The following is a 71871-nucleotide window of genomic DNA, read 5'->3' as shown; positions in this document are numbered from 1 at the left end:
GGTGCTGGAGAGGTAGCTGAGAGTCTTATATCCAGATCCTCAGGCATCAGGATGAGAAAGCCCCTGGGTAGACTTCCAACAAGGCCACACCTCCTAATCCTTTCAAATAGTGCCACTCCCTGGTGATAAAGCATTCAGCTATGGGGGCCATTCTTAATCAAACCATCATAGTGCCTGTCTGTCCAAGTCATTCGATATAGACTGCAGTTTTCCTTTTTGTTTCCAGGGTCAGTGAGTATTGTCTAATCTGATAGGGTTAGCTGAACTGGTTAGTTGAACTATTATAGGAACTTGGTGTTGGGTCAGTCCTGGGGTGTTGGTTTCTGCCTCTATCCCTGGGAATCTTTGTTGTAAACCTGAGAATTAGTCTAACTGTATCTTTTGATTGGGGGCAGGACTTTCATCTAGGAGATATTCTTCGGCAGAGGGTAAGACACCAACGTTTGACTGGGTGTCTGTACGTCTGTGTCTCATCATGGCTTTCAGTTTATGCAAAACGTCTTGTCTCTCAATCAGTTCTCTATTGCTAAATACCTTTTGAGCTACTTCTAGAAACTGGAACCTATTTATATCTTTAAGTTTTAAAAACTTTCATAACTTTCTTTGAATATCTGGAGCCAACTGGGCAACAAAGGAAATCTTTTTAGCAGCTGATTTTAATTCTTCTAAAAAGGACTTAGCAAAAAATTATTTCAAGTCTCCTTGGTCAGTGTTGGACAGAAGGGAAAATCCATTCTGTCCAGGCTGCACTGTCCAGCAGTGATTCCCCTCCCCACCCCGCCAGCTCCTGGTCCTAAGGGATGATTTTTCTTTTTTTCAGAGAATGGTGGGTTTTTAGTTTTTCAATGATACGGATCATTGGTTGAAAAGGTGACAAATCATGAGAGAGGAAGGCTGGGACTTCCTCTTTTCCCCTTCTTGGGGTCTGCTTAGAGCAGGTGGAGGGCAGAGGGAATGTGCACCTCAGGGTGGGGGGTTGGGGGCTCTGGATGAGAGGCCTGGCCCCTTCTATTTCTACACAGGGATGGGACGACCCCAGGACCGTGAGCAGGAGCCAAGTGGCAAACAAGCAATCTCTCCAGGAGTGGGGCAGGTGGAGTTGGGTGTTTGTTTTTGTTTTTTGTTTTGTTGTTATTGTTTGTTTTTTTTTGTTTGGTTTCTCTGGGCAACCTGGCAAAACCAAAAGTATTCAGGTCCCTAACGAGAGGGCACAGGTCTTAAGCTGGGGAGGGTCCTCATTCCAGAGAAAGCCACTGGTCAATACAGGGAAAGAGAATCAACAGAAACACATAGAAAGACACACAGTAAAGATGACCAGGTGGGCCACCACACATTCAGACACTTGAACAAATGGGGTGGTGGGGAATCCAGTGACATCTCCCACAGGTCCTTGACACTGCATCCATCCACAGCCATGTCTGACCTCGGTGTGTCCAGAAGGTGCCTTAACCAGACTTACCTCTGGAGGTGACACACCAGGCAACTTTCTAATTTGTGCCCTTTTGAGGTGAGGGTGTCACACTCCTTTGAAGTGTTAGGCAGCATTTGATCAAAGGGAGTCCTGGAGCCCTGGAACATCTGAGGTTACACACCCATTAGCAGTCCCCGACTCTTCCTTAATCCAAGGAGCTCTGAGATCCCTGGTGTCTCAAGGTCTGGTCTCTGAGACTTCAGTGGGATTTCCAGAAATGCTGTGGGGGTAGCCACCAGGGAAGATTACTCAGACACAGGTTTAAGTCAATAAGAAGTCATTACTAGCCAGCTGGAGACCACACTGAGTGTTCGGGATCCGTGAAACCCCAAGCCTTTCTCAGGGTGAACTTTTAGCACAAAACCACATCCTGGGTTGACATATATGGTGATATTTTATTTGTGCTGAAGTGTGATTTTATTTATATGTTAATAAATAAAGTTGCCTGGAGATCAGAGGTAAGAGCAAGCCATTAAGCAGAAGTTGGGTGGTGGTGGCACACGCCCTTAATCTGATCACATGGCAGGCAGAGTCTCTGTGTGGTCAAGGACACAGCCAAGCATGGTGACCTGCACTTGCTTTTTTTTTTTTGGTTTTTCGAGACAGAGTTTCTCTGTGTAGCTTTGCGCTTTTCCTGGAACTCACTTGGTAGCCCAGGCTGGCCCTAACTCACAGAGATCCGCCTGACTCTGCCTCCCGAGTGCTGGGATTGACCCGGGCTTTTAATCCCAGTACCAACCATAGAGACCTGGAGGTCTGTATAGACAGGCAGTAACGAGGAAGTCATGTGGTTGGGTTTAGAGCCAATGAGAAGGCAAAACAGAAAGGTAACAAAAAGACAGCACACACAGGAAGAAGGTCTCTCTCTTGCGGGAAGCGACAGCAGCAAGGTGGTCAGATAAGGTAGTCGTGGCTCTTGCTCTGATCTCTTTGGCTTTAACTCTGTATTTGGCTCTGTGTTTCTTATTTACTAAGACTGTTTAGAATTTCATCTACAGACATACTTAACAAGAACAGTTAGCCAGAAGCAGAACTACAGAGGCCAAAAAGCATTTTGAGACTTTCCCAGAACTCTGGGCTTGGATCTATTAGGTCCTTGTTTCCATTTTGCCGGGTGGTGCTGCCCGTGTGCTAGATTTTATGGCCTGAATGGTACTTCCATTTTGGGGTCAGTCATGATTAGGTCTGAGGGCCTACTTAGGTCTGGGGTCTGTTACAATTATAACTGACACTACAGGAAACGAATCTTCTTAAAGATACAAGCCAGACTTTGAGATCGTGTGAATTCATAAAGATATGACCTGCTTATCGTGTGGCTCAGAGGATCCAAACCCCTCGCCAGTTGCAGTGTTCTGAGTACCACCTTGCTTGGCAGCGCTTCATTCCAGCAGCAGCTTCTTTGCTTTGTTCTGACCTCTTTTTATGTTGCTTTTCAAATACCGGCACTCATATCATTCTATTTTCACTAACAAATTGTATTACTAAAATGTTGTAGGGAAAGGAATGCCCTCTTAGGGTATAGTTAGGGTGTATGTGAGTTGGCCATGTGCAGTAAGCTGCTTGGACAGTTTCATCTCTATCAGTCTTTGAATCCTTTCTCCATATCACACAAAGGAAAGTCATTATCTGTCTCCATTAGGGTTTCTATTGCTGAGAGGAAACACCATGACCAAAAAGCAAGTTGGGGAGGAAAGGGTTTATTTGGCTTACACTTTCATATCACTGTTTGCCATCGAAGGACACAGGAACTCAAGCAGGGCAGTATCCTGGAGGCAGGAGCTGATGTAGAGGCCATGGAGGGGAACTGCTTACTGCCTTGCTCCTCATGGCTTGCTCAGCCCACTTTCTTATAGAATCCAGGACCAGCAGCCCAGAGATGGCCCCACCCACAATGGACTGAGGCCTCCCCCATTGATCACTAATTAAGGAAGTGTCCTACTGGCCTGTCTACAGCCCGATCTTATGGAGGCATTTTCTCAGTTGAGGTTCCCTCCTCTCTGATGACTTTAGCTTATGTCAGGTTGACATACAACTAGCCAGTACACTATCTCAACTTTCTCTGTGTGTCTCAGTTCACTGCTGAGTTAAGTTTTCAGTCTACAAGAAAGCAACTAGTGAAGCTGTCACCCAGATATTTACGTTTGTACCTTGACCTACAGTATACTGTTATCAATTCATTTAGCCAAAAATAGAATTATATTCATCCATTGTTCTTCTGTCCTCAGCAAACTACCAATTTCCTGCTATAATCAGTAAATTCTTTTTATTGCTATTAGCATGCAATCTTTATTCCCTGGGGATTCCCTGTTTCTTTTATGGAGTTTATGGCCAAATATCTGACAGAAACAACTTGGAGGAGAAAATATCTGTTTTGGCTCAGTTTCAGAGGGCCAAGTCTCCACTTGCCTACTTGGGTGAAATATCACAGAGACCAGAACATGTGGTAGAGGAGCTACCTTATGAAAGACAGGAAGCAGAGGGAGGAGGCAACAGGAAGGGGCCACGGCAAGGTACAGGCCCCAGGGACAGGTGCCTAGTGACAAACTGCTAACAGCAGGCAGGAAGATCCCAAACCTCTAGTAATCTTCAAATTTTGGATTTATAAATGGAGTCTACCATTTGTTACACCACAACTCCCATGATCTAGTCTTCTCTGGACATACCCTCGAAGACGTGACCAGAGGTATGCCTTACTAACCTCCTACCTGTTTATTAACTCAATCAAATCCATCAAGACTTGCTATCATGCTGTGAACTGGCCCTTTGTAACACATGTTGGGATAATGCTTTTAAGAATGTGAAGTCAGTGCTCTTGTTCCACCAAGAATGAAACTCAACACTTGCCAGCTTATGGATATTAGAAACATCTGTGTCTTCTTGGTTGCTCTGTTCTGACTTAACAACAGAGCAGCCAGTGAAGTTACCATGTATGTGAACATCCTTGAGCAAGCAACAGTTCAGTTAGATTTGTTCTTGACTTTTAGAATACATTTTTTTCTTTTGATAAAAAGGCCCAAGAGTGCCATGCTTAAATAAAATGTTGTGTGGACTCTGTAGCAAGCTTTACATGAGAATTAGAGTTGAGGGTCATGAAGCAAAGCCACTCAGTCCCTTCAAATAACCATATATGTATATATGTTAATGCCAGGGTCCAGCCGTGGCTCAGGTTCAGGTCCTGAGGCAGGGAAGGGACGTCGGCTCGTGGAAAACTTCTGACCACCAAGTGGATTGCACTCAAGTGGCTCAGAATAGCTCAGGCTGTCTTTATTTATACTTAAACAGAGTTGTTTTTTTTTTTTTAAACCAGAGTTACATAGCTTTATTATTGGATTCTTTTTTGACTTTAAGAAATACATCATAATTTAAGGAATGCATTGTGATCATTATGAAAGCCCCCGTTGTTCCCCTTTATGCTTCCCCAAATACACCTTTCCACCCCCTGCACAACCTTGTTCTAGACACAGAGTTCAGCGTTTTGGCAGGCTTAACTAAGTATCGAGGCAGACACATTCAGCTCTCACAACACGTATGTCAGCTGGCACTCACTTGTGGTTACAAAGTTACAAAGTAACAGATGTGGGCACAATGCTTTAAGGACAACAATATTCAAACCCAGACAATTCTTTCATGACTGTAAGATATATTTTGATACAGTTCCCTTTTCTACAGGAGGGTCCCACGTCTCAATCTCTCTGTAAAGGCAGACTGTGATAAAGCACTCTTTTCCCATCTCACTGTACCATACTTCTTCCACCAATATAAGCTCCTGTGTATGGGAAAGATGGATCTATCCGTCCCACATTTTGCATTGTATTTTTTCCTCTACCAATGACTCTATGCTTGGTGTCCAGGGAACTTACTCTCAACAGTTGGCACTATATGTACATTCCTGAGGCTTTCCCCCATATTCTGTGTATGCATGCCTTAGTCTCCTTTCCAGAACTGTGAGACATGATTAAATTCCAAGTGTTGTTTTCTCATATGTGCTTCACTGTTCCCAGGATTGGGAGTTGTAGTTAGTAACTCCAGATAAGATATTTGAGAAGCATTAGCCCCCTGTTGAATCTTAGGGGAAAATATTTGAGAAAGAGCCGAATTTCCAGGGAAAATTACAGCCATTGCATGTCTGGCTGACAAAACTAAAAACCACCCAAAGAATCACCAATATAAACGAGAGAGAAATGAGCTTGCAAGCTGCATGAATTTTGCAAATTCTACTGGTCCTTGCCAAGTGAGAGTCCATTTCACAGGTGCCTTGCCCTGAGGAAACCCGTTGGACAGGTTATCTGAGACTAGGCTGCAGCGCTCCCAACATGTTAATATGTATAAGTTCTTCCTTCCTTCCTTCCTTCTCTCCTTCCCTCCTTCCTTCCTTTTTTTTTTTTTTTTTTTTTTTTTTGAGAAAGCTCTTGGAACTGAGTCATGGCAGTTACTGCCTGCTTGAGCACAGTGCATCAGAGACCCGAGCTGTTCCTTACATACTGGAAGGTTTTGCTCCACTAACCAAAAGCCACGAGTGTCTAGGACATCACCACCATCACATGAATGTAGGGCAGAGGAGAGCCTGCTCTGGAATGACCCGAAGGCAACAGTGACTTGAATACATGGCAGTTGCCTTGCATCCTGATGCTTTTTCATTCCTTCTCTCTCTCTTCCTCTCCCAACAGTTATGGCTGGGTGGGAGCTCCCCTATGACCGGCTGACAGGAAGAGAAAACCATCCTGGTTTAGAGATGCCAGCACGCTGTGCAGATGATGATGCAGTGCTGTGAGCACTGTGAAGTGGGTGGCACAGCCAGGCTGGGGATCCACTCCAGTTCATGGACGGGGCTAGTGGGTGGAGCCACAGGGATAGGAAAGAAGTTGGGAGGTTAAGGAACGCTTATGCCAGTGACTTCTCTGAATGGACCCAGTCAGGGCATGAAAATACTCGTGTCTTAAATGAACCCTTGCCCAAGGCTTTCCTGGAAGAAAGAGCTCAGGGTTTGGAGGAACATGTCAATCTGCCTTATGCTTTTTTCCTCTTGTTACTGCGAGGAAATTTCTCCAAGGGACTGAGTAAAGAGTGGGTTGGTGGGAGGTGCAGAGTTTGCATCTGGGCTCAGTTACACAGGCAGACGCTCCCCAAGGTCTCTTTAACATTGCTAGGTTCCCCAACCTGACAGACAGGCTAAAAGTGTCATTCAGACTGTGCTGGATCCCTACAGGGCAGTTTCTGTGTGGATCACTCACACTGGGTTCCACACATCACAGGAAGGGCAATGATTCTCCTCACTGAATACATCATTCCTTCAGATACTCACTAAGTACACGGTACATACCGTACATAGTTCCAGATACTTGACATGTCTTAGTAAACCAAAGACCAAGGTTGTTGCCCTTGAAGAACTTTCTAGAGACACAATAAGCATCATAAACAAGCACTTTCATGTGTTTGAAAGGCAGGGCGGTTGTAGAAAAAGGAGTAAAACTGATAATGTCTCAGATGACAGCCAGCCCCCACCCCATGATTTCTTTTTGCTTCTCTCTTTAAACAAATAAATAAAGATCTGTTTTTATTTTATGTATATGGGTGTCTTGCTGCATGTATATCTGTGCATCCCACGTGTGTGCCTGGTATTTGAGGAGGTTAGAAGAGGGTGCTGGTGCTTCTGGAAGTGGGGTTACAGACAGTTCTAACAGGCCATGTGGGCACTGGGTACTGAACCCAGGTCCTCGGCAAGAGCAACCAGGGCTCTAACCACTGGGCAATCTTTCCAGCCCAGGGTTTGCTCTTTTCCTACAAACTCAAACCAAACCCACTGTCTCTTTCTCCTCCCTGTCCTTACCCCATGCCCTCTTTTCTTCCCCCTCTCTTCCCTCTCCCATTCACTAGTTAAAGAGGTAGAGTCATTTGGTCTATAGTGTCTCTGGAGCCTGCATTTTGTGGCCCGCATTCCTATGAGCAGGAAATAGTATTCACAGACCGTATCTAGGCATGGGGCACTTGCTCATGGCTGGTATTGGTAACTGTTTTCAGAGGACAGACCTGGAAACACAACCATTTCTAAAGGCAGCGTTTACCACGTGTTTATATTGGCTTTTACTATTCAAATTTAGATTTGCAGAATTACTTTTAATATTGTTTCAATCTCATCTCTCCATCGTTAAACTTTTTTTCTTTTCTTTCTGAAATGGCATTACTATATATTTACCTTTTCCTTCAGGGAGCTCAGGCTACGGCTGCATCTCTAGTGGGTGGTTTTGTGAGGTGCTGAATGATTTTAAAAGGTTTTGTTCTTGGGCAGGAGAGGTGGCTGGGCAGTTAAGAACATGGATCAATCTTGCGGAGGGGACCCATATTTGGTTCCAAGAACTCCTGTTGGGAGGCTCACAACCATCTGTAACCTTAGTTCCTGGGGAGCTGTTGCCTTTTCTGGGGGCACCCACAAGTGGGTACCCCACCCACCCACAGTTAAAAATAATGAAAATACAAATTAAAAAAACAACAACAAACCTTTCCCGGAAAACCATTTGAGGTGGGTTCTTTTTTCTGTAATGGAACTGTGACAGTGTGACTGTGCCACCAGGGGGCGCTGTCCCCAGTCTGTGCGGCCACCCACAGTCACACCAGCAGATGGCTCTCCCGTGAAAGCATACCAAAGACTACGCAGACCCAACCCAACTGTGATTCTTGGTTGTCAACTTCACTACATCTGGAATCAACCAAAAACCCAAGCCGCTGCGCACCCATGTGGGGATTTTTAGTTAATTAGATCGTCTGAGGCAGGAAGACCCACCCATCTCAAATCCAGAGCACTGGAGGTCAGAAGACCAACTCTAAATCTAGGCGTCCCTTGCGGCCCACGCTTGTCATCTGCTGTCCCCACTGACACTGAAGAGGAGGGCTGTGGGCCTGGAGGGGGGGGGCAGAGTGTCCCGGGGGAAGTCTCCTGCCTCCCTGGGTCTATGGAAGGGGACGTCCCTGTTCGCTCTCCGAATCCCCCACCCCGAAACACACTTCCAAAACAGAATCTGTGGTTGAGACCCAGAGGGTAAGGGCCAGGCGGGAAAGCCACCCGTGCGGAAGTCGGTCTTATCCTGGGTGGATGAGGAATCAGTGGAGGAATGGGCTTTGAAGGACACATAAGAGTTCACCCAACAAACAAGGCTTCCCGCCACCATTTCTCAGAGGACCCCACACTCCAGCTCCCCGGAGAGAGGCCTCTGCCCTGAGCCAGGCGATGGGGCAGCTACGCAACCCACCTGGCACCCCCAGGTCTTGGATCTGGACCTGAGTGGAGAGAGGGAGACCCTCAAAGACGCGTGGGGCACCCCCCACCCCGGGGCCTCATTCTCCAGCCTCTCTGTCCGCACGGCAGCCTCCGTGATGTCATTTTCAGAGCGGTCATTCGGATCCCACCCGCTCCTGGGCTGCGGGCTAAGGGAAGCCCTGCCCGCCCTCCACCATCCGTCCCCGCTTTGGCAGCCAGGGTGGGAAGGGTAGCGGAGCACTGAGGATCCCGAGCTCTGGTCTCGGTGGGTGACACAGCCGCCCCTCTCTCCTTAGGCCACCCCCCCAGGGCCTGGTACACCCCATCTTCTCCCCGAGCCACCTCGTCGGCAAGACGCGCCCCTCCCACCCCTGTACCTGGCGACTGGTGGGTGGAGGCTAGACCTGCCCGCCAGCCTGGTTGGGGTCCCAGGGAGATTGGGCACCCCTATGGGAGGGAAGGAGAGGGAGGGAGGGAAGGAGAGAGAGAGAGAGAGAGAGAGAGAGAGAGAGAGAGAGAGAGAGAGAGAGAGAGAGAGAGAACGAGGAGGAGGAGGAGGAGGAGGAGGAGGAGGAGGAGGAGGAGGAGGAGGAGGCAGGTGGTTACAGCCTGGCCTCACTTTTTCCTCCTTGTTGTCCCCGCAGAGGAGCCTGTGCAGCTGCACGGACGCCCCGGCGCCGCCCCAGGGCCCCTAGCTCAGGGTAGCTTTGCCTTCCGGCGGCAGAGGCTCAGCAGGTGCGGCCGCCCCGTCGGACTTGCCTGCCGGTCGGGGTCTCTCGCCCCAGCCTGGAGTCCGGGTGTGCAGCCGGGCCGGGTTCTGACAAGAGCCCTGTTCTGCCAGCCTCTGCCGGTAGATTGCAGCCCCGAGACGCCTCTCCGCACGCCCTGCAGCCTCCGCCCTGCAGCCCTCGCCCTGGTCCCCGCCCGCCCGGGTGAGTTGGGCGCCCCCTGGCGGCCGGGAGTGAGATTCACCTGGACCGGGCTGTGGGCGGGGCTGTGAGATTTTAGAAGGGACTCTAGGACCCCAAGGTCCGCAAGCTTTCTTTTCTACCTTGTGGGTCTCCCCCGCTTCCTGACTTCCCCCATCTCTCCTGCAGCGCCTGCAGCCTGTGAGGAGGGTCCACCCAGCTGAGTGCCCTCCCTTTTGAACCGCCCCCCCATCCTCCCCAGCCCTGTCATCAGCGTCCCCCCTCCCCGGGGCGACATCCTCCAAGCAGAGCCGCTTCAATCGCAGCCCCTTACACCCCCCAAACCCCTACTGGCAGCAGTAACGCCCCAGGAGGCTTCCCCTGACTCCACAGAGATCCCAAAGTCCCCAGGGTCCCCTGCACATGGCTGGGGAGGGTGCTGGGCGATCCCCCGCTCAGGCCATCTCCTTCAGCTCTTCATCCAGTCCTACAATTCCACCTTTAGCCCTAACTCAGCTCCATCTCTTCCCCATCTTATCCACTGTCAAGGTCCTGGTCACATCCTAGTCTGTCACCGGTCTTGAAGAACAATTCTCCAACCGAGTTTGGACTTGCTTGGACCGGTTTATTAAAGCTTGGAGGGGCTTAATCTGGTTTATTAGGCCTTGGACAGGTTTGGACAAGCTTGGACCAGTTTAGACTGGCTTGATTCGGTTAAAAGGCCCGTGGGTTTAATCTGGCTTGGACTGGTTTAATCCAGTTTGGATCAGTTTAATTTCAATTAAGACGCCCTTTTTCAAGATACATCTGGGTGTGTGTCAAGTTGGCGAAAAGTAACCAACACAATTACTTCCCAGTCTCCTGTCATATATAATGCAAAAGCAGTTTGATGATTATTTTTAATTTTATTTTTGGTGATGTCTTTTAAATAAATCACATTTATAGTTTTTTTCTAACACTATTCACGTAAATTTATCATTCCTATTAAATACACACATAAAACCCAAGAATATTTTGAGGGTTCTTTTGGAAAGCTCCATCTGTGTATCTTCCTAAAACTGCATCATCCCTCAGGTGTCAGGTATGCTAATGTTTGGGATTTGCTTTGGTCATTCAGCATCTGTGAGGTAACTTCTAAGTCCTTGAAATGTTCTGCCTGCTGAGTCTCTTCCCCTCCCCTCCCCTCCCCTCCCCTCCCCCCCCCCCTCCCCTCCCCTTCTCTCCTCTCCCTCTCAATTAACAATGTGATTTGTGGTACAGGCCTTGGGACATATGGTATCAGTTTAATCTTTCTAGGTGCTGAAGGATGAAATCAGCCCTTCAGTGGTCAATCACATTTATACAAATAAGACAAAATAAATTTTCACACCAAAGCCCAGATTCATTTTCTAAAGTGTTAACATGCTATGTATATTGCCACAAATAATTGCAGGTAGGTCCTGTCTGATTGGCTCCATGAGGTCCAAACAACTGGGAATCAGTACCTGGATTCTCTTGGTCTTATCCTGAGCACATATGTCCCTGTCCAAGTTTTATTTAATTTGTGCCCTTTTGCTATAAGAAACTTTAACTGTCAATACACTGTCTTTTCCAAATTTTGTGTCTTTCTAACAACTTAATTGAATGGTGACTCTTAAACTTTATACTTTTGGTTACGCAACAGAACAATTCTCATGCTTCTTAACTACACTAATAAAATGTAAGCATGGTATCCAGCGTTTTGGAAACACAAGTTGCTAAAAGGGCATCATTCAAACATGTACCAAATAAACTGGTAATGTAGTTATTTGAGTGACATGATCCTAGTATCACGTATAACTGGGATAAGCAGCTAAGGTTTCAGACACGACACTGGAGGTGGATCTTTGTGTAGATGCTGTGTGCCATCTGCTGCCATCAGCAGCCAGTTGCCCTAATTCCATGAGCTGGGTACACCGCTTTCAGGAAAGGGACCTCCTGACTGTTGGACAAGAAAATGGTATGTCCTTTCATTGTGTGTGTGTGTGTGTGTGTGTGTGTGTGTGTGTGTGTGTGTGACTGCATCTGTGCCAGACACTTATGTCAGAAGTTTTATTTTGTTTTAAATTTTTAATTGGTTATTTGAGAGTTTTGAGTTCTGTACGATGGGCTTTGGTCAGAGTCGCCCTCCCCCAGCTCTTCCAAGATCCATTCCCCATTTCCCTTTCCGTCCAACTTTGAGACGGAAATTTTAAATAATCATTATTTAGAAATGCATAATAATGGTTGAAAGTTTTTCTTCCTTTCTTTCTAAGGACTTTTTTAAGATGTTGAAAAGCCTGTTTGAAATGTCAAAAATCTACAAATCAAAATTTAAAATATGTACCATTCAAAAATATATATTCATAACCAATAAATGTACCAATAAATGTACTGTGGGTGACTGTGGGATCTTCAGATAAAGTCTCTGACATGGCGGTGAACATGTTTCTAAGAGAACGGTTTTGTACTGTCAGATTCTAGAGATATTCATCTGCCATTTAATTACCTCACACACATACTTTTTTTTCTTTAAGTAAGTGGCCCTGAAATTTTTTAATTTGCCTGTATGCTTATTTAAAGATTACGGACTGTTTTCACCAAAGACATGTTGTCTTTTTTTATTCTGAACTAATTGCAGGCTGTTTGTTGAAGTCCAGAGGTATCAACATCATGAAGAACTTTACCATAGGAACTGGATCTTCCTCTTTGGCAACATTTTTCTGTAAGGGGCATCTCAGTTTTCTATGTCATCACCGTGGACATGGAAAAGTCACTCCCACTTGAAACCAGTCTATAGTGGGCTTCTCTAATGCAGAACCTACCGACTGACGGTGCCATACAGAACCAGCAGCTTATGGAACGTTATTTTCAGTTGCTCAGTCTCACTTCATGTGTGTATTGCACTGGGATTTTGTGAGAAGGATGGCTGATTATTTGTCCTGCTCAAAATAGGCGTAGTTCCTCAGTCCTTCTACGAAATTAAAAAGAAAAGTCTTTTCTGAGGTATAATTGTGTGATTTTCCTTCCAAAATAGAGGAGGCACTGATAAACCAAAGAAAGAATTTTTATCCAAGTCCACCTTGATGGGCCAGTGAGTTTATTTGGGTTACTTGAAGGAACGTGGGTCATCAAAGGTGGATTGATCCCCAGGAAGTTCCTTGGTTGACTTACAGACAACTGTGCCACTGCCGAGTTTTTCCCCAGTCGATTATTTTCATCTTATGTCATTTTAGGGAGGGGAGGGGCTTTGAGAGGAGCTCCTGAAGGTTGGTGAGCCCCTAGAGTCTCATGAAATACCCCTTCCCTCCAGTAGGGGGTGCTACTAGACCCAATTTCATGAGGGTTACCGGAGGGTGATCACAGCTACTCTAACGCAAGATGGAAAATTTCAGGTCCCCCCTGAAGGGAACCAATGTCCAAGAATGTATTCCATAATGCAAATCCAGGAGAAACTACCCCACGGTAATGTCACATTTATTCTTCTGCCCCAAAGTGTAGTTATTTTGGCTTCTTTGCCCCTCCCCATTTCTTCTTTTAACAAGATGCTCATTTACATAGCCAACCAGTTGGGCAGGGCAGGATATAGGCATTAGCCTGGTGCCATGGGTGCCAAGGCATGCCAAAGGGTAAAGCAGCATTCATGCAGGGGGAGCCTGAGTGTGGATGGTAAAGATCCGCCTTCACAGAGAATGGGGCAATATTAGTGACGAGAGATCTGTTATGTAAAACAGGTCGGAATCAAATCATTATAACCAGAGCAGTAGACCATATTTATATTGATAAATGGGCTCCTCTATGTGAAGTTCTATGGTGCTGGACTTAATTGAGATATATTTTCATGAGCTTACGGTTGCTAATAATATCAGTTCTGTTGTGACATATGCCATCATAAAAACTACGCCTTAGTTTAAAATAAATCACACAAGAAAATCAACAGTTTATTGAAAAACAAAATTGGAACACAAAACTCAAATATTTCATCAGGGACACACAGGTGCACATGCACTCCTACATCCTTATCCTACATCCAAGATAAGGACCTAATAAACATGGCAGTACACCCTACGGATAATGGAGTCGAGCAAGCGTCAGCAAATGTGGGTCTTTACCTTGCAGAGGACCTGAAGTTTTCTTGTGTAGTGTAAGCATCAGGAGGACCACAACTTTGGAGGTATTTTAAGGTTGATGTCCCAAAACACCTGACAGATGCAGCTTGAAGAAGGAGAGGCTCATCTGGGTTCCTGGTTTGCAAGGATGCAGTGGTCCCCGGAACTGGAAGCGTGGTGGTGGGAACGTGGCGTCCGACTGCGTCCGTATTCAGAAGCAGAGATGGATGCCGGTGTTCAGCCGCTTCCCTCGTTTGTTTCTCAGTCGGTATTCTAGGAACCCAGCCTGTGGAAGGTGAGGAGAAGGTTTTCTCCCAGTAAATGCTCTCTGAAGGCACCATATCAGATGAACCTAGAGGTGTGTCCCAGGAGATTCTAAATCCAGTCTAGTTGACAATAAAGACGAACCATCACAGAGGGTGGCTTGAGGCTAAAAGGGCAGCATCAGATGAGGTACATAAAAAAAATGAACTGAAACAGCTGGTAGACCTCAAAGGGGCGTGTGTGTGTGTGTGTGTGTGTGTGTGTGTGTGTGTGTGTGTGTGTGTGTGTATACAAGTACATGCCTCCATGTACGTTTATATTTTGTGTGTCATCTTGTTTGGCTGGGTGCAGTTTTCTGTGTTCAGCTTCTCTCTCTCTCTCTCTCTCTCTCTCTCTCTCTCTCTCTCTCTCTCCCCTCTCTTCTTCCTTCCTTTCTTTTTTGGTGTTTTGAGACAAGGTTTCTCTGTGTAGCCCTGGCTGTCCTGAAACTCACTATGTAGCCCAGGCTGGCCTCGAACACACAGAGATCCTGCCTCTGCCTCCCGAGTGCTGGGATGAAAGGTGTGTGCCACCAACACTGGACTATCTTTTTTTCTTTTTAAAAAGCTTCTCTAACCTGTATTAATGTATGCTATATGAACACATACAACACTGTCACAAAAGATGCAAACCGCACTAACACTTGCCAAGAGCAAATGAAAAATCTTTTCCTCAGCCTCCTTTTTATAGGAGTCAACTGCCTTTTCAGATGTAGCATTTGCCCACTCTCTAATTTATTTGCTGTGTATTTATTTATACATAGAAATGCATAAATATATTTGTGTAATGCACCACTGGTTTTTAATGTAAATACTATTATATACTAGATATATAATTTTAAATTAAAAAAATAGTTCTTTGAGAGTTTTGTAGACTTTTTAAAAAATAAAATCTAATACGTGTAAACACAAATTTTGCTATGCTTTTCCTCTTTTAACCTGTCAGTTACATGGGTACAAATTCACATTTTCAAAGCAAGTGTTGTAATAGACCCCATTTTATATGTAAATATTTAGATAGGCTGAACTAATTATAGATGCAAACACATGCAAATACATTCACATCATTTATATCCTCTATTTCCGACAACACGGAGGACAACGGGGAGAAAGAAGAAACACCACAATCTAGCTTCAGCTCTCAGAAGGTAAATACCGCTTGCAGATACCATTACTTAAAGAAATGGCTGATTCCAGAGCCATCACAGGGAAACCATGAACAAACACAGGAGAAAGATGCAGAAACCACCCGAAGAGGCTTTCATTGGCCAAATCTGGAATAATTTCACCTTCACAACGATGTTGTTATAACGTTCAGTGAAGAACTGAATGAGAAATCGTAAGTCTACATGGGTACACATTAGGAAATGAACACACTGAGAGACTGACAGAAAGAGACACGGACAAGGACTTGGAACATTCCCCATCACTTCCCCACAAAATGATAAAAAGGCAAAACAATAAACTATTTACTTATTGTGAATGTGTGCCTGTGTGTTTGTGTAGGCGCTTGTATGGGAATCCGTACATGTGCACATGTGTGCACACCTGTGGAGGCCAGAGTTCAAGCTTGGGGGCCATTCTTCAGGTTTTGTTCACCTTGTCTTCTAAGACAGGGTCTCTCATTGGCCTTGAGCTCAGCAAGCAAGTTAGGCTGGCCGGCCAATAAGATCCTGCCTCTGTCTCCCCAGCCCCAAGATTATAAAAGTGTGCCACCACACTTGGCTTCTGGGGACAGAACTCAGGTCCTCATGCTACGTGATAAGCTCTTTACTGACTGAGTTGACTGCCCAGTCTCCCCAAATAAGAAACTTTAAGGTAGAGATAGAGAGTATATATACATATACATATACATATACATATACATATACATATACATATACATATACATATAATCAACATCATCAGTGATAATGAACAGTCCAATGAAGAAACAAGTCCAAAGCCTGTTCCATCTGGGAGGCTGCAACTCAATGCAGAATCTCACCTTTGCAATATTGCTGTTAAAGTTGTACAACCTGATTCCAACTTTTAAGGAAACACCAAATAAATCCAACTGGGGACATTTTGGTAAGTGGCCTATCATCTTCAAAAGTTTCAAGATGATGAAAATCAGAAAAAAGTATAGAAGAAACTGCTAGTGGCTGAAGAGCTGAAAACTGACAACCGGGGCAGGTCAGATGGCTTAGTAATAAAGGTGTTTGCTGCACAAGCCTGGCGACCTGGGTTCAATCCCTGATTTCACATAAAGGTAGAAGGAGAGAAGTGAGTCCACAAAACTGTCCTCTCCCTCCATAAGTGTGCTGCGGCACACGTTTACACCCACACTGTGTAACACGCACAGAATAATAAGATTCCTTGGGATCCATCATGAGACTGAGATGCAGCTACTCAATTGAGTGCCCAGGACGGCAGTGAGGATTTTAATCATGCATGGGTCTCAGAAGGACTATTCAGGAATATTTATTCAGAGTTGCCTGATTGTAGGAAATTATATATAATTATAGCCTTTTCCTGTTGAAGAACAGGAGATTTTTTTTTTCTTTAGCTGGGAATCCAGGAGAATTGTATCCTGGGATTGGGCAGATGTTGGACCTTCTCAGAAGAGTTCTTTTGTCCCTCACATTTTTGTGGTTTTAGTTGTTTGAGAGGGAGCTTTGCTATGTAGCTCAGGCTGGCTTGGAACTTACGATCCCCCTACCTTGTCTCCTGAGTGATAGGATGCTGGTGTATACCACCACTCCTGGCCGCCTCCCTAATTGCCATTCAAGCTACCTCAGAATTGTGAATTTGACCTTCACCTAAAAGAGATCCCCTGCCACACACCCAGAGAATTAAAACAGGCTCATGTTCTGAATAAACTGGTTTGGAACAAAGTAGAACTACCGAGAAACACAAGAACTTTCTTATCTTGTGCAAAAACCAATTTAAAGTCCATAGAAACTAGGGCAAGAGAACTCTGAAGGTATCTTAAATTTCACAAACCTGTCTGAAATTGCATTTAATAATTCTGGGCCCGTCCCTACGAGCTTTCTTCAGTGTGCTTATCATAACTTGTAACTATTCCTTTATACTCTTGCTGTTTTCATTTCTCCTGAGTAGCATGTAGGTGGCTGTTTTATAAATTTTACATTTTGTTGAGGACTGTTAAATAAACCTTGGGAAACATTGAAAAGTTTTACTCAATCTTTTTTTTTTTTTCATGGTCATTCTTCTCAGACATCAACTCTTTCTCTACTTGACCCCTTTCTCTACGAAAACCTAACACCACATGTTGGCATACATCTCAATGCATCTTTTAGTCACTAAAAAAGAGTAAGGGGTTTTTACTTCCCCAAGAATCAAATTTTCCCCTTTGAAGGAGGCATCGCCTTTGTTGGAATGAAGATCTAGACATAAAAACAGACAATCCTTAGCAATCTAAATGCTGAACATAAAGTAGTGGTTGTTCAAGAAGAAGGGAAAGTTTCTCCATACCTGGTGTGGACATCAACCCAAAGAAGGCTTGGATGAGCTTTCACAAGTAGTGTGCAAAAGTCAGACTGATTCTACACATAAATCAATGCAAACTGACTTCTTAGAGGTGAACATGCCGGTGATTGCTAACAGTTGTTTTGTGTGGTTGGGAAGAACTGCTTAGGAGATAACATTCTGAATCTTGTTGTCCACCTAAGGCCAGATTAGCACATCCTCTATTCCAGGTTTGGTTAAGCAGAGGCTGTGTCTCGTTTCCACCCCAGGCCTAGCACCTAGCAGAGGTCCTGACATTGAAAATGGGGCTTCCAAATAGAGCAGTCAGTGTTTAGTTATGTTTCAATTCTTTTTTTTTTTTTTTTTTTTTTTTTTTTTTGGTTTTTCGAGACAGGGTTTCTCTGTGTAGCTTTGCACCTTTCCTGGAACTCTCTTTGGAGACCAGGCTGGCCTCGAACTCACAGAGATCCGCCTGCCTCTGCCTCCCGAGTGCTGGGATTAAAGGCGTGCGCCACCTTTAAACACCGCCCGGCCCGTGTTTCAATTCTTATATAACAGATAATTCTTACTGTAACCACATCCCATGTAATATTTGGAATATACTTGTGCCAAAAGAGTAATCTGTGGTGATATTGTGTTCCCCAATATGTTGTGCACCCTAATAAATTAATCTGGGGTCAGAGAACAGAACAGCCACTAGACAGACATAGAGGCCAGAAAATGGTGGCACTCACACCTTTAATCCTAGCCTTCTGGAGGCATGGATCTCTGTGAGTTCAAAGCCACACTGGAAACAGCCAGGCATGGTAACAAGAGGCTTTAATTCCAGGAAGTGATGGCAGGAAGCAGAAAGGTATTTAAGGTGTGAGGATGAGGAACTAGAGCCTTGTTAAGCTTTTAGGCTTCATTCTGGATGAGGACTCAGAAGCTTCCAGTCTGAGGAAACAGGATCAGCTGAGGAACTGGCGAGGTGAGGTAGCTGTGACTTGTTCTGCTTCTCTGATCTTCCAGTGTTGACCCCAGTACCTGGCTCCAGGTTTGTTTTATTAATAAAACCTTTTAAGATTCATGCTACAGTAATCAGTTACTGAAATTCAAATGTAAATCCAAGTGATGTATCTTTGTTTATTAAATCTGTAAATTAATCCTAACCAAACCATCACTTGTAATTTAGCATGAATAAATTAGTGAAAGACTTGTGTTGAGTGGTCACTCATTTTCTTTGTGCTCTAATCTGTACCTTTTTCTGCAACTGAAATGCGAGCCCTCATGCTGCCTGCCACCATAAACTTCCATGGGCAGAGAAAAAAAAAAATCAAACCTTTAGACTGTGTTTTGTTCAGAGAGGTGGTGATGTAAGAAGGTGAGAACTACCACCCTGAAAATACTTCATCTGTGAAATAAATGAAAAAATATACTTCATCTGTGGCCAGCAAAAGGGAAGTAGAGGCAGCCAACTGTTTCAGGGCTTATTTTGCCCCTCTCAAGTGGCCAGCCTTATACCCTGAGCTCCATGGTGTCGGGGCCTCTCTCTCTCTCTCTCTCTCTCTCTCTCTCTCTCTCTCTCTCTCTCTCTCTCTCTCTCTCACACACACACACACACACACACACACACACACACACACACACACACACACACACACACACACACACATTGCTCCCTGTTATGGTCTCTCTGTGGAGCTGGGTCTGGATACCCTCAAGGATGTTGAAGCTCACATCTCTCAAGCACCATCTGGACTCTGGGATCGGGGCTGGAGGCAGGGTTAACTCAGACTAAAGAAACTGTTAACAGTGTGTACAGTGCAGATTCCCTTCCACAAGGTGGAGTACAAACCTGTCTTTGTGGTGTACAATAGAAAGCGCTCCCGTCTCTTTCCTGGCCCCTTTCATTTCCACTTGAACTCATTTCAAACTGAGATGAGCAAAGTGACTTTTCTGGTTTTAAAATTGGGAGCTAAAAAAAAAAAAAAAAAAAAAGATAATGAAGTAGGCCTGACTTCGCTGCCTGCCCTTACCTCTTGGTACAAGCTGGGGTCTGCAGACTGGACTTCCCCGGAACTGGGAGGAGTCTAGAATTAACAAGAAAATTCTCCGAGACACCAACAATTGACACACAGGTTTACATGTAAGATACATACAAATACATGAGTGACGACCCAGGAGCCGCATGTTTACAAGGAAAGGCTCTTGGTGTGACCAGGCCCTCTGGTCTCAGCCTTGGGTTTTAGTAACATGGTGTGACGTTTTCTAGATTGAAGAGATGATACTGGGTTTTGTAAACTTAACTTCTGAATTTGCACCAAGGGCTTTCAGCCTTAAGGGGGTATGACTTGTGCTCTTAGAGGATGACACCAGGTTGCGATGTTTTTGCTTAAAGGTTGGTAGCTGGCCCTACAAAAGAAGGATAGAAATGAGTAAGACACAGGAATCTTAGGAAGCCTCCTAATATCTGCGCCGTCTCGACAAATGTGGAGAAATTGCCTCTAAGCTGTTGTCCAGGAATAGCCGGCTCCAAGAATCTCCGAGGGTGTGAAGCTGCTCCACAAAGGCCCGGGACACTGGAGCCGCTTCCCCAGGCAGTCACAGTTGAGACAGTTGAAGCACATAGGATCGCCTAGCAGCCTCTTCCCTTTTGTGAGAACTGGTGATTGGGATAATATTTTGGGGCTATACAATTTGCTAGGATCAAGTTCCACACTGCTGGTGCTTCAGATGTCCGCTGCATCAACACCCCAGATTCTGCTCTGCATTCCCGTCCAAGGAGCAAATGAGAGGGACCAGCCTTGAATTCCCATGACATCCTCTCAGCGCAAGGGTGAAAGTATCTAAGGAATTCCTCAGAAAGAGACATTGAAAACTAGAGTTACATCAGATGGTCAAGCAGGTCTTGTCTATGTCCTACAGGAATTGTGTCTAATAAAGCTACAGATTTCAAAAGGGCATCAGCATCAGGTTATTGGGGGAGAAGTACATTGGAAAGAACTGACTCTCACTAGACTCCTTGGGCACAGAAGCATGCACCCCAGTTTCATATCAGGAAAAGTGATGGGATGGATTTCCTGACTGGAACAAAGCATGATGAAGACACTCCCCAGATGAGGTAGGGAGGGCAAATGTGAGCTCACACGGAAGCTACATTGCTGTGTTGGTGCAGTGCCAAGTAAGAGGTCTCTCACCACCGGGTGTGGAAAGCACTTCCCTTAAAGAGGAAGTGAAATCAAAGAAGCTTTGAATAAATGCAGTGAAGAAGAAAGTCACCAAGTACGGGGTTCTCGCCCACCTCCATGTCAAGGGACGCCCACTGTCAACATTAACCTTGCGCTGCTAAGTGATCCGCAATTGACTTGAAAGGTGTCCGAGCCAGCTGGCACCGTCCGGCATCCTGCTGACGTTAGACAAAGAATTTAGCTAGTTTTCCTTTGTGGGTGAGTCTATTTCTTTTATGGTCTGTGGAGACCCCAATTCTTCACACAGCTTTAGCTCCATCCATACCTGGAACACTTCTGATCTGAGGCTTACCAAAAATAAGAAACCAGAGGTTTAGATGATTTTGATTTAGGGTCTTAGTTTATTTGGAATTTAATGTGTTCAGATTTTTTTTTCACAAGGGATATTCAGTCTTGGGAATAATAATATATATTAATAATCTATAATCATTATTATTATATTTATTAGACACAAATATTAGAGCAGTAACCAACCACTTTTTGAGTGAGTTTAAGGCCTACTACTTGAGCTGGAAGCCATACCTGATACTGTTAATGAAGCCAAGAACCTGATACTTTTATTCTGCTAAATTAATGTAGCAGTAAAATGACTCCTAATGACATGTTGCTATACCCTAGACCAGTGCATTGCTGAGTCCTCGCCAGAGAAGCTTCCTCTTGCAGTAGGTGGTAATTCATACAGAAACCCACAACCACACAACACACAGGCAGTGAGAACCTTTGAAGCCCTCAGCCCTGAATGGGACGTCTTTATCACACCCCTTCCCATAAGGCTCAGACCTATGAAGAGAAGAAAGACTGTGAGAGCCAGAGGTGGTTAGCTGCTGTAAGGAAACGGCCTTTTCCAGACACCACAGACCCCATTTGCAGAGACTGTGAGAGCGTGCACAAGATCTGTACAAGCTCAAGCCAGACAGAATCCCAGGAGGGAGGAGGGGCAAGTAAGCATGAAGTCTCCCCACCAGCCAGGTAGCTCTTCACGTGTAATAGCTGCCGGAGGGGGAAGAATCGGTGTTCTTCAATGGAGTGACACTGGACATCTCAACCACACTAAGGGGGCGCCCCAGGCTCAGGGGCACTTGAAGAACACAAACAGGACGCATTTTTTTTTTTTTTTTTTTAGTGGCTTTTTCTTGGGAGATGTATTGCTAGTCACTTGATTATTGTCTTTACCATAGAGAAGATTTTAAATTTCACTTGTCAGATTTTGTTCTTACTTCTCAAGCAACTGGAGTCCTGCCATGAAAACCTTTGTCTACACCTCTAGCTTCCATTTCATCGAAAGGTTTCAGTATTTCCACTCTTACATCAAGGCCTTTGATCCATTTAGAATCATTGAGATATAGGGACTGATTTTGTTTTCCTACATGTAGATGTCCAGTTTTTCCAGCATTATATTTTGAAGAAGTTATAGTTTCTTTGAGGTGTATTTTTCTTTTAATTTTCTTGCTTTTGCATCCTAACCAAAGCTTCCCCTCCCTCCCCCTTTTCTCAGTGCCCTCCCCCATCTCCTCCTCCCCCACTGTTTCTCCTCAGATATAGGCAGGCATCCCATGGATATCAGCCAGCCACAGTTTACCGGGCTGCAGGCACCCCCTCCTCCACCAAGGTTAGATGAGGCAATCTGACAGGAGGAATGGAACCCCAAATCAGGCAACGGAGTCAGAGACAGCCCCTGCTTCTACTGTTAGGAGTCCCCCAAGAAGACCAAGCTACACAGCTATTACATGTATGGAAAGGGCCTAGGTTGGTCCCACGCAGGCTTCCTGGCTGTCGGTTCAGTCTCCGTGAGCCCCTAGGAGCCCAGGTTAGTTGGTTCTGTGGGTTTTCTTATGGTGTCCTTGGCCTCTCTGACTCCTACAATTCTTCCTCCTTCTCTTCATCAGGATTCCCTGAGCCACTCCTAATGTTTGGCTGTGGGTCTCCGCATCTGTTCCCACCAGTTGCTGGGTGAAGCCTCTGATGACAGGCACCGATCTATGAGTATAGCAGAATATCATTAGGAGTCATTTCACTGATTTTTTTGTTTGTTTGTTTGTTTGTTTGTTGCTATTCCTGTTTGGTTCTGTCGTAGGTCTCTGGGATATCCTGTCTCTGGGTCCTGGCCCTCAGTGGCAAGCTCCCTCTCATGGTATGGGTCTCCAGCTGTGCCAGTCATCAGCTTATCACTCCCACAATCCTGTGCCATCTTTACCCCAGCACATCTTTTAGGCAGGACAAATTGTAGATCAAAGGATTTGTGGCTGGGTTGATGTCCCAGACCCTCCACTGGAAGTCTTGCCTGGTTACAGGAGATGGCCTGTTCAGACTCCATATCCCTTATTGCTAGGAGTCATAGCTAGGGTCACCCTCATAGATTCCTGGGAGTTTCCATTGCTCTAGGTTTCTAGCTCATCCCAGAGATGCCCCAGATTCTAGTTGACTCTCCCAGTACTCTTTCCCTCCATCCTCCCCTCACCTGATCCCTCCTGTTCTCATCCCCATTTCCCTTCCAGGTCCCTCACCCCATCCACTGGCAATGTCCATTTTATTTCCCCTTCATGGTGAGCTTTGTGTATCCCCCCACCACAACCTTGAGCCCTCCTTGTTACTTAGCTTTTCTGGGTTTGTGGGTTGTAGCATGGTTCTCCTTTACTTTAACAACTCATAATATTCATTTATGAGTGAGTACATATTAGGTTTGTCTTTCTGGGTCTGGGTTACCTCACTCAGGATGATCTTTTCTAGTTCCATCCATTTGCCTTCAAATTCCTGATGTCATTGTTTTTTAACAGCTAGGTAATATCCCATTGTGTAAATGTACCAAATTTTCTTTATCCATTCTTTGGTTGAGGGACATCTAGGTTGTTTCTAGTGTCTGACTATTATAAATAAAGCTGCTATGAACATAGTTGTGCAAATGTCCTTGTGGTATGATTAAGCATTCCTTGGGTATATGCCCAGGAGTGGTATAGCTGGGTCTTGAGGTAGATCAATTCCCAATTTTCTGAGAAATTGCTGTATTGATTTCCAAAGTGGCTGTACAAGTTTGCACTCCCACCAGCAGTGGAGGAGTGTTCCCCTTGTGTGAGGTGTATTTTTTACATCTTTGTTAAGAATTAAATGGCTGTAGCTGCGTAGGTTTATAACTAGGTTATCTCTCTCTCTCTCTCTCTCTCTCTCTCTCTCTCTCTCTCTCTCTCTCTCTCTCTCTCTCTCTCTCTCTTATCTCATATAGTACTTATTATTTTGAGGCCAGTTCTCCATATACACAATCTACTCAGAGTTTCTATCATAAAGGAATGCTGGAAAGGGATTTCTGTCCTTGAGTTAATTTATTACATTTATTGGTTTGTGTATGTATCCTTAAATTTCTGGAATGAAACCAACTTAATCATGGCATTTCCTCTGATGTGTTCTTAAATCAGAAAATATTCTATTTTGATTTCTTAATGTCTTTGTTCATATGGAAATTGGTGTGTAGTGTGTGTGTCTATAAGGGTAGTATGAGCTCTGTAAGTGGAATTGAGAAACATTATTTCTTTTATATTTTATGGAATATTTTAAGAAGGATTGATGTTCAATCTTTAAAGTTCTGCTACAACTCCTTAGAATGCCATCTGGACCTGGACAGTTTTTAGTTGACATATTTTTAGTATTGATTTCATCTCATCACTTGTAGTAGGTTTGTATAAAATGGTTTGTAACATCTTAGCTTAACTTTCATTGGCCATATGTGTTTAGAAGCATGTTCACTTATTTTTGATTTTTCAAGTTATGGATTATAAGTTTTTAAGATAGGTTTTTATGATTTTTTGAATTTCATTGGAATGGTTATAATCTCTCCCATTTTACCTGTAATTCTATTTCATTAATTCCTTCTCTCACCTTAAGTATTCCTTTCATATACTACCTTGGGGGTTCAGCTTACTCTCAATTTTCCAAGTCCCTAAAATTTATAGCAATAAACTTCTCCCTTAGAACTACTTTCATTATATCCCATAAGTTTTGGAATATCATTCATTACATGTTTATCTCCCTCTTGGAAATTTTAAATTTCCTTCTTGATTTCTTCTGTGATCTTCTCTAATAGCGAGTTGCTTAATCTCCATGAAGTTTTGTGATTCTTGTAGTTTTTCTTACTGTTGAGTTCTAGTTTTATTCCATAGTGGCCAGATAGAAGAGAAGAAGTTATTTCAATTTTTGTAACTTTCTAAGACTTACTTTGTTTTCTACTATATAATCTGTTTTAGAGAAATCCTCCTGGGATGAAGAGAAGAATGTGTTTTCTTTCTTTCTTTCTTTCTTTCTTTCTTTCTTTCTTTCTTTCTTTCTTTCTCTCTTTTTTTTTAAAGATTTATTTATTTATTATGTATACAATGTTCTGCCTGCATGTATGTCTACAGGCCAGAAGAGGATGCCAGATCCCACTATAGATGGCTGTGAGCCACCATGTGGTTGCTGGGAATTGAACTTAGGACCTCTGGAAGAACAGTCACTGCTCTTAACCTCTGAGCCATCTCTCTAGCCCAGAGTGTGTTTTCTTTGGTGTCATGATGGAATGCTCTGTATGTAGATGTCTGGGCTCCATTTAACCCAGGATGCCATGTAGTAAGATGCTTTTCTCTTTGGGTGTTGGAATGATCGTTCTGTTGGTGAGAGAGAGTATAGTACTGAAACTATCCACTATTACCACGTTGGGATTAATCTAAGAGTTTATAAATAGTAGTTTAATGAAATTGGTGCTAAATTTGATGTTTCGAGGGGACCATAAGAAGTCCCAAGTGTGTGAAATCCTGAGTGAACCCATGTTGTTGACTTGAGCTGGCCAAGTCAAGGATCCAGCCTCGGACCCTTGGAAAAATGGCAAAGCCTTCTCTTCAGTGTTAGGCTCAGAGGAGTGGCAAGACTTCCACGGGCTGTGGTGGTGTGGATGTTTAGAATTGTAATGTCTTGTTGATGCGTTCTTCCTTTAGTCAGAATAAAGTGTTTTGTTGTTGTCTTTAATCTTGCTGACTAGCTTTGGTTTGGCATCTATCCTGTTGTAGAACTGTGTTACCTGCTGATTCCATTTCCCTGAAATACATCTCCCCCATCCTTTCACCCTAAGGTGGTATCTGTTTTTGATGGTAACAATTGAATGGATCCTGTTTTTAAATTTAATGTGTTAGCCTATGTCTCTTAATTAGAGAATTGAGATTGCTAGTATTATTGAGAAGCCTTGTTACTTCTGCTGTTTCATTGAGTTTGTAGTGTTTGATGGTTGTTTTCCCATCCCTCATTCACTAACTATTACTCCCCTTTTTCTATTCTTTTTTCTACTCTCTTGGATGTATTAGTTTTCTCTTTAGTTTGCAGAATTCCTTCCATTATTCTCCGTGGAGCTAGTTTAGTGATCTCCAATTATGTTATCCTGCTTTTCCATGATAAGAAGTAGTCTCTCCTCAATTATGACAGATAATTTTGCTGGGTATGGTAGTCTGGGTTGGCAGCTGTTTTCTCTCAGAACCTGAAACCTGTCATTCTAAGTCAGTTTCACTTTAAAGACACTGTTGAAAAGAATCTGCTATCATTTCTTTTCCTGCTACCGTTCTGATAGGCTTGTTTTTGTATGCTTGCTGGGTATTTCTGCCTTGAAGTTTTCAATTAATTTTATTGGTTCTGTATATTTAGTAAAAGTAAGGAGAAAAACAGTGATACAGTGTGACATAGTTACTTACCTACCGCTGTGATGAAACACCATTCAAAAGCCTCTTGGAGCTTATTTGGCTTACGTGTCCTGATTCATAGTTCATTACAGGAAGCCAGGGCAGAAACTCAAATTGGGTAGGAATCTAGAGAGTCAGGAGCTGATGCAGAGGAGTGTTGCTTTCTGGCTTGTTTCATGGCTTGCTCACCTGCTTTCTTATAGCACCCATGACCACCAGTCCAAAGATGGTACCATCTACAATGGGCTGGGTCCTCCTACATTAATCACCAGGTAAAAAATAATTTATAGGCTGCCCTACAGACTGAGCTTTTGGAAGTATTTTCATAATTGAAGTTCCCCCCTTTCAGATGACTCTAGCTTGTATCAAGTTGACATAATAACTAGCCGGCACAAAGTGGAAGAACCAAGCAGAACTAAGCTGGCATTTGATGCTGGGCATTAAATAAAGGACCAATAGACACAAAAGGAGACAGAGAATCGGGCAAGGAGATTACAAACTGATTGGCTTGCTTAGTAAATCCCACCTTGAATCTTTCAGCTTTCCTTCTCTAGCTCCCAGAACTTATTTTTTTGACCAAATATTTAAGTATTTATTCCATGTTTTTCAACCTTTCTGATTCAAGTGTAAAATATCAGTGAAACATCAAGTTTTCATCGGATATTATGATTTGACGGTTGCGCAATTTCAAATTTTGATGCCAACTGGGCATGTGTGGTTTTAAATTAAGTTCTGAGGAGCTGTTTCATGACTTTTAAATTCCTTTGCATTGGAGGAATGAAGAGGGTTGGAAGACTCAGAGGACATTGGGGGACATACTCTTTCTGCCAACTGTTTTCTAAGATATCTTTTCTCACTCCTTGCTACAGGAGGGTGGGTTCAGGGTGATGGCTTCTTAGCCTTGTGTCTGATGAAGGATGTTTGGGGAGGACGTATGGGTGAACTTGACATGTGTCCTGTATTCAGAAAGAATCTTTCTTAGGATCACTAAAGAGCAAGCAGAAGAAAAATGAATGCCTTTGATGGTTGGCCTAGAAACAACCTTCTCGGAGTTTTCTGGACTAGAATATTTCAGCAGAGGAGCAAGTAAGACAAGACAGAGACCAAGAGGGAGTCACTGAATAGTCATCTTGAGTTTTGTTGTTTTTGAGACAGGGTTTCTCTGTGTAGCCTTGGCTGTCCTTGGCTGTCTGGAACTCTCTCTGTAGAGCAGGCTGTCTGCAAACTCAGAGATTCCCTGCCCCTGCCTCTCGAGTGCTGGGGTTAAAGCCGTGAGTCACCACCGCCCCTCAGTCATCTTGAGTTTTATGCAATAGGTCTATATAGAGATGTGAAGAAATTCTGAAATAGGAAGCTGGAGGTGAACATCCAGGGCTTAAAAAGACATCACAGAGGCCTGCCCATTGCCTCATACAGTACAGGAGAAAGACAGCAAGACCCACCCCGCTGCCTTGTGGTGCAGGTGGGGGTCACCACTATGATGAGCAAGTATTTGGTGGAGAGGTGGGAGAGAAAGAGATGCAGAGTGGTGTGTGTGCTGGGAAGAGAGGTGGAACTGGAGACCCCAGAGTGGTGAGGTCCTGGCTGATGTGAATGGCCTGTGCTGCCGTTTGAACCCATGGTGATGTCTGGATCCTTTCTGCTGCTGAAGGCCACATTTGGGGCCAAGATCCTGCTGCAGCCACGGTTTGTGTTGATGTTCGTGGCCTGTGTTGCCACTGAAGAAGATTCAGATGTTAGTGGTCTGGGCTGCTGCCTGAAGCCATGTTGATGTCCACGGACTATGCTGTCACTGGAGGCCATGGTGATGTCTGGATCTGTGTTGCTGCAGAGGATCATGTCTGTATCAGTGGCCTTACCGCAGCTGGGGTCTGTGATGTCACCAGACAACATGTGGAAGCCCATGACCTGTGCTCCCACTGACTGTAAAGAGCAGGGAAGCTACTTTTGCAGTGATATTGATGACTGCAGACACAAAGTTGAGAAAGAAGGATATGGAAGGCTTCTGTGACAACCCCTACCTCTACCCCATGCCCCCCCAAAAAAGTGGGGGGTCACAGCCTAAACAGGAAGCCACTCTTAGGAAGTTTGATAAGGATGCTGAGGTAGGCTCCCCACCATTGATGACTTCTGGCAGGGATTTGAGAGGGGAAGAACTCAGTTCTACTTATGAGGCAGGTCACTGAAAGTTTGATCATGCCCCAGTGAGTGTATGGATAACATAAATTGGATGTGGTGGTTTGAATAGGAATGACCCCCATAGACTCATGTGTTTGAATGCTTGGCCTGTAGGGAGTGGCACTATTAGGAGGTGTGGCTTGGTGGAGGAAGTGTGTGGATGTGGGCGGACTTTGAGGTCTCAAGCTATGCCCAGTGTGGTACACAGTATCCTTCTGCTGCCTATGGATCAAGATGTAGAATTCTTAGCTCCTTCTCCAGCACCATGTCTGCCAGCATGCAGCCATGTCCTGCCATGATGATGATAATGGACTAAACCTCTGAACTGTAAGCTAGCCCATGAAATGTTTTCCTTTATAAGAGTTGCCGTGGTCATGGTGTCTCTTCGTGGCTATAGAAACCATAACTAAGACATTGGACTTAAAAAAAAACTTTTATTTTTTTTGGGGGGGAGGGGTTATAAAGGAGGGAAGGCAGACATGAGTGGACTGAGAAATTAGAGTGACTGGGGTTCCTGATGTGAAATTCCCAAATAATAACAATAAAAAAGCCATTGCACATTACCACCTAGGTGAGAATATGCAGGGAAAGGAAAGGAAAAGCAAGTCACGGATACTCAACTTTGAGTTTCCTGAAGTTCCTTGTCCAGGAGTGTGACCCTGTGAGATGTTCCCATTCAACATTAGCATGTCTACTGATATTGCCACTTGTCTATGCAGCTGTTCCTAGGAGAGGCTGTTTCACAGCAGACTTCCTGGTACTCTGGCTCTTACAATCTTCCCATTCCCTCTTCCGCGATGTTCCCTGAACCATAGATGCAGGGATTGTGGTATAGATGCATCCACTGTGGCTGGGCTCCCATGATCCATTGAGCTCTGCATTGTGTCCAGTTGTGGTTTTCTGTGAGGCTCTCCATTTGCTGTCAAGAGAGGCTTCTTTGATGAAGGGCGAGAGCTGCACTTCTCTGTGGGTATAAAGAGAAGATGTAGAGTGTAGTTAGGAATTAGGTTGGTCTAGTAAAGTGGTGATAGTAGAGCCTCTCTAAGATCTATGACCTCACTACCCATGGGAAGTTGCCTAGCTTCCCAGTACCAGGCATGATTTTCCTCCTGTTAAGTGGGTCTTATATCCAACTAGACAGCTGTTGGTTACCCATGACACATGAGTGCCAATTATAGTACCTTTATGGATATCTTGTCATGCTGGACAGTAGGTGTCACAGCTTGGTAGGATATTAATTGCTTCCCTCCCTTGGCAGCTTGTATGGTATTTTATGATACTATGGAAGCTTTCAGGTTAGATCCAGCTCCAATAATCTAAGTCTTGTGTCCTAAGTGTGCAGAGTCATCAGAAAGAGGGGCTTAATTCAACCCCTGAGAGGAAACAAGGACAACAGCCAAAATCTATACTGTCTGGAAGTCACTCATAGCGTATATTGTCTGGAAGACTATTCTGACCAACCATTTTAAGGGAGAATTCTCATGCTTGGTACTGGAGTTTTTGTTAGTCTATATATTGTGTATTATTTTAGGTAAATACAAAATAATAAGATTCCTTGAGGCTTTAACAAACAATCTGGGTGTCATTTGTCTCTACTCGCCCTTCTTCATCTGTGTCTTCATTTTCTGTATCACATCCTCGGCATCCTGCTCTCCCCCTCCTGATTTGCACCCACACCATGTTCCCCACGTACTTTCCGGGTTTCTGAGGGCACTCCATGTTGTGTCCTCACATCTGAAGATTTGGAGCTGGGAACTGCAGGTGAGAGAAAATGTGGTGTTTGTCTTTCTGGGTCAGGGTTACCCCACTCAATATAATCTTTTGTAGGTCTGTCCATTTACCTGAAAATTACATGGTTTCAGTTTTCTTTACAGCTGAACAGTATTCCATTGTGTATGTGTATCATATTTTCATTATCCATTCATCCATAAAGGATAATCTAGGTTGTTTACATTTCCTACCTATTTTGAATAGGACAGCTGTGAATATGGTTAAGCAAGTTCTGTGGAGCAGGATGTTGAGGCTTTTGGGAACAAGCCGAAGATCACAGGGTATGTTTCTTCCCTTTTCTTTTCTCTTTCTTTCTTTCTTTCTTTCTTTCTTTCTTTCTTTCTTTCTTTCTTTCTTTCTTTCTTTCTTTCTTTCTTTCTTTCTCTTCTTTCTTCCTTCCTTCCTTCCTTCCTTCTTCCTTCCTTCCTCCCTTCCTTCCTTCCTTTCTTTAGGTGAGTATTCTCTGTACTGAGTTCCAGAGTGGCTGTACCAATTTGCATTCTCACCAACAGTGAACAAGGGTTCTCCTTTCCCTACAACCTCAACAGCATTTGTTACCAGTTGCTGTGTTGATCTTAGCCACTCTGTGTAAGATGAAATGTCAATGTTGTTTTGATTTGCATTTCCCTGATTATGAAGGATGATGAACACTTTCTAAGGTATTTCTTGACTTAATTTTATTTTTTCTATTGAGAACTCTGTTTAGAGCCCTAGCACATTTTTTTTTTAAAAGTATCAAAATGGTCTTTTATTTGTAATGGATGCAATTTGATTCTAATACTGTAATACCTAACTTTTTTGAGATTGTGACACAAATACATTTATCCCTTCCCTTTCTTGCCCCTAAAACTTCTCATGTACTCCACTCTCCTTCAAATTCGTGGCCTTTTTTTCCTACTACATCTTCTAGTTCTTACCATTTTTCAGCCCCTCCTCTACTGTGTTCTTGGAGCCTTAAGTGTGGAGGTGTTTTGTAGACGCAGCCAGTCACTGGTAAAATCTTCAGAAGCGGGCCATGGAGCCAGGCAAGCCACCACATGGTTTGGTTCAGGCCACTACTGTGGTCTTTTGTAACCGTGATCAGGAACAGCAAAGCACGGATATATAGAAGGAAAGACGCAGCAACAAGAGTCTTGACAAACTGCTGGCTGCCATCAAGGAGGCTCCCGAGGGAACATGGTCTAAACTGGGTCCTGCCTTTTCTGAGTGGGAAGGCCATCTCCAAAGGTAGTGTCCTCAGAGATGTAGGCCACCCTGGGACCCTGCCCCATCTGTAAAAGCAATCACTGGAAGGATCAATGCCCCAAGAATCCATTGAGGCAGAAGTCTTCTCTTCCTCTCCCATCAATGATGGGTCTCAGGGCTCCCTATATAGGCTCCTCCCCCAAAGTATATTTTGAGGGGCCTTGGACAATAACAACTGCAGGTGAGTACCAGATCAGTTTCCTCATCAATACTGGTGCTTGATTCTCAGTCCTCTGTTTCTCCCCTGGCCCTAAGTTCCAACAAGCGACTATCATGTGGAAACATCCAGCCAACCCCTTAAAAGATATATTACTCAACCTCTTGCCTGCTCCTGGGGGGATCTCCATTTCTGCCACTTCTTCCAATAGACCCGAGACCCCAGGTCTTCTTCTGGGAAGAGGCCTCTTGGTTAGAATGAAGGTCAAACTCCTCCTTTCTCCACTACAGTATTGTTGTTTGTCCTTGGTGGAAGCCAACATTAACCCTCAGTGTCTTTGTCACTGTTCTATTACTGTGAAAGGACATCATGACCATTTAATTGGGGCCTTGTCTACAGCTTCAGAGGTTTAGTCCATTGCCATCATGGTGGGGAGCATGGCGGCATGCATGGCATTGGAGCCGTAGCTGAGAGCTATATCTTAATCCACAGCCTGAAAGAAAGAGGAACTTAGTTGGCCACATCTCCTTTCTTCCTATGGAAGAGTTCCACTTCCAGGTGACTGAGCAAATTATGAGCCCATGGGGCCATTCTTATTCAAAGTACCACATATAGTCACCAGCGCCATTCTGCCACAGGGGTTTCGAGAGAGTCCACACATGTTTGCAGAAGCTTGCTCTTGGGACCTAATAGACTGGACACAACTCCAAACCATGCTGCTCCGATACGGATAACCTTGTCTTCTGCAGACACTTTGAGGGAGTAATATTCCAGGCTACAGAGTCTCTTTGGAATCTCTTGGGAGAGAAGGAGATAAAGTGTCTCAGGATAAGATTTGTACAGATTTACTGCAGAGAAATTTAGGAGCATTTAGTAACAGTGTTTTATTCCAGATTTCCAAATCAGATAATTTCACAGGAGGGTGTAAATGTGAGAACATTTATCATATGAAACTTTGAAACAACTTTCATGTCCCCATGCAGTTTGGTGAGAAGGTCATTTAAATTAAAATGTGAGCTGTAGATCGATGAGTCTCCCTGATACTCATAATGATATTTAAAACTCAGTTTTAGGTTGCATAGATTTACTACTGTGTAAAAGGAAAATACATCTATTATGACATAAATATTCCGCAGTCTTTTAAAATAGTGTAATAGCTATACAGACATGGACATGTTTCAGCTACTTGAGTAAGCAGCTATGCTTTTGATTATCTAGTATTTACATGCAAGAGCAAGTGTTTGTGCACAAACTGGAAAAATACAGGCTACGTTTTTATAGTGGTTACCATTTTGTGGTATCTCATAGGAAAGACTTTACTTTTCACTTTATTTCTAAATTGTTTTAATATATAAATGCGAATATGTAATTGATTTAAAATTGAAACAGAGACTTCAAGCCAAATGACCATGTTTTCAGAGAGCTTGACACTTCAGGAAGAAACACTGTATTCATATATTGGTAAAGTTTAGTCTAAAGGCTGCATGAAGTTCAAAACTCAGAACTCGGTGAACCTTTCAACAACTATTACAAACATCAGCCTATACACACAAAATCTGTCACTAAAATTAAGTGTAGTCACAGTAAGTTTTTGCAACTGTGCTTTAATTCTAAACTGATGACAGTGACTCCAAGCACACAGGGTCAGGTGTCTGAGGTGGAGACAGGCTAAGCGCACAGAGGAAGCGCCGCTCTCTCCACAGTCCTCCTGCCAAGTCGTTGACGTCGTTGGCTCTGTGCCTCTCAAGTCGTGCTGTCTCTCTGCTCCAAGCCCTCAGTTGCTTTCATTGCCCCCCTTTTCCTCTTGTAAATAAAAGTCAGCAGGCAATTTGTCGTGCCCCAACATGAATGGGCGACAACCAGATGCCACCAGCAAATCTTTCCAGCTTCTGGGTCTAAGTTGGTTTTCCTGGCTTGTTTCTTCAGGACTTGTACCAGCTTCACACTGGGTAGGTGAGGGAGCCATCTTGTGAAGGGAAGCCTGTGGGGAAGGTGTAGCGGCAAACTATCCTCTCCCAGCATCCCTGGAGTCCACATCAGGCCTTTGGCTTTCTCACAGCACTTCACAGACGCTGTTCCACTATTCTACATAGGGTCTTCATAGTCCACATCTGCAATGTTTATCTTCCTTGCCTTAGAATAGATGTCAGAAGAGACCTGGAAGGGCCAAAGAAGAGAGGACAGAGGAACATGTCTTCCACTGGGCCTCTTCCCAGTCAGCCTGGATTTTGTCATGTGCAACCGTAACACCTTAAAAGGAGCTCTTGGAAGCCCATGGCCTCCTGCCCCATTGTCAAAGGAGCCTGTCACTCCTCAGGCTTCTAGAGGTGCTCCTACTGAACAACCCTATGAACAGTCACTGTTGAGAGACATTGGAATGAATAAACTAAACTGCTCTCAGGTCTTCTGAGGACTAGAGTTCTGCCCAGAGACCACCCTAAGCAGGACAAAACTGTAAGCACCTGCAATACTTGTTGGAACATAGTCAAAACACCCAAAATTCAGAAAGTACTTTTGCCGCATCATGGATGGCTTTCAGAATTTTTTAAATGGTGCATATATGTGTTGTCTATGTGTGAGTATGTACACATGAATGTAGGTGCCCATGGGAACCAGAAGAAGGCACTGGATCCCCTGGAGCTGGAAAGGCAGGTGGTTGTAAGCTGGTGGGTGCTGGAATTGAGTTTTGGTCCTTTATAAGAGCAGTAAGGCGCTAAACTCTTGCCACCTCTCTGCCCCCACCATGGATATCATGAATTATCCAGGAGTTATAAATTATGAATTTTCCATAATACAAATCATGTTTCACAAGGCCTGTTTTTAAAGGAAACATTAGTTATTTAGTATTATTCAGTATTAATTTAGTTCACTTTATATTCCTAGGTATACAGCACTAGTTGATGACTATACAGCTCAACGATATTTTAGGATGGAGGTTTTCAGATAAATAGAACTTTTAAAATAAGTATAAACCATGACTGAACTACACATCAGCACACTGCTCAAGAAAATATACCCATAAGCCTCCAAAACTCCCTCATGCGGTGATTATTGTTATAACTAAATGATTTTTGTCTCTGCTGTGCTGGTAGATAAGGGACCGTGGTATTTTTTTCCCTCCTCCTAAGTAGCAATACTGTGGGAAAGCAGCAGGATGGTCTCCAGAGGGAACAGAGAAAGCACACAGAGAACAGTGGAGACCCTGCTTACCTCACTTGCTCCGTGTGTCCTCATGTGCTGAGCTGTGGAGGAATGAGTAAGCACTGTGAGGTTCCACTCATATTTAATCTTTTACAACCCCCCCCCATTAGTGAAGCTTGCTTCTCCTCCAGTCTGTTTTCCATAGACTGAGCTCCAACACTACTTCCTGTCTTCCTTTCTATCGCATGAACGATTATCTTAGTGTCCACAGAAGAACGGGCAGCCTGGGGTGGGTGGCCCTTCTGGCACTGGAGACACTTTGATACCTCCCTCCTCTTCTGAGCCTCCCATGCATATGATGGGACAAGAGCAGCAGCCATGGTGAGGCGCTGCAAGGGACCTGTAGGGCCACTCGGCAGAAGCTGTCATCTTTGGGTTGCCATTAAAAGCAAGCCACGTGAAACTGCGCACTAGGCCATCCTAACAACAGACTGTGCTCTACTTGACACTGTTTCCAGACAACGGTTAGTTTCTAAGTAACTGCAGTGATACCTCCAGTCAGCTCTAACCACAAACACTGCCATATTGTCAAGCAGAGCCACTGGGAGAGACAAAAGTCCGAGAACAATCCATCCCAAGTCTTACCCACTGCTGGCTCCATCTCCTGCTGGGTATGGTACACCAGTGAGTAAATGTCGTCACCACTGACAATATTCACTGAAACAAGAAGGGAGACACATTGAATCAGCCCTTCCTTCCCGCTCTCTCACCTACTCCACACCCACCTCCTCCCAAAACTCAAAGGCAGGTGAGTCACGTATTTGTAGAGGGACTAGGCTGTGGCAGAATCGGCTTTGGCGAGCAGACCCTGGACGGCCTCCCTTCCAGCTTGCGCCATGCTGACTCAGGTCACTGGGAAAGTCTCACCGTTCTCATACACGGACTGTAGCTGCCTTGGGTCAGGTGAGTTGAGGTAGCTGGATTCTTGGAACGCAGGCCTAGGAGGGCTCCTGCAAGGACAAAGCACATGCCGTCCCAGATGCTCCTGACGTGACTGTCTGAGATTGTAAAATGTGAGGGCAAGGGTCCTGCACAGGATACCAAGTCATGGAAAAACGAACAGCTGGAAGTCACAGCTGCGTGGCATAAGGCCGAAGCCTCATTCGTGGGCAGAATGGGGCTCTGTGGTGCTGCCCCATAGCATGTGTTCCAGGGGTTACGGGTTCACTATGATATCGCCTACACAGGTAAGTGTTACCATCTAGGGATCTTGATCGGGTTCATTTTCTCTGTCAGTTCAAGAATCCAAAGGCAGGAAAAACCTTGAGTGCAACAGCTAACAGCAGAGAAACGGCGAACACCGCAGACAGCAGAAGACAGACCCAGCAGTTGAAGAAAGGCCTTTTACTAGGGGCGAGGAAACACACACCTATACAGCAGGCACACGGAGAAAGACCCTCAGCAGAGCGGAGCGGGGCTTGAAAAGCTGACGTCCAGCTTCTCCTTGAGGGCTGATTTTTTTTTTTAAGTCATTGAAGGACCGTCCTCCCCTCATCGGGGGTTGGTCAGTCGAAGAAAGACTGGGTGTCTGACGGGCCTACAACTGTTGTGTTAGTGTGTCCTCATAAGGCCTGGAACTTGAGCCAGTCTGTCAGCAGGGGACTATTGGAAGGAGAGGAATCCTACAAGGCCTTTGTTTTAAGCTGCCAGGCCCTTGTCAGAAGGGTGAGGAAGAAGCCAGTGTCTTGGAAGTTGATCTTTTTACTACTGAGCCATGGCCGCCCCTCTCCTTATCTGACTGCTTACCAGGCAGAGGCAGCATGACTACAGTCCCTTAGGACAGGGCTGGGTACTAAGTAAAGAAACGCTGGTTCTTCTCAGAAGAAATAGATCGCTGGCCAGAGCAAGCAGCTTGAGGAAGGAACAAAAGAAAATGGCCATGCACGTGCTACGCCCCTGGGAGTGTAGAATGAGTGTTTACCGTTGGTGTGGACAATGCACAAGCTAAGTTTGGAACCAGCGAGCATTTTAGAAATGTTTTCCTTCTCGAAGCTTCTAGCGAACTTCACCAACAGCATTTTCAGTGTGTTTATTACTTTCTGTCTTGCATTTCAGAGACGCATAGTGAATGTGTAGAGCTTATCTGTCCTAAACCACTTTTCGAGTCTCAGAATTTCGAGACTTTTCGAGTCTTTCCCTTTATTCAAACCTCTCTGCTGTCACCAAGCAGACTGCATGAACAGACCAAAAGAAATCAAAAGACAGTAACTGCAGAGGCATTGGAAGGAAGCATTAGAGAAAAGTGCAAAATAATTGAAAGAAAACAGTGAAAGAGAAATAGCAAACTAATGTTCAACGTTGCCAATGAGGGACTCAGGAGTGAGTTTTCGGTGCAATGAGACAGGGAAGCGGCTCACAGGAGAGGACAGTATGGATTTAAAAGTAAGTTTTCACGGTACCAGAAGGCACCATGCAAGTTTCTTAATGAAGGAAGCAACCAACAGTCCTACCCAGGGAAGGCACCTATGAACCATACAACCAGTGTGGCAAGATAACCCTAAAGGCCCAGGAGTGGCTAGCAGTACTCAGGGCTAGTGACGTCATCAATCTTAGAGGCGAACATACAACCACCACTTTACTAAACCAGCACCATTCCTAATGACATTTTTAAATATTTGTCCTTTTACCCATAGATAAGTTCATCCCTCAACAAAGAACCTTGTCTCGGCAACAGACTGAGTCCACCACAGAAAACCACAACCAATCAAAATGCAGAGTTGTGGAGTCTATTCCCAATGGATACATCTACAAAACACTCCTGCACCAAAGGATTGGGGAACATGGCGTGGAAGAGGGGGTGGGAAGATTCTAAGAGCCAGAGGTCAGAAAGTTGGCAGTGAGACTGTGTCTCCCAGGAATGTCAGAAGCTACACCCATAACGTCTCACCAGTGTGACTGTCTGATCAGAGATGACAAAACCAGACGTACTAAAGTGGACAGGGAAAGGCTGTGCATGAAGAACTACAGGTTACTAAGGAACTCTGAGAGTGGGAGACAAACTCTCCCCGGGGAGCAGCATACCAGTTGGTTATCCAATACCAAATGGTTGGCCCTGGGAACAAGCATTCAGGCAATATACAGACTGAGCAGGTTGTATTTAGCTTTAGAAATACATATGCATATACATGTACATATATGTATATAACAACAACCAATAGGAAAAAGAGGCCACGAATTTGAAAAAGAGCAGGGAGGGGTGTATGGGAGTGTTTGGAGAGAGGAAAGGGATGGATGATGTAATCATACTATACTCTCAAAAAAATAAAAGAAATAACTTTTTAAAAGTGCGTTTTTGCCACCATCAGCACGTAGAGAAAGCAGGGCCCTCACCTGAGTGGATCATCCCGTTGTCTTCCTGCAAGGCAGAGAAAAAAAACAAACAAACAAGAGCACAGATCAGTGGAGCCCGACTTTCATGGTCCTCCTGCCCTGTGGTGCTCAGTTGGGATGGTGTTGTCCCCAGCGGACATCTGGTAGACACTTATGGAGTCTTTCTGTCACAACTAAGGCAATTTAGGTCCAGAAGAGTTAAGTCAACTTCCCAAAGCTGGAAGTCAACAACTCCCCCAAACTCTTAAGTATCAGAAACAGGATTTGGGACCTTGCATCTGTTACATGCTTTGCTTTGAATTTTGTAACTACCCTGGTGAATCTCAGAGCAAGGTGCTGCCATGGCCAAGTTACAGCTGGGAAGAGGTGTCCAAAGATGCTGGGAAAGCTTGGAATTCAATGAGGTTTGAATTGCCTCACACTGTCCTCTACTAACCCTCTTCAACTTGCTCAGTGGAGACTAGGAGACCAGGGTGAAACATAAATACATGAGAATCTATGGGTTGTGATAAACTCGGAAAGTAACTTAAAAATTCAAAACGGAGAGCAATTGTTGACTATGTTACCAGGTGAGACTTTCAGGAGAAAAACAACGTTTTATCCAAAAGGTGAGAAAGCTCCAGGAATGATCAGAACCCGTAGGGATGTGAATTGTACTTCAGGGAGAAGGAGAAGCCTGTGACAGCGCCCTTGGAAAGACTGCTGCACTGACATCAGGCCTAGAGCTAGCCAGAGTGAGCGGTCAAGTGTTCCTCTGCTCCAGTTTAAAAAAAATAGTTACGTTCTATATAAAAATTTACCCACAGAAGAGCAGGATATCAGCCGGTGAAATTAAAGACCTTTCCTAAAGACGGTGCTTTAGCAGGCTTTGAAAGCTGGCAAGAAGACATGCCGGTAAGGTAGCTAGGGCATGCACTTACTTTGCTGTGTGCATGCCACAAATGCAGTCTGTTTCAGAGGGGAAAAAAAAGGTTATAGTAGCAAAATTTGAATATATGAAGTTACTAACCTATTTTTCTCTTGAGCCAGTAGCAAAATATTAGGACCATGGTGATGGGGCCCAGACAGCCAAGTAGCCACTCAGTGACTCCTGAGGAGAGATGACTGCTTCCAGCCTCAATGGGCACTGACGAGAGATCTGCACCTGAGCTCTCTGGTAGGGAAGGGGTTGGGGTTTGGAAAACAGACATCTCGTGTGTGGGTTATGTTCAAGGGCTGCTCCTCATGGGGGAGGGTGTCCTTGTTTATCTAGAGTACCCTTGCTTCTCACACTGATGTAAGAAGATAGGCACTCAAACTCCTCCGTCCTCCACACCTCTCCCTCATGCTCACCGCCCTCGCCAGCAACATGAACAGAAGCCCCGCCCCTCTCATGTTCATCACCCGTGTTGATTACAGAAGCCCCGCCCCTGACGACACCCCCCTGGAAAACTCTGAAGCTGTCCCAGGATGCTGGGGAAGAGTCACTGACCCTGAGAGCCCCAAAGCCAGAACAATACCTGTTAGGTTGAGAGTCACCACCTCACTTCGCTGGGCACCCTGGCCATTGCTGGCCTCACAGAAGTAGTTTCCAGAATGTTCTGCGGTTACGGAGAAGTTGAAGGATGCCCCTCCTGCAGAGGGGGCCGAGCTGCTCCCCAGACGGACGTTCTCATGATAAAACTGGTAGAAGATTGGGGGAGAGCCTCTCGGGGCCTCACAGTGAAGCTCCACCACGTCCCCCAGCACAGCCTGGGTTCCAGAGTCCCCAAAGGTAAGGACAGGGCGAGACACTGGAACTGATCAGCAGTGAACAATTAGAGAAAGGTGCCTTGATGGGGCAAACAGACCCATAATTCCTGCCTGCTCCCTAGAGGCTCAACCCCACGGACGTCACTAAAGGCAGCCCAGGGGAGTGTGGAGCTTGGTGTGGATGCTGGCTGCGAGGTGGCAGCTGCGTCACTGACCTCTGACAGTGATGTCCACCAGCTCGCTGAGAACAGGGCCAAAGCCATTGTCAGCTGCACAGTAGTATTGCTCGGCATCGCTGCTCTTCGCTTCCACGATCTCAAACTCCGCCGTCAGTGAGTGCTGTATCTTTGTTTCCAGATTTGAACCCAGGGCCCCTCTGTACCAGAAGTATGTTATGTTTCCAGTGGCATTAGCAACTGAGCAAACGAGGACCAGTTTGCTTCCCTCCATCACCCATCCCCCTGGGGGCCGGGTCTCCAGTTCACATCAGAGACAGGGATTCCTGCGGGAACACAAGATGATGAAGAGGACCCTGAGTAGGGAGCGTTTCAGAGAGGGTTGTGTGTTCTGTTCCTGAAAGCAAAGGCTGCTGGCAAAGTCAGGGGTTTGAATAGCTCACACTGGGGCTGGTCTTCTGCTGACTCGGAATCATCTTAGGTTTGGCTGATAGTCACAGAGTGAGAAAAGTACTCTCCCACCACCACAGAGTATGCGATGTCATCTCCCACCCAGGGATAGCATAATTTCTACTACCGTACAGTGATTTCAAGTCCAAGTTATAAATCAAACTGCTGGGTTATGAATACTCTTTCCTACTCTTTCTTGCTGCGTGTGCTTGAGCACATGACTCAACTTCTCTTAGATCTGATTTCCATTTGTAAGTGTGTGGCTGTCATTACCTCCCGCAGTCCTAGAGGTCAGTTACACCACACGTGCGAAGTACTAGAGGAGGATCTGCTATGTGTGAGCTGACCAAGGTTTTTACAGGTTGGGGTAGACTTTATTTCACCAATGTTGAAGTTTTAGCAAGTTTGAGACCATCCAACCCTTTGTAGGTACTGGAGATTTTGCTTTTGATGATCGACCCTGACATGGGATCATATGGTACAGGATAATAAAACATGGCTTTTTTTGGTTGTAGTATCTCCCAAAAACTCTTCTCCAATAACACACTCTGCACACTCCTGCCACAAGGCCTTTCCTTGCTACTTGACCAGGGCAGCTGGCAGCTCCTCCCAATGCCTATTTCTCAGGAGCGCGGGAGACATCCTGTTCTGCTCTTTTGTAACCCAGCTCTGACTCTGGAAGAGCAGGCGCAGACACTCACTCTGCACAGGTATCTTGGTTGTCAGGCTCCACTTTGTGACCTTCTGGGCTGTCGCTTCAGCTGCACACCGATAAGACTTTGGGCTTTTCCTCCACACGGCAGGGATCTGAAGCTTTGGGGAGCTGCTGCAGCCGGACCCAAGAACCCGGCCATCACCCAAGAAGCAGAACCGGAACTGAATATACGGCCTCTGTGCAAGGAACTGGACCTGCAGGTCAGGGTCATGGAATGCCCCTCTACAGGATGGGAAGGACTGAATTCCAGCACAGGCTGTAGAACCAGATCTAGAGAAAAGACATAAACACAAATTCCAGGGCAGTGTTCATGAACAGGCATCTTTTGTGTTCCCAGCCAGGAGAACAGACAACCTCTCCCAACACCTCCCTCATAGCCACGAGTTTCCCTTTGCTGAGAACCCACCCTGCTCCTCCTGGAGGGCTTCCAGAGGGCAACCTTTACCTGTGGCTTAGATCTCATTATCTTCTTTTTTAAGTTTCTGGTATAATTTTTAAAGTTATGCCAGAGCAGGTATATTGAAGACTCTTGCTGGATACAGTGAAGCTTAAAGTTCTAGTAAACTCTCTCTCTCCTCTCTTTTCCCTGCTCTCCCTCCCTCCCTTCTTCCCTTCCTCTTCTCCTCTCCTCCTCCTCCTTCTATTTTGACAGTACTGGGAATCACAGTGGCAGAGCCTTATGGATGCTGGGCAAATGTTCTACCATAGAGCTAAAACTCAGCTCCTTTCTTTCACCTTTGTTTTAAACCATATTGATAAGGAAGAAAGGTTCCCCTTGCCCTGACATCCCAGACCCATGCCATCACTTTCAAAGATATAACTGGGATCCTGGGGGAATCGGTTGTCATGGAAGCAACACCGTGAAAACAAGGCCGCGGTGTGGTGGGGGAGGCTCAGTTCTCTGTTGACTCTTCTCTGAGCCTCCTGTTGAAGTTGCTGATGGAGAAAAGGGAGAACACTCGCCTGGGAATTCCCTGAATCCATCATCCACACAGCCCGGATCCCTTGGCTCAGAAGTTCTATACAAACCTCTGTAGAATCCATGAGATGAGATGAAAATTTAATCCATGTCTTAAGTCTTAGGGGTACGTGCTTTGGGGTTTTAAGGGCTCATTTCAGAATATGTAAAGATGATTGAAGCTTCATTCTTCCCTTATCTTCCTCACTGTCCCATCAGCCCAGTCTCTCCGGGCATCTGTCTGACCTCCAGAGTCTCTCAATTTGGGGGACTTTTCTAGTTTTCCTAAGAGAAACTATTTCTCTCTTTACCAGATGAAAAATACCCTGGGTCCCTGGTAATACCTGGTTCAGTGTCTATAACCTCAAATCCTTCCTGCAAGAAGGCTTTTTTTTTTTTTTCAGAACCCTTTTAGGTAGCTGTTACACCTACAGTTAGCATCTGCCCTGGGTATGGAATATCCTGCATCTTCTCTCCGTGGACATCTATGGTCCTCAGAGGACGGATAAACTTCACAGCATTTGAAACTGAGCTGAGAAAGAAAGGTGGTAGGCACCTACAGGCCTCTCTCCTGGCTGGGCCAGTGGAAAAAAGAGCAAGAAGCCAGACCCGCCTCACTGCAAGAGTCTGCAGTTCTGCTGTGTAGAACTCTCAAGCATCTGAGAATTCCTTAAGAACATGTAAACCAACCATTTCCCTGTCCCTGATGTGGCTTTGTATTTCTCTGTAGGCTATGCTGGAGAGCCTGGGCTGAGAGGGAAAGGGGAAACCAGGCACTCAGCACACACAGCATCAGCACAAATGAGTTAAATTTGCATATCAGCGAGGGACCCAGAAGACCAGAGTCTTCTGATCCCCCTGACCACGGGGGACCTCCGGTCCTGTGTTGCTGGGTGCACCAGACAATCTTTTTTTAACCTCGTGGTTAATAGTTTGTGTGCAAGAGGTCAGGTCATACTTGGTAGATTTGCATAAGTTTCACAGAGGAAATTCCTTCTGGTAAGAAAATCAATTAAATTTGCATTTGCCAGGAGAGAGGGAGAGAGAGAGAGAGAGAGAGAGAGAGAGAGAGAGAGAGAGAGAGAGAGAGAGAGAGAACCAAACAGCTACAATTATAGGACAGAACTAAAAGTAGCCAGAGGGAGCATCTTGTTGGAATCTGCCTGTGGCTGGGGAACTAACTGTAGGGCTGTGCTCCGTGACTTTTTGACTCCATCTTCCGGGTCATCGGGGATGTATCCCCCAGTCAAAGAGCACAGTGAGGACCGGGGGCCTCTGAAGAACAGACTCCTTCTAACGTAAATCTTCGATGCTTTCTGCCACCTCTGTGTGACCGTATTCCCCTACTTGTGCTGAGGTGGTTCCAGACCAGCTCGCCCGGCTGGGCAGACACAGGTCACAGCTTGTGCCCAGAAGAGTCTCTGAAGTTTGTGTCCTGGACAGGCATGGCTGTTCAGTCACCCACATGTCTCGTGTGCTGATTGGGGTGACAAGGTACTCCCTGGGCTGCGAGGAAGACTGGGAAGCACAACTCACCAGCGGGTTCACAGAGCAGAGCTGGAAAAGAAACCAGGACAGGCTGGACCAGAGCAGCACGATCCACAGACACATCATCACACTTCTCCAAAGGGCTCTCCTGACAGTGCCCACCCTCTCCTCCCCTGTGCCTTCCCCACAACGCCCTCTTCTTCCCCCTCTCCTGCCATCTTCCCCACATCCCTAGCCCCGAATTCCTTCCTTCTTTCTCTGTTTCTTTCCCCGTAGTCTATATTATCCAGAAAGAACACATGGTCCTTTTTATGGTTATAAGGAAATTGTCAGTAACCTTTTCTCTGTGATGAAGGGATGACAGCCTCGCTCTTAACCTGTCAGTTTGTCCCTCTGACCTTATTCTCTATTCTCTCCTCCTCTTAAACATCTTAAGTTTCATCTCTGGACCCGCTGCCAGGTGTAACAAGGTCAAATAAGGGGAGTAAAAGTCTCAGTCTCAAGGCGTGGGGCCTCACGCCTACCAACTTCTCATCAGAGGAGGTATGGGCTCAGAGAAGAATTGGAGTTCTTCAAATGTTCTCTCCTTTGGTGATATTATTGGTCAAGAAGGAGAAATTCTGGGAAAATGCAGGCTTTGTCACTAGATAGTAGAGATATGACAGTCTCTCTTCCTCTTACAAGCCACAAGGTCCTGGGAAGTGTGTTTCTCCTCTGTTTTAGCTTTCTTTTCTGTGAGATCGAGATGTGATTTGGAGAGCCAAGCGAGCATGCACCGAGCGCTGAGAATAGTGCCTACAATTTCTTTAACAGCTAACCAAGATGTTCTCCTAATTATTAATTATTTTTATTGTGCTTAGCTTGAAACCCTACTTGGTTAAATGCTTAATTGAATGGTTACTTCCTCAGGTGGTAGCAAGCAATCAGAAGGAGCCAGCAGGAAAACATTATTCATGTATTTGTTCGTAAAGAAATACTCTTGAATACTTGACTGTGAAGGAATCTACATTGTGGTGGGAGACAACTCTGGCACCCAAGGCTTAGAGAACATTGCAGGAGAGGAGGCAAATAGATTGTAAGAGCAGAAGGCCAGAAAGTTTGCTGTAAAATTGTGCATCCAAGAAATAACAGGGACCCATGACACCTCAACGATATGGCTGCCTAAAGAAGACCTGAACAATGACAATATAAATATACATGCTAATGCATAAAGGGGAAATGTCATGGGTCCCTATCCCTAGACAAAGAAATCCAGGCAAATAAGGACTGCTGAGTGTGTGTGGAGGAATATCTTCTTCCAGGGAGGAGTCCCCTAATTGGTTGTTCAATACAAAGTGATCAGCCCTGGAATTGTATACACACAAGACTCAACAGGTTGTAGTTATCTATTTGTGAACATGTATGGAACAATAATGATCAAAAAAGGTTATTAATGTGTGAGGGTTAGTGAGAGGATAAAGAAGGGGAAGTGATAGAATTGTATTTTAGTTTTAAAGTTTTTCATAAAATAGAACATTATTTCAGAGAGTAGTGCTCAAATGAAAAATAAGTTGTATTGAAGCTTCAGACAGTCTGGACCCTCAGAGTGCTCCTGGTACAGAGCAGCAACCACGAGGACAGTGGGCATGAGAGGAGGAGAGAGAGAGAATGAGAGGGAGAGGGGGGAGAGAGAAAGAGAAGGGGAGGGAGAGAGGGGAGAGGGGAGGGAGAGAGAAAGAAGGGAAGGGAGAGAGGGATAGAGAGAGGAAGGAAGGGAAGGAGAGAGGGAGAGAAAGGATGACAGAGGTTAAGTACTATTTCTGAATAATTGGCCAGAGCAACTAGAAAAATGGTGATGACATTTATTGAAACAGAAAAGTTATGGGAAAAAATGGGTAGGTTTAGTGTAGGTAGTGGTGACAGACGTAGAAATCTAGAAAGCTGGTTAGGATGTCTGGTAGACACCCGACTAGCCACTGGCTACTATTTAAAGAATAAGCCAAAGCTGGTGAGATAAGCTTAAGTTTAGACAACATGGCACATTAAAGATAAAGCTGTGTACATTTGGAGAAGAAACTATGGATGAAGTTTGGTATCCACTTCAAGGCTGTCAACATGTCGAGGACAGATTCAATTCGGCAAAGGAGCTAAGAGCAGCAGGCGTGAAGCAGAGAGAAAACAGAAGAACATGGCATTCTGGAACCAAGGGGAAAGTGTCCTGCAGAAGGAATGATCGACTGTCGGCTCCCGAGAGGCTACGGAAGCAGGAAACGGAAATGACCTCTGGGTGACGTGATGTGGAAGTGGTAGATGATGTTAGCAAGAACGATTTCCAAGGAGTGGAGGGGACAGACGGTTGAGTTCACGAAGAGAGACCTGGAATAACTGAACAGCAGCAGGGGCCATGAATGAGAGAGGAGCTCCCGGGACGAGATGGACAGTGTGAAGGGATTTTTGAGGAGACAGAGACGTTGGTTGTTTTGGTTGTGCTTCAGACAATGTAACCCTAAACATCTGGGTTACTCAAGGAAACTCAAGAGCTTCAGAAAGGCCAGTCTCACTAAAAATGAAGTTTTAAAAAAGAAAGAATGTGTACCAAAGTGAACAGTCACTGAGAGCAGAGAGAAGGGAGAAAGAGAAATGGTGTGTGAATGAGAAAAAAGATTTCCAAGCAAGCCCCTGCACTGATGGGAATAAGCTGGAATGGAGAAACATTTGAGTGGAGGAGAAAAATTTTAAGGCAGGAGGAGGGTCTTGAATGAGCAAGCAGGGACTCCTGTCTTTGAGACAAGGTGTATTCATGGCACAAGAAGACATGTAGGTAGCTGGTAGACAGGATAGTAGAAATACGGAGACTTCTCTTCTTGCCATTTTTACTTTTTGAATAAAGTATTAAGGTTATAAAATGGGACCAAAAAGGATTAAGTTTGAGGAGAAATGAGAAGATATAATGATTCTCACAAGTGGAAAAACAGGGCTGTAGACCTGTATATGAGGTTCTCCAGCAGAGATGAAGAACTGTCTGTGGTTTGGTCCCCATGTTACATGGTGATAAGTAGTCAGGTAAGCCTTTTTTAAAGTACTGCTGGCCTGTCTGCACACAGCTGAAACACATGGAAATGTGTCGTCTGACTGCAGTAGGAGAGAGATGGAAGAGCATCCTGAGGTGTGGTGACAAACTGCAGAATCTGAGTCCCGTGAGGAGTCGGCCTATTAATGATGGATAAATAATCTTGTCGTTTCGATATGTGACACCAGATAAACTTAACCGTTAAGTACAATGGGATGTGGAGGGGTGATGAGAAGTACTAAGGTTTGACACCAAATAAAAAAAGGTAATGTTGATAGAAGAAAAGGAACTGAGAGACCAATTTGTTGCCTACATTGTGTGGTGTGTGTGTGTGTGTGTGTGTGTGTGTGTGTTGTGTGTGTGTGTGTGTGTGTGATGCATATCTGTGTATGAGAGAGAGACAGAGAGAGAGAGACAGAGAGAGAGAGACAGAGAGAGAGAGACAGAGAGACAGAGAGAGAGAACATGAGCATCCCCAGGCAGAAACTTAGTCCTATAATTATCAACACCTTTTCAAGAAGTGAGGTCCCAGATCCCAGACCCCACTCCCAGTTGCCCAACTCACCACAGATCAACAGCAGGAGCCAAGGTAGCATGAGGGCCAGGCTGGGGATGGTAACTTGAAGGTGCCGCTCACCAAAAGAAAAAAAAAAAAAAAAAAAAAGGAAAGAAAGCAAAACCAAGCTACTCACATGGGAGTCAACAGGTGAGGTTTGAGGAAGTCAGGATCGGAAGTGAACCTTCAGCACGAGTTTACAGAAAAGGAAGTACAGGGGAACATTGTCCAGTGGTTAATCTCGATTTCCTCCTCCATGAAAGTGGAAAAAAATGAAGTTGCTCCTTTGTATGGTTTGGTACAGGCTTTCTCGTTTTGTTTTTTGTTTTTGCTTTTGTTTTTTTCAGAACTCGTGTGTCTTTGGGGTTTCCAGGAGATGGCTCTGGCTTTGATGAGTCTCATGAGCTTTAACTCACTTGCTGAGTTTCACACGGCACATCGTCATCTTTGGTAAGGCTGTCTACCTAAGTGACTGGTCGAATACACGCTACTTTCCGTGAGGCTTCCTCTGCGGACTCGCCCCAACTGTGTCTGATTCGGGGACTGAGGGGACTGTTCACAGGTTAGGGGCGGTGTTTGTTCCATATGCTGATTGACATAGGGTCCAGCTGTTCACACAGACATTTCTCCCATTTTCAGGTTTCCAGTGTCCCGGTAAGTGAACATGCAGCACTTTTTAAAAAGTTATAGGAAGTTATAAACCGGGAGGGAGATATTTGAGATGAAATGCGGAAGTGAGTGTGCACCAGCTAGTCTTTGTGTACTGGAAGAAGTTGACCAACATCACTAGTCTGGTATTTCTGTGACACCGGTCCCAGTCGGGGTGTGCGATCCCTCCCAGTGCTTTCCTTGGCGTCTGGGCCACCATGTCGTTGTTACCTGAAGCTTGTACGTGATTCACATGATGGATTAAAAGGGGATAAACTGTTTGATGTTTCAACCTTCCTTGGCTCTTTTATCATCTAAGATTAAGGCTAGCCAGGCAGTCCACGGAGGCTGAGTTGTTAAGGAAGATGGAAAAGTCCATCTAAGTCTGCGGAATCATGCAAGTCCAGAGAGAAGGACTGGGAAGGGAAGTGAGTGGAGGCTGGGAAGGGAAGTGAGTGGAGACTGGGAAGGGAAGTGAGTGGAGGCTGAGGCACTCAAGGTCAGGAAAAGGGGACTAGCACCGGCAACCCAGCTACATGTTCAGGGAGATTGCTGACCCCAGACGGTTGGGCCGGCCACTGTGATTATGGCTTAGGAAACCCAGGTGAAGATGTCTGCTAAATTTAAACTTTAAGGACCAACACAAAAGCCACCAGACTTTGAAATGCAGAAGTCGGAGGTCCAGTAGTGACGGGCTTCGCAACAGTGTTTCACATCTCTTTTCCTGCGTGTCCTGAACCAGTGCCCTTGGATTTCTTCAGATTGAAATATATTTTCACACTGCCTCATAGATTTAAAGGCATTGAAATAAATCTGCCCATTGGAGTACAGTTAGCATAAACTAGAATGAATTCATTATAAGTATACAGCGTAATGATTTTTGACAAAGGTAAACTGATATAAATACAACCATATTAATGGTATAAAATAATGTGTGTGTGTGTGTGTGTGTGTGTATTACTAGACATGAGGTCACAGTCTATACCCAGGGGTCACAGTCTGAGCTTGTGAATGAGAAATTCTGGAAAGACGCTGTGTCTGCAGAGGTTGATGGACTGACTAGAACTTCAGTGATGTGGGAAGGTTGGGATGTTGCCAAGTCCAGGGCCAAATTGTCTTGGCCATCTTTGTCTCCATTAATAACCACCTATTGCTCTCTTCTCTGCATGAGCTGACTCTTGTCACCATTATGTAAACCCTTTGGGAATGTATGAATAGACCCCTAGTTTCTACCAACCAAATACCTAATAATTCTCTCAGGCCTCCCTGTTCTGCTATAACCCATCTACTTGATGTACTTATGTATTTGAACATGTATATTATTTTATTTTGAAAACAAATATATGAGAATATATATTGAATTCATATATGAATATATGAATAAATATATGAACATGTACATTATTTTAATTTGAAAAGTGTGTTACTTTATGACTTTCTTTGTCCCATTACTATAAAAAGTTAATGAAATTGTTACCTCTTTGGAATGTGGTATTTGGAGGAAAACACTGCATCTGTGTTCCTGGGCCATGATCACTCATGTTCACTCCAGAATAAACCATGTCTCTATTCCTTTGAGGTGGGAGTTCTTTCCTTCCTCTACAGACCTACGAGACAGGCTCAGTTGAAGAGTCCCTATTCCATTGTCTCTTAGGGGTCTGGGATAGGGGCTTGCTTTGGTCCATTCCTGCTTAGAAAATACTAGTCAGCTGCAGCCACTCACCCTCAATAAGTCACTTAACACAGCCAAATAGATACTAAACAAACAGAAAAAGGGTTTTTATTCAGTGTGGCCATATTAGGAGGGACAAGAGATACAGTGACCTCCCTAGCCCTTCTTTGCAGTCTCAAAATAAGATTGAAGTTTATTAAATAGAGAGCCAGTGATGTGCACATCTAAGCGGTCCTGGTCAAGGTGTGGTCCCTCCCACCACTGACTCATCCTTGTCTGGGCTTGAGTCTCATCCTGTAAGGTGGACTGACACACAGTTAGTACCCTGTGGACTCTCTTTCCAGGAGACAAGCTCCCTACTTGGCTGGTTGCAGGTTTCATTCAGCCTTTCGCTTTTCCTAATATTAAAATCCTATAGGAGTTTCAGTGTCTTGGAGTCCAGTGTTTCATTTCTCCCAGGTTGGCAGTGAGACATGTGTGTGTGTAGTGTGTGCGTGTGTGTGCGTGTGTGTGTGTGTGTGTGTGTGTGTGTGCGCGCGCGCGCGCGCGGCGCGCGCGCATGTGCCTGCCTGCCTGCCTGCCTATCCCTTCTCAGGCACCCCAAGCCTGTGTAACTGTTAATCTGCATTCTGTTACTATAGATTAGATTAGTCTCTATGGCTTCCTAAAAAATGAAAATATATATTTATTGTTTCTAAATTCTTTTTCTTAGCCTAATATTTCTGAGATTCATTCACGCGTTATGAACAAAATTGCTGTAAACACTCATGTATTTGTTGAGTCTGGAGCTATTTAACTTTTAAAGAGACTGCCAAGTTATTTACACAAGTGATTTTGCACTCCTGCCCGCTGTTAGCTCTCAGCCCCCTGTGCTGTTCAGCCACTCAGAGACACCGGCTTCCTTCTCATGGCTCTGATGTCTGAGAAAGCTGGCTGAATGCTTGTCATGTGTCTGTAAAACTTTCACATGTCTGTCTTCCAGTGTCTCTTTACATCATCTTCCTGTTTATAACCAGAGCTATTAATCCTACTACTAAGATGAGATATAGTCCAAGAACTATAGAGGGTTGGCACTTTAGACCAGTTTATGAATTGACTTCTCATTTTTCTATCAGTGCAGCTCAAAGATAAAATTCTGATTCTGGTGGTCGAGTTTATAAATTTTTATTTCATTGTTTATGTCATTTTTGCTATGCCTGGGAAATCTTTTCCTTCAGGCAAGAAAAATTTGTAGATAATTAACAACATAATCTTATGACTTTGGGAGTCCTTTAATATCTTCCCTCAATGTTATGTAGTCTCAATGTGTAGGTGGTTTACATTTTTGTTAAATATGTCCTTAGGCCCTCCATATTTGGTTATATTACCAACAGCAATATTATAAATATTCAAGTTTTAAGTGTTGCTTTGCATATAAATACAATTAATTTTGTATATGGAAATATTGCTACTTAGAGTAGGTTTTTGATAGAGCCCATTTTTTTTTTACATTTGGTCATATATGTGAATAAAAACATTCTAATTCTTTTCCAGTTTGTATACTTGTTATTCCCTTTCCTTGCCTCATTGCACTAGCTAAGACTTCCAGTGTAGAGAAAAAAAATAGGACAGTCCATTTCAAACAACCTTAGAGAGAATAAGGCTTACACGTTACAGAGGAGCAGCCTTTGTCTTCCTGACTACCACTACTCAAACCAGAAATTAATCTTACAGTAAAACAAAAATGAACAAAAAAAGTCATAGGCAGCCTGTGTAGGGGACTAAGTCCGTGTTTCTAGTAACAAGATACTAGATCCTCTAGAAAAGAGGAAGCTAGCAAAAAAAGTCTCTGTTGTGGGAAGTAACTGCAAATGGGAAGGGAATAAAGGCACCACCATCAGGGAATGTTAAACCTAAGTGAGTATGGTGAAGATTTATACTTTAAAGTACTTGACCAATGAGAAACTGAGAAAGGGATCTGCATGGTTCATGAAGAGGTACAGGGCATAGACTGCTGTGGAGCAAGGGAGAATCATCTTCCTCCAGGGACGAGCTCCCTGACAGGCTAGCTTTTGACCACTTGACACAAGCTAGAGTTATCTGAGAGAGCCACCATTGTGAAAATGCCTCTGTAAGACTGGCCTGTAGGCAAGGCTGTTTGGCATTTTCTTAATTAGTGATTGACCTGGGTGGATCTACCTCAAGGCAGGTACTGCTACCCCAGGGCAGGTGGCCCTTGGATGTATAAGAAAGCAGGCTGAGCAAGCCCGGAGTCAGTAAGGAGCACTCCTCCAAGGCCTCTGCATCAGTTCCTGCCTCGAGTTCCTGCCATGACCTACCTGGACGATGGACTAGAATCTGTAAGGTGAAATAAATTCTTTCCTCCCTAAGTTGCTTTTGGTCATGGTGTCTTATCACATCAATAGAAGCCCTAATTAAGACACAAGTGATCAGTGCTGGACATGAGTGTATATTTCAGTGACACCAAACAGACTCAGTAAGATATATATGTAAGTATTACAATTAAATATAAATATATTTATATGATAGAAATAGATTTTATTGACCAATTTAATATTAATATAATAAAAATATGTTATATATTATATGTATTAATTGTAATATATATTACAAGTAAAGAAGAGGTCTTGAGTTTGAGAGGGAGTTAGTTGGGGGAGGAATAGGAGGAGTTGGAGGGGGTAGAGGGAGGGGTGGAAATGACGTGAACACGGTATTCACATAGGAAATTCTGAAAAAAATTATCACCACTGTGGTGGTATTGTGTTCCCCAAAATATTGTGCACCCTAATAAACCTATCTGGGGTCAGAGAACAGAACAGCCACTACATATAGAGGCCAGAAAATGGTGGCACACGCCTTTAATCCTAGCATTCCAGTGGCAGAAATCCGCCTGGATCTCTGTGAGTTCAAGGCCACACTGGAAACAGCCAGGCATGGTGACTCATGCCTTTAATCCCAGGAACTGATGGCAGAAAGCAGAAAGGCATTTAAGGCATGAGGATGAGGAACTAGATGCTGGTTTAAGCTTTCAGGCTTTTGAGAAGCAGGTCAGCTGAGATCCTGTTCAGAGGCTCTTTCCCTGTGCCAATGTTCAAGCTTATTCCACACTCTTCTGTCTTATCAGATTCAAGGTATCTGGCTTTGTGTTGAGGTCTGTCTTAGTTAGGATTTCTATTGTTGTGAAGAGACACCATGACCACGGCAACTCTTATAAGGAAAACATTTAATTGGGGTGGCTCGCTTACAGTTTTGGATAAGGACTCAGAGGTTTCCAGTCTGAGGAAACAGGATCACCTGAGGAACTGGCAAGTTGAGGTGGCTGTGGCTTGTTCTGCTTCTCTGATCTTCCAGCATTCACCCCAATACCTGGCCTCAGGTTTGATTTTATTAGTAAGACCATTTAAGATTCATGCTACACACCATCCCAGATTTCAAAGTGTACTACAGAGCCATAGTAATAAAAACAGCATGATAGCTGCATAAAAACAGATGTAATGATCTGGAATTGAATCTAAGATGAAAACTTAAGTCCATGCTCATATGGACATCTGACTTTTGCCAAAGAAACAAACAAACAAAAAAACAAACAAACAAACAAACAAAAAACCATACTAGAGAAAAGACAGCATCTTCAACAAATGGTGCAGGTCCAACCGGATGGCTGCCTGTAAAGGAATGCAAACAGATTCCATATTCATCACCTCACACAAAATTCAACTCTCATAGGCCAAGGACTTTGTGGCAGTTTGAATATAATTGGCCCCATAATCTCACAGGGAGTGGCCCTATTAGGAAGTGTGGCTTTGTCGGAATGGGTGTGGTTGTGTTGGAGGAAGTGGGTCATGGTGGGGGTGGGCTTTGAGGTTTCCTATGCTCAGGATAGCAGCCAGTGTCTCAGTCAACTTCCTGTGGCCTGCATTTCAATGTGTAGCCGTCACTTCATCTGCCTGCACCCCACCATGCTCACTACCATGATGACAATGGTCTGAACCTCTGAAACTGTAAGCGAGGCACCCCAATTAAATGTTTTCCTTATAAGAGTTGCCATGGTCATGGTGTCTCTTCACAACATTAGAAATCCTAACTAAGACAGACATCAACACAAAGCCAGATACCTTGAATCTGATAAGACAGAAGAGTGTGGAATAAGCTTGAACACATTGGCACAGGCAAAGAGGCTCTGAACAGGACACCAATAGCACAGGCATAGAGATCAACAGTCAATAAATGGGACCTCATGAAGTTGAAGAACTTTTTGTTTTATGGCAAAGGACACTATCATTCAGACAAAGCTGCAGGCCACAGGATGAGAAAAGATCTTCACCAATTAGACATCCAATAGAGGGTTAGTATCTGAAATGTATAAAGAACTAAAAATACTGGCCATAAAGAAATCAAACAACCCAATTAAATGGAGCGCAGAACTAAGTAGAGTTCTCAAAGGATGAAACACAAAAGGCTGAGAAACACTTAAAGAAATGGTCAACATCCTTAGTCCTCAGGGAAATGCAAATCCAAACTACTTTGAAATTTCATCTTATACCAACCAGAATGGCTAAGATCAACAAAACAAATGAGAGCCCATGCTGGCAAGGGTATGGGGAAAAGAGAACTCTTATCCCTTGCTGGTGGGAGTGCAAACTTGTACAGTCACTATGGAGATCAGTGTGGCGGTGCCTCAGGAAATAGGGAATAGATCTTCCTGAAGACCCAGCTATGCTACTCTTGGTTATATACCCAAAGGACTCTAGATCCTTCTAGAGAGGTACTTGAAGACCATGTTCATTGCTGCTTTATTCAAAATAGCCAGAAACTGTTAAGAGTGTAGACATTCATCAACTGATGAATAATGAAACTGGTACAAATACACAATGGAAAATTATTCAGCTATTAAAAAATAAATTATACGATTAACAAAATATGGATGAAGTTGGCAAAATCATCCTGAGTATAGTAACCCAACACACACACCCCAAAGCAAATACTGTTATGTTTTCTCTTATCTGTGAATGTTAGCTTTTAAGTATTCAACAGGCAAAACAGGGCAGCCATGGTCAGTACCTTGGAGTGGTATTCCTGTCAAAGGTCCTTGTCTCCTGCTATTGTACCTGTGAGTTGTATAAATGCAATGGCGATGTCTACACTGCTAACAACTGGCTTATCTGGTCAGCCTCAGCCAATGTGGGCAGAACATCACTTCATTGATCAGTTGGGGTTCTTGGTTAGAAGCACTAAAACCAATACCAGATAACTCAGTTTTAAAAATTGCTATGATTACACAGCAGTTTGTGACATGAAGTCAGGAGTGCCACTGGATCCCAGGAACTGGCTTCATGTGTGGTTCTGTCCATGCATGTGTTTTGCTATTACCTGTGTGTCCCCACGGAAGGGTTTCTTCCGATTTTTGGTCTCTGTCATATGTGAGAAATGTCCGTTTCCAGGTCCAGAATAACTTGGTAGAAATCCACTTACCTGGAGAACCAATCCCTGGAAAGTGCTAATTAACACAGGACAGCTGGAGCTACCAACAAGGCCCAGGAGGGTAGGAGTGTGCTGTTCAAAGCATTTGTGAAGATCTCTCTATGGGTATGAGATGGCCATGTGAGTATAAAAATGCAACTGACTTTGGGGCATAAATCCAAGAAAACAAAACCAGCATATCAAGAAATACCTGCACACTCATCTTTATTGCAGCATAATTCACAATAGCCAAGATATAGAACCAACCCTTGAACACGGCCAGGGGATCAAGCAGGGAACAAAATATCCCCTTCCAAAGGCACATCCCAATGACTTCCTTCTTCTAACTAGGTCCCACCTCCTGAAGTTTCTACCACCTCCCAGTGGATTCACCAATGAGTAATCTGCTCATAAAGGGCTGAGGGATCCGACCATGTGATGCAGTTAGATCCCGAAGGCCCCATCTCAAAATACTGTTGTATCACACAGCAAACTTCAAACATATGGGTTTGGGTAGACATTTAGAACTCAAGGAGTAACATTTGAGGGCTGCAGGAAACCGCCCTGCTACTTTCTCTGAGAGATGGCAGGGTAGTGAAGCATTATTATTATGGTCATTTCTCTTGTTATAAAATTTAAAAAACATTCGAAGAAGTCTATTTTTTCCCCTACCTCCAAAATACTGTCTACCCACATTCCCTTTCATGCTCTCCTTTTGTTATCATATCCTCAGTGTTGTTTACAGATAGGCTGGGCCTTAGTCATGGCCTGTACAACTGATCCCACGTCAGGCCCAAGAGTTGCAGGTTAGGCTGGGAAGAGAAAGTGAAGACTGGAACCAATACCAAGGGGTCAACAGTGAGCACAGGGCAACTGGAAGCACTTCTTCAGCAAGGGAGCTCAGCAGCTCATCTCTTGAGGTGATTATGGGAGAGGGGATCCCTGAGATCAAGATCTGAGCACATTGTTCACTCTCCTAAGAGGCTCAGCGGAGGTGGCTAAAGTTCATGGCAGGTTATAACCACTTGAAGAATCAGGGCCCAACTGAGCAAGCAGCAGGGATCCAGGTCAGGCAGGGATCCAGGTTATCCATCAAAGTCTTGGGATACTTTCTGTAAAGAGAAGAGAAAAAGGAAGTGAGGGTGGAATCAGGTTTGGAAAGGTTCGTTCCCCTCAAGCTAAACTGGCCAAGGGAGTAGATGGAGGGTTAGAACAGGAAAGAGCTAATCCACATGTGGAGCCCACCATGATATGAGAGAGGTAATAATCTGGAGCTGTATTCCAAAGGTACAACAGTTACATTCTCTGTGAGTCACAAATAGTACAGGCCTTCTTCTGCATGGACAGACAGTTCATATCAGCCTCCCCAAGGATGCCAAAACCCACAGGTATGATAGTCTTCTATGAAGTATACAAAAATTTGCAAAGAACCTAAGCACCTCCTTCTGTGTGCTTTAAGTCATTTCGAGATTGCTTCCAACACCGAGTACAGCACCTCTGTGTGAAGAGCGGTCCTGCTACAGTCTTAAGGGAATAGTGATAAGGTAAGTCTGTGTGCTCAGGACAGGTGCAGCTTTGTTTCTCCAATATTTCTCAATCCACGGATGCAGAACGTAGGGGAAAGGATGGTTGACTGTGTTCATGCCTTATCCTTACACACTCACAAAATCTTTGAGGTAAATTGGACAAAGGAGTCTTTTTGTCTGAATTTTAGGGTGAAGCAGTATTTGCAGAGTACACAGTTCAATGTTTTCTGGGCATTAACTGTTCCCCCACATTCTTTTTGGTTAAAATCAGTTCTCAGTTCACTTTAGAGTTAGTTACTTAAAAGAAAACAGCCACCTCCCCATCCTAATTCCACAGCTGGGCTGCAGCCCTTCAGCTAGAGTCAGGAGTTATACTTGAACCTTCCTCTCCTTCCTTCCCTCCTTCGAAGAGGCCAGTGGTTCAGGGCCAGGATCCCGTACTCTCTGGCAAGATGCTCATAGGCCTTCTCAAAAGAGCTCCCTGCCAGCCACTCAGCTCTCCTACACACACACACACACACACACACACACACACACACACACACACACACACACACACACACTGGAAATAAGGTTTAGGAAGCCATGTCAGACTGAGGTCAACCTGCCTTCTATAGTTAGCTCAAAATTAGGGCTTGAAGGTTGGGGTCACCTCAGAGAACTGACCTGGGGTAGGAAGCAAAAACTAATTTATTTAGTTTTGTTGTATGGTTTAAAAGTCGTTTGCATAGTTTGGCAAACTGTTTTCTTTGACTTACTTTTTCTCATGTTTAATATAAGGACATTGATCAACTCCTAATATTCTTATGTTCAATAATTGTATTTTAAAAATACCTATCCTTGCCCATCACCAACCTCTTCCAGACTCCAAAGAAAAACAGAACTACTGCTAGGAGCCTGGATCCTAACCGTGGAGACTTGCTTGTACAGAGCAGGTAATGACCACTGTGACTCTCAACCCTGGTGGAATTACTCTGACCACTAGAGGCGTCTGCCTCTCTTCCGCCTTCGTCCCTTGGAAGTGCAACCGTAGTAGGTCAGTAGGACTTACCTGAGCAGATCACCGCCACATCTTCCTTGTGGGTACAGTCATGGTACCCCCAGAACCTGTGCCGGCAGGACTCCAGGGACTGCTCCTCCCCCGAGCAAACGACATCATCCAGCCAGACACGGCCGGCCCCAGGTCCGTAGCTTTTTCGGGCTTTGGAGGATGGAACAAGGGGCTTCCCACAGCCCAGTTGCTTGCATACCACTTGGTCCTCCTTCTCTCCCCAGCCATCATCACAGACAGAGCCCCAGGTACCCTGGTGCAGCACCTCCAACCTCCCAGAGCAGGGGTTGTCTCCTCCTACCAGCTTCAGCTCAAAGGGATCTGCAGGGTGAAGGGGGAAGGTGGTGACGTAAGAGATGAAAAGAGAAAATAAGATTACGCGCGTGGTCTCCAAAGCCCCACCAGTAAGTCTGAGACTCTCTATGTGTGTTTTGGCGACAGTCTCTCCTTCCTTAAGTCTCCTTCCATTTCCAACTCTGTTTCCCTAACTAGAATGTTTCCACTTTATTTTCTAAATATAGTATCTCTATATGTTATATTCATAAATATCTATTATTTATAGATACACAATATGTATGAAGGAATTTCTAGTGGTTATTACAAACCAAAGAACTCAGCATGTATACCCTATTTACGGCATTCTACATCATAGTTCATAGTACGATTGCACAATGCACAATTTTTGTTTCCATCTACAAAGGGAGTTATTTTTAAGAGAATTGGCAATCCACACAAATATATAAGTTTACAATGGCCTTTTAGTGCATATGTAGTTTTGTAAATATTGTTTGCCTGGGTTTCCTTAACTACATTTATGAATTAACCTAATCTCCGGATGTAGGATCCATTATATTCTGTTACCTTCGCATTCCACCCATGCGTCCTCATCATGGGTACAATTTTTCTCCAAAGACCTAAAAGGGCAGTCCTGAAGGTTTGCTTCCTGTCCAGTACACGACATCTGGCTCGTCCAGATGGGCCCTTTGCCCTGAGTCGTCTTGTTGCAACATGCGCGGGTCAGTAGCGCCCGCCCACATCCCAGCTGCCTGCACGCCACCTTGGAAGCCTGTAAATTCCAGCCTGCTTTGCACACACTGCTCCACTCCAGCTGGTGCAGCACCTCCACACGACCCTGGCAGCGTCCCGGGCCGTCTACTAGTCGCACATCTCTGGGATGAAGGGGCTATCGATGTCTGGGTCTGGAAAGAAAGGGAGAAGCCATGTCTCTTCCATGCTAGTATATGGTCTTCTCAGAAAAGGGAGTCTGATTATACATGGCTCTGTTCTTGGTGGTCAGTACAAGGCTATTAGAGTGGTAAGCACCACATAATGGCTGGGGGCCAAGGGACTGAAGTGGTGGTTTCTTGGTCCCCATATAAATCATAATCATTTCTGTAGCATTTTAGTTTTTCTAATTTATTTCCATAGTCAACTTACTGCTTCTCACAAAAGACAGTTAAGAGCTATAGATTTAATATTAATCTGCTGATTTAAGTATTAATAAATACACATGTTAACAAAAAATGTCAAAATATTTTGGCTCAATGTTGGCATAAATCAAGTAATCCAGACTAAAGCTCCCAAACCCTGACTTTCCTAAAAAACAAAAACAAAAACAAAAACAAAAAAACCCTGGAGACTTTAACATTGGGGGGAGGGGGCAGCATCTTTTCTTTAATGATAAATCCTGTGGGGAGACAAAAAGAAGCAGATAGAGTCAGCCTTGCAGTCCAATCACAGGCTTTGGAGAAAACACACACATACTGTTAATTCCTAGAAAGCTAGTTACGTAGAACAGTGAAGGAACACACAATGTAGCCATTTGTTTGTGCAACTGTATTGGTTGGTTGCACATTTATATGCCTGTATCCACCTGTCTCTGAGACTGCTTTGGCTTCCTACCAGCATCTCCTGTCTTCCCAACTAAGCTGATAGACAACTTGAGACTGGAAATGCTCACAAGAGCACATGTTAAATCCCATGAGCTCTTCCATAACTCCATCCCAGCTCCAGACACAGACACTGAACAAATCTTCAGTGGCTGATGGATCTGTGTATATTTGTTTGCATGTGTGTAAACAAGAGAAATTGAGCCTCGTATCTAGCTGGAAACTAAGACAGAAACAATATGGGTAAAAATTGTGGGTATCATTATATCCAAGTCTCACAGCCAAGAGAGTGTGAAATGGAGAGGATGATGTTGCCATCATTGATTGTAGTACTGTGTGAAAGTCCACGACAGGAAATAAAGGCTAACAGAATGGCCACATGGGGTATAGGCTACAGGAAGACGGTCCTTGAGCCTCCCATACTCACTCTCACACTGTGCCCCAGCATCTTCTGTATGTTGGCAATTATAAACATGACCATCTTGCTCACATTGAGACAATGTGTCTTCCATCCCCCTGCAGTTAACGTCTTGAATAAGAACTTTTTGCTCTTCTGGTGCTGGTGGCTTATATGATGTACCACTTCGGGCTTTGATGGCTGCTCCACAGTTCAGCTCCCGGCATACCACAGCCACATCGTTCAGGTCCCAGCCATCATCACACACAGTCCCCCACTGGCCATTGCGTTCCACCTCTACTCGCCCTTCACAGCGGTGGGCACCTCCTACTAGCCGCACTTTGGATGGAGACTCTGCAAAGAGATACATTAGCTGGAGGCCTCAGAGAAGCCCAAGTGTGCTTAGGGGTATATGCAGTCATTTTGGGGTCCATGTACTTTTGACAGACAGCATGGGGGAGTTGGAGTCAGAATAGGAGAGGTAAAGGAACTTCATCAGGATATGTTTATGCTCTTAATTGTACACAACCAAGAAATGCCATTTTAAGACACCTAGATGTACTGATGTCCTTATCAGATAGATCACTGAGACAAAGAAGTTGGCTGAAGACTTGGCAGAGATTTTAGACCCTCTAGTGGTCAGAATGAGAGGACCAATCAGTGTCTGTCCTCAGTTTCATAGGTAAGGAAAGCTCTCCTCATAGAAGTAAGGCTCTCATATGGGCCCCAGCCCAGAACAAAAGTATAAGGATGATATTTTTGCAGTTCTTTTATTTTTCATGACTTTCTCTTGTCATAGCCAGATTGAGATAGTAGTGATACATTTTCTTCTCTTTACTCTCTCCTCATCCCCTCCCCCCCATTTCCCTCCATATCCCCCTTCTCCCTGCCCCCATCTCCTTCTTTCCCTTCCCCTCTCTTGCTGTTTCCTGCAACATCATCCCTGTCCAAACACCTAGCTCAGGAGAAATTAGCAAGGGAAGAGTCAGAGCTTCAAAGACTTAAAATCCCAATGATTTGACCAGTGGTCTGGGAGGATGAGGGGGGTTGGAGCCTCTCCATAGGGTTTGAGGAATCAAGGACTTAGTTGTACTTCCTTATTAAAACTCTGTGAATGAAAAAAAAAAACATAAATTTTCTCCCTTCCACTAGGAAGTAGGGCAGAGAAGGCAGTTAGGGAAATCGAAGACAAACATATCAGACAATACATATCTACTGCATGGAAAAATCCATGCTTCCAGTATCGCTTTGTGAACTCAGAAAAGAATGAGGAACAAGATGGATTTTATTCCCTTTGAGAGATTTTATCACAGCTCGGAACCACCTTGCCAAATTGCTGTAGCCTCAGAGCAGTACAGCAGAGGACTGAATTAATAACGTCTTCATTTATATGCCTGTATCCACCTGTCTCTGAGACTGCTTTGGCTTCCTACCAGCATGTCCTGTCTTCCCAACTAAGCTGATAGACAACTTGAGACTGGAAATGCTCACAAGAGTACATATTAAATCCCATGAGCTCTTCCATAACTCCATCCCAGCTCCAGACACAGACACTGAACAAATCTTCAGTGGCTGATGGATCTGTGTATATTTGTTTGCATGTGTGTAAACAAGAGAAATTGAGCCTCGTATCTAGCTGGAAACTAAGACAGAAACAATATGGGTAAAAATTGTGGGTATCATTATATCCAAGTCTCACAACCAAGAGAGTGTGAAATGGAAAGGATGATGTTGCCATCATTGATTGTAGTACTGTGTGAAAGTCCACGACAGGAAATAAAGGCTAACAGAATGGCTACATGGGGTATAGGCTACAGGAAGATGGTCCTTGAGCCTCCCATACTCACTCTCACACTGTGCCCCAGCATCCTCTGTATGTTGGCAATTATAAACATGACCATCTTGCTCACATTGAGACAATGTGTCTTCCATCCCCTGCAGTTAAAGTCTCGAATAAGAACTTTTTGCTCTTCTGGTGCTGGTGGCTTATATGATGTACCACTTCGGGCTTTGATGGCTGCTCCACAGTTCAGCTCCTGGCATACCACAGCCACATCGTTCAGGTCCCAGCCATCATCACACACAGTCCCCCACTGGCCATTGCGTTCCACCTCTACTCGCCCTTCACAGCGGTGGGCACCTCCTACTAGCCTCACTTTGGATGGAGACTCTGCAAAGAGATACATTAGCTGGAGGCCTCAGAGAAGCCCAAGTGTGCTTAGGGGTATATGCAGTCATTTTGGGGTCCATGTACTTTTGACAGACAGCATGGGGGAGTTGGAGTCAGAATAGGAGAGGTAAAGGAACTTCATCAGGATATGTTTATGCTCTTAATTGTACACAACCAAGAAATGCCATTTTAAGACACCTAGATGTACTGATATCCTTATTAGATAGATCATTGAGACAAAGAAGTTGGCTGAAGACTTGGCAGAGATTTTAGACCCTCTAGTGGTCAGAATGAGAGGACCAATCAGTGTCTGTCCTCAGTTTCATAGGTAAGGAAAGCTCTCCTCATAGAAGTAAGGGCTCTCATATGGGCCCCAGCCCAGAACAAAAGTATAAGGATGATATTTTTGCAGTTCTTTTATTTTTCATGACTTTCTCTTGTCATAGCCAGATTGAGATAGTAGTGATACATTTTCTTCTCTTTACTCTCTCCTCATCCCCTCCCCCCCATTTCCCTCCATATCCCCCTTCTCCCTGCCCCTGTCTCTTTCTTTCCCTTCCCCTCTCTTGCTGTTTCCTGCAACATCATCCCTGTCCAAACACCTAGCTCAGGAGAAATTAGCAAGGGAAGAGTCGGAGCTTCAAAGGCTTAAAATCCCGATGATTTGACCAGTGGTCTGGGAGGATGAGGGGGGTTGGAGCCTCTCCATAGGGTTTGAGGAATCAAGGACTTAGTTGTACTTCCTTATTAAAACTCCGTGAATGAAAAAAAAAAAAAACCATAAATTTTCTCCCTTCCACTAGGAAGTAGGGCAGAGAAGGCAGTTAGGGAAACCGAAGACAAACCTATGAGACAATACATATCTACTGCTTCCAGTATCGCTTTGTGAACTCAGAAAAGAATGAGGAACAAGATGGTTTTTATTCCCTTTGAGAGATTTTATCACAGCTCGGAACCACCTTGCCAAATTGCTATAGCCTCAGAGCAGTACAGCAGAGGGCTGAATTAATAACGTCTTCATTTATATGCCTGTATCCACCTGTCTCTGAGACTGCTTTGGCTTCCTACCAGCATCTCCTGTCTTCCCAACTAAGCTGATAGACAACTTGAGACTGGAAATGCTCACAAGAGCACATGTTAAATCCCATGAGCTCTTCCATAACTCCATCCCAGCTCCAGACACAGACACTGAACAAATCTTCAGTGGCTGATGGATCTGTGTATATTTGTTTGCATGTGTGTAAACAAGAGAAATTGAGCCTCGTATCTAGCTGGAAACTAAGACAGAAACAATATGGGTAAAAATTGTGGGTATCATTATATCCAAGTCTCACAGCCAAGAGAGTGTGAAATGGAGAGGATGATGTTGCCATCATTGATTGTAGTACTGTGTGAAAGTCCACGACAGGAAATAAAGGCTAACAGAATGGCCACATGGGGTATAGGCTACAGGAAGACGGTCCTTGAGCCTCCCGTACTCACTCTCACACTGTGCCCCAGCATCTTCTGTATGTGGGCAATTAAAAACATCATCATCTTGCTCACATTGAGACAATGTGTCTTCCATCCCCCTGCAGTTAACGTCTTGAATAAGAACTTTTTGCTCTTCTGGTGCTGGTGGCTTATATGATGTACCACTTCGGGCTTTGATGGCTGGTCCACAGCTCAGCTCCCGGCATACCACAGCCACATCGGTCAGGTTCCAGCCATCATCACACACAGTCCCCCACTGGCCATTGCGTTCCACCTCTACTCGCCCTTCACAGCGGTGGGCACCTCCTACTAGCCGCACTTTGGATGGAGACCCTGCAAAGAGATACATTAGCTGGAGGCCTCAGAGAAGCACAAGTGTGCTTAGGGGTATATGTGGTCATTTTGGGGTCCATGTACTTTGACAGACAGCATGGGGGAGTTGGAGTCAGAATAGGAGAGGTAAAAGGACTTCATCAGGATATGTTTATGCTATTAATTGTACACAACCAAGAAATGCCATTTTAAGACACCTAGATGTACTGATATCCTTATCAGATAGATCATTGAGACAAAGAAGTTGGCTGAAGACTTGGCAGAGATTTTAGACCCTCTAGTGGTCAGAATGACAGGACCAATCAGTGTCTGTCCTCAGTTTCATAGGTAAGGAAAGCTCTCCTCATAGAAGTAAGGGCTCTCATATGGGCCCCAGCCCAGAACAAAAGTATAAGGATGATATTTTTGCAGTTCTTTTATTTTTCATGACTTTCTCTTGTCATAGCCAGATTGAGATAGTAGTGATACATTTTCTTCTCTTTACTCTCTCCTCATCCCATCCCCCCTCATTTCCCTCCATATCCCCCTTCTCCCTGCCCCTGTCTCTTTCTTTCCCTTCCCCTCTCTTGCTGTTTCCTGCAACATCATCCCTGTCCAAACACCTAGCTCAGGAGAAATTAGCAAGGAAAGAGTCAGAGCTTCAAAGGCTTAAAATCCTGATGATTTGACCAGTGGTCTGGGAGGATGAGAGGGGTTGGAGCCTCTCCATAGGGTTTGAGGAATCAAGGACTTAGTTGTACTTCCTTATTAAAACTCCATGAATGAAAAAAAAAAAAACATAAATTTTCTCCCTTCCACTAGGAAGTAGGGCAGAGAAGGCAGTTAGGGAAACCGAAGACAAACATATCAGACAATACATATCTACTGCATGGAAAAATCCATGCTTCCAGTATCGCTTTGTGAACTCAGAAAAGAATGAGGAACAAGATGGGTTTTATTCCCTTTGAGAGATTTTATCACAGCTCGGAACCACCTTGCCAAATTGCTGTAGCCTCAGAGCAGTACAGCAGAGGGCTGAATTAATAACGTCTTCATTCAATGGCAAGGTCAACTTAAAGGTCAACTATATTAGAGAAGACCACATGTGGTCTGGCATTCTGTGGTTGGTCCTGAGATTGACACTTTAGTTGAAGCCGCCATGACTGCCTGCACGGTCACATGGAATTAGCCTAGATGTCTATCAACAGAACAATGGAGAATGAAAATGTAGTACATAGCTGGGCGGTGGTGGTGCATGCCTTTAATCCCAGCACTTGGGAGGCAGAGGCAGGTGGATCTCTGTGAGTTTGAGGCCAGCCTGGGCTACCAAGTGAGTTCCAGGAAAGGCACAAAGCTACACAGAGAACCCCTGTCTCGAAAAACAAAACAAAACAAAAGTTAAATGTACTACATATGTACTACAAAGTACACAATGAAACTTTACTTGCTTTAAAGAAAAATGAAGTTACAAAATCTGCTGGAAAATGAATGGATCTGGAAAACACCATACCAAGGTAACCAGACCCAGAAAGTTGAACATCACATATTCTCACTCTTACATGGATTCTAGCATAAAATGTTTAGGTTTGTATGTTTAATGTGAAGTGTTTATGAAGAAAACTAGAAAGGTCCATAAGAGGGAGAGGTCTTGAGGAGTGAGGGGACAGTAGGACAGAATAAAAGTAGAGTAAAAATCCTAGAGGATAAAGGTTTACACAGCATTAGGAGCTTGAAGACAGAGGAGAGGACAGGGTGGGGTAAGCTAACCACAACCAAGATGGATGAAGAAGCATTATGGAAACCCACTACTTTGTAGGATAATTAAAAATACAATTTTTTGGAAAGAAGAATGAATTTGAACACAGGTACCTGCAGGGGCAGATAATGCTTCCCCTAGAAGACATGAACATCTCAGTGTCCAGTCTGAGATGCTTCCTTGTGAGTTATCAACTAGGAAAGCCCAGCGGCTCCATAAACAACACAGACTATTGTCATTGTTCTTGGCTGCTGACCATAACTCCATGTTAAGAGACTATTGCTGAAGACACGTCACACTTGTTGTAGGATGTAGAGAAACCAATCTGGAACTGACCTGAAAATTCCCTCCCTGCTCACTTGCATAGTGCCAAAAGGTGCTAGGCAGGATGCAGGTGGGAGAAAAGCACCAGTGAATATCTGGTGGTGAACCGTGCCTCCTGTAAACTGACTTTCCAGGGAAAATATGCCAATTGGTGTAATATAGTGGCATGAAAGTTATGGGGTAACCAACTGCTTTCAGACTGAATTTGAGGCCTGCTCCACAGGAGAGAATTCATGCTTGGCACTGTAAGCCTGGTCAAAAGTTCATGACTGGGGAGGTCATAGGTCATGGGAGGGGTAACTTATTGTCTTACTAACTTGCCTTCTAAATATTTGTGTTTGTACGCATATATTAGCGCTTCCTTCAATTTTGGTCAGAGACTCCTCTCTGCAGTGGGCATTAGTTAATGAAGAGGCTCATAGCTGGCCAAAGTACTGAGGATAAGGGACCACCGAATAAGATCTTTGTATCAGCACCTCAGGGAACGTGGTGGAAGATGAGAAGAAAGAGGTTAAGAGGTAGAGGATGGGGAGGGGTGCCCTGAAATGCTGTCTTCTGAACACCAACTCATCTACGGTTAGGAGCATCAGACCGGCACAAGATCAAGCCAACAAGATCAGCCAACAGTCCAATAGGCAGCACAAACAGGACATGCTGAGGGTTCCTGGGGGAGTAGGAGGGAGAAGCTGAGAACGACTATTATCAAGATACATTGTTTACATGTATGGACTCGTCAAAAAAATATGAACGAAGGATGCTCTATTTTTAAAATAACTAAGGCTGTTTCCATTGGTGTGCATCTGAGTTCAAGTTTATGAATCTGAGTACAGATATAAATCAAGAGTGTCATGTGGAGGCAATTTTTTGGGTCATTGGATCTAAGATTGGAGTCTGGGTTGGCATTATTTTGCAGAGCAGGAAAGAGTTGCTATCAGGATCATTCATGGGCTAACTTATTTCATTCTGGATTGTAAAATTCTTGTTCTGATGAATTTTTATATTTTTATTTATTTATTTATTTATTTATTTATTTATTTATTTATTTTTATGGAATAGAAAACTAGAGAGCAGTTTTCAGAGAAGATGATATAAACCAAGAGTTCATCGAGGATAAGTGGAAAAGAATTGACTGGAGGTAATGGAGTTGAGGAAATTCAGCTTGAGGGAAGAGGTAAAGAGGCCGACTGCATTCTTGGCAGTGCCCTAACAGCAGGCTTGAAAGGAGGAAGAGAGCGTGTGTGTGTGTGTGTGTGTGTGTGTGTGTGTGTGTGTGTGTGCAACATCCTTAGTGTGAGGAGACCTCAAAGAGACCAGGCAGTGCCTGTGTTGGTGACAACCATGGAGGCTAAGAGAAAAGAATCAAGTGATCTCAGCACCTGGATGAGAACTGGAAATAGCACCCCAATATATCAAGTTGTGCCTATGAGGCAGAGGGTCTCACTATAGTAACCTATGGCTCTGTCTCTGGTCAGGCCTCCACCATCGAGCAAAAGAGAGCATGGAGGGGTAAAAGAAACTGAAAGCATAGTCTGTGGTTCCTTCTCTTCCCCCATGCCGTCTTCCCCTTCTCTTCCCCCATGCCGTCTTCCCCTTCTCTTCCCCATGCCGTCTTCCCCCTCTCTTCCCCCATGCCGTCTTCTCCCTCTCTTCCCCCATGCCATCTTTCCTTTCTCTTCCCCTATCCCGTCTTCCCCTTCTCTTCCTCATCCCGTCTTCCCTTTCTCTTCCCCCATGCCGTCTTCCCCTTCTCGTCCCCCATCCCATCTTCCCCTTCTCTGCATCACTCTTACCACGACACATCCTCCTGGGGGAGGCAGCTAGTGGGGGCCTGGACTGCGGGAACCAGGAAGGAGAAAAGGCATCTCTCTCCTGGGCAAGGCCACAAAGGGGTCTGATGTGAGGACCTGTCTATCCTGTTTGGATGTTGCATGAAGTTCTAGGGCCACAGAGGACCCTTCGCAGGAAAATCACCCTGAACCCATCTAGACTCTGGAGGTGGAAATCCACCCACACAAGACCAATGGGTTGGCATAGACACCAGAAAGGATGCTTGCTTGGTCTGGTTTGAATCTCTTCACAGCCCAGGAAGCTACAGCTTTTCTTCAGTCGTAAGCCTAGAGGCTTCTCTCTTGAGAACTCAACAAACAACACAAACAAACAAAACAAAATCAAAACCCGGACAGACAAAAAAAATGTTCTTACCGGAGAGGCAGGATCCAATGAAAACGGTTGAGATGGCTGAGGAAACCAAAAGGAAAGGTCAGAGAGTCTTTGTTTCCAAGTCTTTGTTCAAATCACCCATGGTTAGAAGGCCCTTCCCAACTTCTTAAGGGAACATGAGAGACACATAGACTCCAAGGGCAGCCCTGTCGTGGCCTTCTCCTGGCACCAGACTCAAAGGACAGCATGGGAGCCACAGAGGCCAATTCTATTGAGTTAACTGACTTACCCTTGCCTGAGACTGCCGCTCTACCTCAGGCACCAGGCAGGCAGTATCTACTACTATTATTTACAGTGACTAACTGTACCTGCTTCAAGTGGGAGTGTGGTGATGTAGTGTTCTGGTTCACAGAAACGAGCACCGGAGGCCACCGAACAGTCACTGGTGGGGAAGGCAGTGATCACATGGGCAAGGCAGAGTGGCAGGGTCGGATGTATTCACTAGCACTGCATTCAGATGACAGTAGGCTCCCTTTGTATGGAGCCAATAGTAAGAATTTTGAGTTACAACTGCTCAGCTCTGCCCCCACAATGCAAATGAGCATTGCCTGAGTCCCAGAGACTTTGTATACTGACATCATTTTAAATTCCAGGTATTTTTTTGTGCATTGTAAAATGATATTTTTATTTTTATTTTCCTCCACCATTTAACAGTGTAAAAGTCACTCGCGGATTGTAAACTGTGGTTCATCTAGACTTAATTTAGATCAGCAGGCCAGGAGCAGCTCTTTCTTTAGTTCCCAAATTCCAGCATATTTTTGGAATATGAGTGATCTTTTTCCCTACATGATCTATGGTATGGTTGGACTCTTCTGTCAGCTCCGTCACACTGTGAAGTCCTGTAACCCTCAGTTGCCCCTGAAGCTAAGCATTTTCAATTATGTAATTTGCTCACCACATACGTGTTATAGAATTTTCCCGAAAGAGCACGTATCTTTGGACTAGTCTAGAGTTTTCAAACAAATAGCTCAGTGATTAATTCTGAAATACTTCTTTCTATAAATAGCTTCCCAGGAACCTCTTTGTCTGTCTGTCTCTCTCTTTCTTTTCTTTTTCTTTTTTTTTTTTTCTTTTTCTTTTCTTTTCTTTCTTTCTTTCTTTTTTGTTTGTCTTTTAAGACAGGGTTTCTCTGTAGCCCTGGCTGTCCTGGAACTCACTCTGTAGATCAGGCTGCACTTGAACTCAGAGACCTGCCTGCTGAGTGCTGGGATTAAATGTGCCACCACCGCACGGAGGAGCATCTTATTCTTAATCTTCTTCACAGTGAGCCTACTTTCAGCCTGAGGCTCAGCTACACTATGTGCATGCATTGCATAACCTCCCACACAAAACAGGAGGACAGTGGACAGGAAGCAACCGTGCCGAGCTGATGCACAGGAGCAGTGTAGTATAGGCAGCAAATGGCTTGGAGCTTCTGAACACTGCTGACAGGAGGGATAGACAAGTGCAGGTGGCGTAGATCTGAAGGCCTTTGTGAAGGAGGTGAGACTTCAGGTGAGCCTTGGGGGCTCAAAAGTAATCTACAAGAGGCAAGACTAGTTGTTGGTTTCTGCTGGGATGTAGAGATGTTTAAGATATGGTCAGGACCCTATATTGTGCCTATAAGTCTGAAACTGGAAGAACAGTGTGGACTTTGGTAATGTTCTCAGTAATCAAGACACTAAAAATGGATGAGACTTATTAGGGTAGCAGATTAGTAAACATCGTTTGATATCACATATTAATTACATTAATAAAAGGCTCCTAGTAAGGCATGGCTCCCCCATACTCACTGGCCAACCAACCTAGACTAATGGGCCAGTTTCAGGCCAATGAAACAGTCTTAAAATAAAGTTGGCCAACAACACAAGGTTTTCCTCTGTTAAACACACAAAATCCTCTTAAAAACATCTGGAGAATGTAACATTATCTATCTTTACTTCGCAGACCAGAGAGCAAAATTTTAGAGAAGTACGATAAACTAAAAATTCAGTTAAGAGCCATGGCTAAAACACATGTTTCTTTGCATACCCAAACTCCAGATTGTCCAACATCTAGCACAGCGGTTCTCAGCCTTCCCAACACTGGGACCCTTCAATGCAGCTCCTCATGGTGTGGTGACTCCCAGCCATACAATGATTTTTGCTGCTATTTCATAACTGTAATTTTGCTACTGTTATGAATCATATTGCAAATATCTGTGTTTTCCGATGGTCTTAGGTGACCCCTGTGAAAGGGTTGTTTGACCCCCAAAGGGGTTGTGACCCACAGATTGAGGAACCCCTGATCTAGACTCATCCTGGGGAAATTAGAGAAACATATGAAACACTTTTCAGAAGACACTAGACTAACAGACAAATGAAAGACGATTATTTTGTGGCTCTACTGTCTTTGTTTCTTTTTTTTTTTTTCTAATAAACACTTTTAAAAAGATCTGAGGAAAAGAGGTGGGTGGTGTTTTATTACAGAAAGAAAATACTCTCTGGGGTAAGTATGAGCTACTCAAGAAAAGTCTCATGACAGCTATATTTTCCCCTTACTCTATCTGACCATTACCCAACATCCAGCCATCTCCTTTATTAAGAGTACATCTAGAGAAATGTGTGTACGAGGAAATGAATATAAAATTGTGTAAATATAGGGAAATAGACAAAAACCTGGCGAGTAAGGCAAAACTTCAAATATGGATTTAAGGGATTTCTAAGCTCTAGAACAAGTTACCATTCTTGCAGGGTACCTGAATCAGGATAGGAGACTACGCTAGAAATAGAAAGCCCCGAAGTCCAGACAAACAGGAGCAGAGACACTCACCAAGCATCAAGTTGAGCAGTAGAGCCATGAGCCAGGCAGCTGAAGACGGCATGCTGAGTCTGATGCAGGTCTCAGGCAGCAATGTTGGTTTTGGGTGCTAGGGGTAGGAAGAGAGACAAGTGCTGAGCACAGAAGAAGCTTATCAAATGACCCAAAGCCAATGGGCTGGCGGGGGGGGGGGGGCGCTGCGCAGGAGGTATGTGGAAGGCAGATATGCTGAGTTCAGCAGGCCTGGAGGAAGGGAGGTGACTGAGAGTGGCTAAGATCCTGAAAAAGGGGGTGCTGGGGGAAAGGCGGTTATTGCCATGCTTTGAATGTACTGACAGCCTCATTCAACCTGCCTCTGCTTCATTCCTCCTCTGTGTAAATGAGCTTTCATAAGGGAAGGTAGGTGCCCAAGTATGGTCCTCTTTCGTTAGAAGCCTAGACCATAATTAGCCTCCAAAAGTGAGGTCTGTGGGGCAAGTATGTCAACTTGAATGACTTGACTTCCAAATGAAGCGCCTAGAGAACGCAGGGGCTAGAGGCCAAAGAATAAATATAAATATACCCTTGATGGTCCATACCATAATCCATGATTGTATATTTAGCTCTGCTGTTAGGGCGGGCTTTCCTGTCTTCAATCAGCTTCCCAAGTACTGAACAGAAGGCCTAATATGCAGTCTGCTCTTCTAGTGTTGTGCCCAGATCGTGTCCCCCAGAGAGACCACCAAAGACGAGCATGCCAGAATGCAAAAGCAAGGTTTATTCTA

General features: G+C 44.5%; 2 protein-coding genes and 1 long non-coding RNA gene across 3 annotated transcripts; all 3 read right to left on the bottom strand.

The window, feature by feature from the left end:
* Positions 1–29019: 29019 nt before the first annotated feature.
* On the bottom strand, positions 29020–32768 carry LOC119088283. The gene is made up of 2 exons (XR_005091906.1): positions 31293–32768; positions 29020–30360 (listed from the first exon to the last, which is right to left on the bottom strand). It is a non-coding gene; the product is annotated as an uncharacterized LOC119088283 (long non-coding RNA).
* Positions 32769–33361: 593 nt separating this feature from the next.
* On the bottom strand, positions 33362–47530 carry LOC114683366 (Fc receptor-like protein 1). Its single transcript, XM_037206740.1, is given in 13 exon segments — positions 33362–33934; positions 34988–35019; positions 35564–35635; positions 35846–35928; positions 38309–38333; positions 39318–39461; positions 39808–40086; positions 40255–40521; positions 40524–40541; positions 41367–41559; positions 41562–41650; positions 43875–43895; positions 47441–47530. Coding segments are annotated over 13 exon segments (1326 nt in total). The 5' UTR covers positions 47472–47530; the 3' UTR covers positions 33362–33862.
* A 7881-nt stretch (positions 47531–55411) lies between these two features.
* On the bottom strand, positions 55412–71261 carry Cd5l (CD5 molecule like). Its single transcript, XM_037206739.1, is given in 10 exon segments — positions 55412–56323; positions 57789–58109; positions 58650–58958; positions 58961–58987; positions 60105–60428; positions 61922–62005; positions 62008–62244; positions 63727–64050; positions 68312–68347; positions 71120–71261. Coding segments are annotated over 10 exon segments (1734 nt in total). The 5' UTR covers positions 71172–71261; the 3' UTR covers positions 55412–56303.
* Between the last annotated feature and the right edge of the window lie 610 nt (positions 71262–71871).

This window comes from Peromyscus leucopus, chromosome 6 (genome assembly GCF_004664715.2).
Source record: "Peromyscus leucopus breed LL Stock chromosome 6, UCI_PerLeu_2.1, whole genome shotgun sequence".
Taxonomy (NCBI): domain Eukaryota; kingdom Metazoa; phylum Chordata; class Mammalia; order Rodentia; family Cricetidae; genus Peromyscus; species Peromyscus leucopus.
Note: the sequence above shows the minus strand (reverse complement) of the source record. Positions and strands in the feature narration are given on the sequence as shown.